Raw genomic sequence first — 72089 nt, 5'->3', positions numbered from 1 at the left:
GTGATTTTTCTCTTGTATTCATTATTCACTGCATAACTTTGGGGAATAATGCTTCATCTCTATCCTGGTCACAATCTGTTTGCTTCACATATTCAGAGTTCAAGTTGTTTTGTCTGCAGACTGACTGGGCCTATCTTAGGCTTCTTTGCCAGAAATTGCTGACTTTACCGTAAATGCAACTCCACTGATAGGAGCAATAGTAGGAACACCAGTGCTCCACGCAGCCAGCACCATGTTGTCCAACCCTCCTCAGACAGGTCTAGACAGCCCAGTGGTTAAAATGTCAGAAGCGACCAGGACCTTTATATACACAAAGGAGCTGCAGTGACCTTCCTGTGAAGCTTCCACAGGAGCTGCAGTGACCTTCTATACGATCACGCAACATGTTTCTGCTCACTGATTGAGTGAATATAACTATTTAATCAGGCTTTCAGTGCAAATGCCTGTGATTACTAATTCAAAATTATTGACTAAGGTGAGTGCAATACAAGGGAAAGATAGAAGCAAGGACAAAATACAGAAGGTGGGGAAGAGGGAAGGTGAAAGGGACAGAGAAAAAAGGAGATGCTAATGCAGAGGTGAGGTGTTTGTATGAGAGAAAAGGAAGAGTAAAGGCAAACCATGATTGGTCCAAGTTTCTAATGGGTGTGCATGATGGACATGTTAGATAGCTGATGGCTGACAGGTTATGTTTGGGCGATGAGATAGGGACTGGGGAAGCAGAAAATAAAACACAGGTAAGTAAGCAGAGTTATCCTATGCTCTCATTATTATGTAGCTCTAGAGATCTCCTTCAGGATTCTCATTGTGTTTCTTTTTTTTTTTCTTCCAAAATACAAAGAGTTGTTCAGCACAGAGGATTGTGGGGAAGGAATGAGGCAAAACTCATCACTGGGCTTATTAGAATTGTATGTAGATACCTTTGTAACAGGCTGGAACAGTAACAAGGAGCAATGATTGTCATTGGCATGGAGGGGGCTTATCCTAACGGGCCTGTCTGACTTGGCTGACATTTCTGTCTCAGACTACCAGCTCTGGGGCACTGCTGTCACTTGTCATGCCCAACCCATACGGCTTTGCCTGATGTCACTCCCCAGTCCCTTAGATGCTATTTATATCTGTGAAAGCATGAAAGCATGCATTTGGCTGACTGGCAACCTGGCCGCCTCCAGGATTCCATTTTGCCTCCCCAGCCACTGAACCCAGGTGGGCTACAGAAGTCCTCAGAGTTGGCGACCATATGAGAACCCAGAAAAGAATGCAAATGAAAGGCAGCGTGGTCCAGTTCCTAGAGCATTGGCCTGGGAGTCAATATGAAGAATTTGGTTCTATTCCAAGCACTGCTCGTGATCTGGGGCAAGTCACTTAACCTCTCTGTGCCTCATTTTCTTTCCCAACCTTTACCTGTCTTACCTTCAAAATAGATAAGTTCTTCAGGACCAGGACTTTTCTCACTATGCATTTGTACAGTTCCTAACACAATGGACAATCCCAGTTCAGGGTCTGTGTTGCAGAGAAGTACATCAGGATTTGACCCCCTGAAAACCAGACTAGATTAGAAAAATAGGGTGAGGAGTAGGGGAAAGGGAAGAGCAATCAGTTCCCCTTGTTTAATATAAATGACAGTTTTCCCTGCTCAGTGTTTACAAACTGAGATCTGTCTGGTAGGGGAAGATTCCTTCAAGCTTTGGATAATCTGTTGGGCAAATTGTCAAGCTAAAAACTAGGGCTTTTAGATGGCTGATTTTTAACTGCATTATTGATTATATTGCAGATAGAAGCCCTTATGAGGTTGATCTTCACGTGATTTAACTGATGTCTAGCAGTGTTTTAACTGAAATGTTAGACTTTTTTAAATAGAACTGCTATTTTTAGCAAGACAATTTCGGTTTTATGCTTTTAATCACCATCTGTTGTTCAGTAAATGTCAAATTGCTCTTAACGGTCTCTCCTGGCATGGGTTTTTTAATTTGCTTTTGCACTCTAGGTTCATTATTGGCAATTGAGCACTTGTCGTAGAAGATTTTCATTTCTTATAGTGTCTTGATTCCTTTAGAGGGAGATATTGGTTGGAAGTGTAACAAAAAGATCCACACATACATACGCCTGCACACTTTTCATTCTTTAAGGCAGCAGTGGGAATTGGAAAGCTTATAAATGTTCTCTCAACAGTACTGGTGACTGCAGTCCCCATATACTGCATAAAAGATAGTGAGATAATACACCTCCAGAAAGCCTTTGAGAGTCATTGGGATTTTCAGACTATATTAGAATCTGAAATATGGAAAGAAATTAACTGTAAAAATCCAGTGGATGTAATAGCAAGGTTCCTGGTGCAGTGGGGAAAACTCTGTGTCGGGTGCTAAAAGGAGTAAACTATCTGCTGATTCTGAAGGTGCTTTGAATATGATAGCAGAGATTAAACAAATCCAAAGACACCAAATGAATCCAGAACTGAATGGTTCTACAGACTAGAGAAGGGAAGTTTTAAAGTGAGTCACAGTGGAGAAATATGAGAAATTGAACTATTCCTGTAGAGGCTTATCTGAAAATATCAGCCAAGGAAACAAATTCCTGTTTTCTGCTACTGAATGAAAGGTCATCTGCCTATGCAAGGTTAAATAATAAACACATTGTTGTCTTGTAGGATTTTACAAATTACTTCAGGACGACTTTTCTCCAGAACTTTCTTTTTGGTCACCAAGCACAGGATGTCACTTTTCAGCTGCTGATATACTGTTAAGAATCCAAGATGTAGGCAACAGGTTTGACTGCTTGAGTCAGATTTTGAAGTATTCTCCAAAGCCTTGGGAAACCAGATCTTAAAAGGTAACTAGAGTGGACTGAAGATACAGGCTAGAAATGTGAATCAGCATTGTAAACCAGCATAAAAGACATCTCTTTAGGTCCCTTCCAACCCTAATAATCTATGATTCTATGATCTATGAACTAGCTAGGCTGGTGCAACTTAGACCCTCAAGTGATGTAACTGGATGGAAAATGTGAACAGAGAAGCCCCACAAACTTGTGGTAATGTAAAATACGCTAAATAGCTTTAATAGCCACAAAATAGTGGCCAAAAGGATGGTAAATAAGGTATAAATGGGGGAATAAGGGCATCTAAGTCAGTGCTGTGATGTAGGGTAATCTCACCACCTGCCATAATATAAAGTCACTTCTCAGCCATCCAAAAAGACATCCAGCACAACAAAAAAAACACTCAGTGAAACAATGCTGGCTGACTCCAAACACCTCTCCAATTAGTTCATGCCCAACTGTGGCCTCAACTGAGGTTTGTCCCATAGCACTCAGTATCCATGGACAGCTCTGGAAGGTGTGCCAACTGCAGGGCCAAGAAAATAGCTAGTCTCTACAAAGAGGAGGCTGAATGCAGAGGCTAACTCTATAAGAAGGCCTATGGAGCCTGTGACTGAAGTTGGTTTTTAATGATTATCATTATTTGTATTGTGGTAGCATTTACAAACCATAGCCCCATAGTGCGAGGCACCATATGCATAACATAAAGAGTCCCTGCCCTAAGGAGTTTGCAATCTAACTATAAGATGAGAGACAACAGGTGGATACGACAGGTCAATTTGGGAAGCAAAAGGTAATAATGAGGAGGCTTTGATCAGCATGATAGGCGGGGATCACAGCACACCAGCTGCCTAACAGTTGTCAAGTGTCTTGTAGACATCACATGAGAGGAGAGATTTGAAGGTAGACAATGGAACAGCTTGGAAGATGTGTTAGAGGCGCTTTCCATGCATGAGGCGTGGCATGGGTGAAGGTGGGAAAGCACAGGTTGTGGAAAAATGTGACAAGTGGACAATAAAGGCTAGCATGACTGGCAGAGCAGAGGAGGGAGTTAACCTCTTCTAATTTGTTAGAGGAGAGTAGAGAGAGTCCTTAAAAGAGTAAATACAAATAGCTTGTTTGTGTTTGTGATGGAGAAGGGAGAGCCAGTGAAGGGATGCAAAGAGGGAGGTGATGTTATCAAAGAAACAAACCAAGATAAAAATAATGGCAGCAGCGTTTTGAATGGATATAAGGGCAGCTAGATGGCATTTGTCAAGGCCAGAAAGGAGCAGGTTGCAGTGCTCAAGATGTGCAAATATGAGGGCCTGGATGAGAGTTTTATGTTTGTGGACTGAGAGGAGAGGCCCTATTGCAGGGATCAGCAACCTTTGGCAGGTGGCCAGGCAGGGTAAGCACCCTGGTGGGCCAGGCCAGTTTGTTTACCTGCCACGTCTGTAGGTTCAGCCAATCGCTGCTCCCACTGGCTGCGGTTCATCGTTCCAGGCCAATAGGGGCGGCAGGAAGCAGCGCGGGCCGAGGGATGTGCTGGCCACTGCTTCCCGCTGCCCCCATTGGCCTGCGGATGCTGCAGGTAAACAAACCGGCCCAGCCCGCCAGGGTGCCAAAGGTTGCTGATCCCTGCCCTATTGTGTCATTCATAGTTAATGAGAGAGAAAGCAAAGGCTATGGGGAAATATTAAGAGCTCTATTTCTACACCGAGCTTATGCTGATGGCTCAAATTGTCAAATTATTCACAGAATATTTTAGCAGATGCATTTAGCCATTTTTCCTACCAACAATTCACAAACCAGGCCTAATTTCTGCAAATGTATCCACTTGAAGCATAGGAATAGGTCTACACAGCACTTTAACATTAAAACAACACCTCCACTAGTTCAGACACATCAGTAGGTCTAATGATCTTCCACTAGCGGGCAGTCTCATGCAGTGTGTGTGTGTATGTGTGTCACACATGCCAGTATGTACCATGCAGTGTTTATAATGTGGCAGCTCCCTGAAAGTCTCTCAGCTCACTAGATCAATTGCCATGGAGATGTTGTGACAATCCCCTGGAGGCACATGAGTGGTCTACACAACAGCATTTTTGAACCCTAGAGGTCCCTTTTCAAGCCTACATTGAATTAAGTAAGTCACACCATTACCGAGGCGCACTCAGGACTGGTGATGCAAAACTTTAGTAGCTATTTGCCAGCCTTAATTGCTTTTCAAATGTATTCAGAGCAGCCCTGTGGAAGCCCTGAGACATGCTTTCCTTGTGCAGTAGAACTGGAGCCTCCATTGTTAGGAGTGTGTTTTCAATTTTCTTAGCAATCTCTTTTGTTGCAGGGGCTGCTTTTTAGTGAGGGCTAGAGCTCGTAGTGTCAAAAGGAACACAGACTCCAAATAAAACTCAACTACTGAAAATAATTAAGTACTGTAGTTTTGTAGCTACCATGATGCCATTTCTGCCCCCTGCCTTTTTCAAATGCATAGTGGACGCAAAGGGCTCACCAGCATGGCAGTGTTTGTCTCTAAAGCCTTGAGGTAGTCTAAGGCTTCTTTTCTCCATTTATTTAATTTTTTCCCCCACTTCACCCCTCCACATTGTCTCTTTCTGTTTTCCATGGCTTCTTCCCTGTACCATTCATTTGCTATAGGAAGCAGCACAAAACACAGGGCAGATCCAATCGTTATGACTCCACTGACTTCAAGGGTGCTATTAAAGCTTACTTCAGTTGAGGGTTGACCACTAAAAGTTTGTGTGTGTTTAAGCAGAGATGGCTCAAGACACCAAATTCAGATGTGAATCCAAGTTTTCAGCACCAGAGGTTGAGGGATATTCATCTCTGGGATTTTCTTTTGGCCTGTTTATAAAGGCAGCTGCAAAATTACAGGTCCAGGTTCAATGCCATGCACGTTCCTCTCCTAGAGTTGAGGAGTGTCCAGATCTGGGGGTGTTTGTTCTGTATCCTCTCTACTTTTAAAGGGAATTTACCACTTATGAAAGGTGCCAGAGAGCAAGACCTGGAAACTTAAGTTCTTTGCTTAGCCGCAGAAATTATACAGCCTGGATAGGAACAACACAAGGGACACCCCATCCCATGATGTAACTCAACTCTGACCTGGAGGGATCACCCCTAGGGGTCATATTCAAAGTGATGGCATTTATGAAAGTTCTATATCCCAATCTCTAGATCTATTCAGTTTGCGCAAGAGTACACGACAATTTCTTCTTCTCTTCTCCACATCTTGTTCTCCTTCAGAGAATGACCACTAATATTACAAGCCACAATAATAAATAAGTATACACAATGCCCTTATTTAATACTAGGCATGCTAGAATCCAATTACTTTTCTCTTTCATCCCTCTTCCTTAACGCTGCACATTTTTATTTTTGAAAAGAAGCTTATTTTCCAGTCTTTTGTATCAACTCTGAGCTCCAAAGAACGTAATTGTAGTGAATGGTGAAACTGTAATGAATGAATAATGATACAGTAATGATGATTTATTTGCACTTCTATTGTAGTTGCCTTCCATCTGCAGATCTCAACACACTTTGCAATTATCAGTGACTTTATAATGTAAGAACAGACATACTGGGTCATACCAATGGTGCATCTAGTCCAATACCCTGGTTTCTGTCAGTGGCCAATGCCAAGTTCTTCAGAAGGAATGAACAACACAGACAATCAAGTGATCCATCTCCTATTGTCGACTCCCAGCTTCTGGCAAAAGAAACTAGGGACATTCGGAGCATGTTGTTGCATCCCTGCCCATCCTGGCTAATAGCCCTTGATGGACCTATCCTCCATGAATTTATCTACTTTTTTTAATCCTGTTGTAGTTTTGGCCTCCACAACACCCTCTGGCAATGAGTTCCACAGATTAACTGTGCGTTGTGTGAAGAAATACTTCCTTTTGTTTGTTTTAAACTTGCTGCCTATTAATTTCATTGGGAAACCCCTACTGTTTGTGTTACATGAAGGAGTAAATAACATTTCTTTATTCACTTTCTCCACATCAGTCAAGATTTTATAGACCTCCATCATGTCCCCTCTTAGTTGTAACTTTTCCAAGCTGAAAAGTCTCTGTCTTTTTAATCTCTCCTCATACAGAATCTGTTCCATACCCTTAATCATTTTTGTCTCTGTACCTTTTCCAGTTCCAATATAATTTTTTTTCATATGAGGTGACCTGATCGGCACACAATATTCAAGATGTGGGTGTATCCACATCTTGACTTGCGTCACCCCTGCACTATTGTCCCCACTCTACAGATGGGAAAACAGAGGCACAAAGGATGACTTGCGCAAAGTCATACAGAAAATTGAATAAAAGCTTGGTGCCTTCATCCCAAATCCTGTGCTTTAACCACAGTTCACTTCCCTTGCAGAAGTTCTATGACAAAGATGGAGAAAATATTCTACATGTCAATAGCAACTTTTTACTTAAATTCAACTTGCCTCCTACATCTTGACAATGTCCCATGGTTGTACAACAGTTGGCCTGTACCCTGTAAACCTGGTGATAACCTCCAGATCAAGAATTCCTAAATGTGTGCCAGAGTATGATGCAGGGGGGGAAATGTCATGGAAGAATCAATTACAGATATGAACATGCATTCTTATTTACATATTCATATTGATATCTTTCCATTTCTAACATTGATCAATGGAGTAGCACCAATGTATGTTAAGACAGCTTCTAGCAATTTAAGTTACTACTTGTTTTCATAACATTCTTTATTAAAAACTAGAGGTGAACAAAGAATGGGAAAAATGTTCCACCACTATGTATTTGCAATTGAAAATTCTGTTCACCAATATTCACAGCCCTTCTTGTGTTCACTTTCAGGGAATACTTGGGTGATCAATCTTCTGTAGCGTGCATACTTGTGGAAAGCGGGTTTTAAACCTGAAGGATGAAACATCCACTGAAAGTGAATTTACAATAATATATCTAATTATAACATTTGTAACTCGTAACGAACGAACACAGTGAAAAGTGTGAAGTTTAAATATACAATATTCACTGCAAACTAGTTGCCATAAACAGATGGTTAAGGGTTACTGTCTCTTTTTTACGTGTAAAGGGTTAAGAAGCTCAGTGAACCTGGCTGACACCTGACCAGAGGACCAATGCGGGGGCAAGATACTTTCAAATCTTGGTGGAGGGAAGTCTTGTTTGTGCTGTTTGTTTTGTTCGTTGTTCGCTCTTGGGGCTAAGAGGGACCAGACATACACCCAGGTGTTCCCAATCTTTCTGAATCAGTCTTTCATGTTTCAAAATTGTAAGAATAGCCAGGCAAGGTGGATTAGTCTTAAGTTTGTTTTCTTAACTTGTAAATGTGTCTTTTTGCTGGAAGGATTTTTACCTCTGTTTGCTGTAACTTTGAATCTCAGGCTGGGGTGGGGGAGTCCCTCTAGTCTATATGAACCTGAGTACCGTAGAAAGCATTTTCCATCCTGATTTTACAGAGAATTTTTACCGTTTCTTTCTTTAATTAAGAGCTTTCTTTTTTCCTTGTTTTAGAATCCAAGGGATTGACTCTAAACTCACCAGGGATTGGTGGGGGGAAAAGGAGAAGGGAAGGTTAATTCCTCTTTGTTTTAAGATCCAAGGAGTTTGGATAGATGTGAAGCTTCCCAAGGCGACCCAGGGAGGGGAAAGTCTGGGGGGGAAAGTAGGGGGAATGGTTTATTTCTCCTTGTTTTAAGATCCAAGGGGTTTGGGTCTTGGGTTCCCCAGGGAAGGTTTTGGGGGAACAGAAAGTGTGCCAGACACAGACTTCTGGCTGGTGGCAGCATACCAAATTTAAGCTGGTAATTAAGCTTAAAAGTGATCATGCAGGTCCCCACTTTTTGGATGCTAAAGTTCAAAGTGGGGGAAAAAACCTTGACACTAGTCCTAGGCAAAACACGTATAAAGGTATACAAATGAATAAATGTAGTAGTTTCACAAATAGGACAAAAGGGTGAAAATCTACAAATTATTCACAGCAAATTATTTGCTCAGCTAAAATAAAAATACTATTTTAATGGACTTCATGTCCTATTTTATATTCTCCACCACCTACCCACAGTAAAGTCAATGGAAATGGTTCAGGCTCTAAGTGAACTTAGTGTTAGAAAAAGATGCTGATGGGCTGATCCTCCGACTGGGCTCTATTGGCCAATGTTGTGTTGGGGCAACTCAGGCAAGCATAACCTCACCAGGGGCAGAGGGAGAACACATCAGCTGTACTAGTGAAATACACGCTTTTTACATGGGAAGGACCAACTCCACTTTGCCTTGGCCTTTCTTGACTCCTCTAGGGAGTCTAGTGGCACTAGACTTGAGTAACATTTACCCTCAGGCTGATGAAGGACTATGATTATGCCTAACCCATGCACAGAGATACAAAGAGAGAGCCCCTTGTGCCTCACAAACCTGTGCAGGGACTGGAAACAATTATGCCCTTTTCTTTCAGGTTCAGTTTAATTTAATGCTTGGAAAGGTGCCAGTTTGACAGCAGGGAAACTTGAACCCTTCTATTCATACACAGGAACATGAAGTTTATAATCAATAGCAGTGTAAGGTTCCTCCATAATCCCCCAGCAATGCATTTTTAACCCTGATCTGCAAGGAACACCTTTAGGGTTGAGCTTGTAGTTTGCTGAGGAACAGGAGAATCTACCAGTTCACCTTGATCTGGGCCTGGCAGCGAATCCCTGGGAATCCAACATCAGGTCTGACTGAGATTAGTTTTTGCTGGCAATGGGAAAGGGTAATGTTAATTTTTCATTTTGAAAATAGAAGAATATATTCGTGTTGTTGGATTTGGAGACTTCCACCCACCATTTCATCCCCCTCGTCTGGGATGAACAATTCCTGATATGACTGTGGAGGTCCTTGAGGGGTGCACCATATTTGGGAAGGAATAATACAATCATAATGTAAATTACCCTGAAAAGCTGCCTCTGTTGTGCAGGGTACGCTTTGTGAGATCCCTCAGCTCAGGAAAAAATGTATTGTAATGCAGATTTCCTCAATTTCCTTCGGAATCCCTTAGATAATGCAGGACAACACTTTTCAATGGTTCTCACTGTATGCACTGCGTGTCTAAGTAAATGGGAACATGGTACACTTCAGAAATCATTGTAAAGAATTACTGTTTATCTGGATAAGGAGAATAGTCTTGAGAACTGATTGTGCCTACTGATCTCAATGCACTTAAAACTCTGTCCCCTTTTTCACATTCCTAGAGCAGCAAAACTTGACATCTGTGCAAAAACTGTCTTGCTGAATAAAAAATATGACTGTGTATGCAACTAAGAGGACAGTTTTTATATCCCTCTTTCAGAGGCATTTATGGCTATTGTATTTTTTTAAGTTACCACAAGCAATTTTTATCTGCACTTTTGGGGGCATGTCAAAGATCAAAGCTGATTTGTGTGTTCAAGAAATGACAGAATTTAGAGCCATATGTAAGAATGGCTAATTTTTGTCAGAATCATTGCAATTGTGCATTAAAAACTAGGAAGCAAAGTAGACAACCGGGTAGTTAGAACCCACCCCTGTGAGGTTGTAAGGTGCTGAGCACCCACATTTCCCATCCAGTGACGTTAATGAGAGAGGATGACTCAGCATCTTGCAGGCTCTGGCTTTGAAGTACATCAGCAGCCGTTAATATATGTAATCTTCTGATATGAACACACATTTACTATAATTGTTTACGAGAAGATGGGGGCATGGATGCACTTGCATACGGTCCTCTGCAGTGCTTAATTTATAATGGAAAAAGGTGAGGAGGTCAAGCAATTTTTTTACATTCATAACTGATGCAGCAAGCCCAGAAGTGCCGTAGCGATGAACTGCTGAGCATAAGGGTGCCAGGGCTCTGGCCTAGCAAACCCTGGCACAAATTAAGCACTGGTCCTCCGGCCTAGGGTTTAAATATTTGGCTGAGTCTCATTTGGTAGCTGATGGGGGCGGGGGTATTTTCATTTAACACCAGAACTGCAACAGCTACACTTTCACTATTGGTCTTGACTGTATCCTGGCAACTGGCTTTACAAAAGAGGCAGCAGCAGTGAATTTTCCTAAATGGTCTGTCTTTCCTGCATTACCTACACATATGCACACACGTATAATTATCTCACTGAGAGAGATTTGTCTGCTTCGTGTCGATAAATTCTAAATCATTTGGTTATTTAAGTAATGAAATCTATTGTCCACTGTAGTATAAAGCAGCCTATGAACCACCCTGTAAACATTAGGCACAAAGCACACTGCCATTATGAAGCATTCAGATCTATTTCCTACAGATTCCCCACTGCACAAAGCAGAGTAATATATTTTTAAGAATGAAAGGGTACATTTTCAAAGTGCTTAGCTCAGCACTTAATTCTCCTGACTCCTATTAAAGTTAATGGGAGTTGTGCTGCTGAAACCCCATGGAATGCACATGGATTGATGGCACAATATAGCTGCAAATGAATGATGGATTGTGAAAGATTCAGGTACAAAAAGGCAATTTTTGCTCAATTTAGCCATAGTCTGCTTTCCAGTTCTCAGCACATTAACCTCTTTGTTGCTGATTTCATCTGCAGTTTCTGTGCTGAGACTGTGCTCTTTGAAGTGTCAGAATTTCACAAACAATGCTGGAACCTTGGTGTCATACCTGATAGACCAAATCTCTGTTTGTCCCAATACCAGCTATGTTTCACAGCACTACTTGTGTTGATGCATTTGACTGTTAGCATTCACTCACTAATACAAGATTAAATCCTTGGAATGCTTTAGAGATTTAGCCCTCAAAGTCTATTCAATGCACTGTTTAGTTAAAACATATATATTTTGCTGTGAAGAATAAGAATATGTGACTTTAGAAATGCAAAATTTTAGAACAAAATTACTCAAGATTTTTATAGTTGTAAACATGCATCATTTAATTAAGAAATGTGCTAAAATGTGGCATCTATAGATAGACATGGAAGAATTTAGTTTTTATCATTAAAAGTTGATAAACATCAATTTTACCATACTTTTTCATTGGTTTGTGTATATATTTCCATCCACAATAATCAAAATTTACAGATAAGTAAGAAAAATGCTGCTTGCAAACTTACTGGAGTTTGTTGTAAGGATATTTATTTTGCATATGTTGACATGTGGTAATGACAATTTGTTTTAAGTTATAAAGCTAACTTTTTGATTCTCAACATCTACTGTCATTAAATAATCTGACCTCACCCCTAACCATTGTTTGACACCCCTATAATTTCCCATGACTGTGAAAATTTAAATTATTAAAAAATCTTTAAAAATGCTTTAAAATAAACATTGATATCCATCAAAATCATGTTTAAAAAAATTGAATTCTCACAAGCCTATTTTCTCTTAACAATCTGCAAGTTGGGCAATTCTAAGTTAAATCTCCATAAACATCCTAAATTCTGCCCTATCCTCCTTATCTACCCAGCAACGATTCCTTGAAATCTAACCACTATACTTCTGTGCCATTGTACCTCTTCTACAGTAATGGGGGCCACAAACCACCTCCTCCATACTGTAAATATTGATGCCCCTTTTCAACCTGAGCAGCTAGTTATTTTGGTACCTTGTGGGGAGCAGAAATTGGTGGTAGTTAAGTATTTCTTTGATACAATTTTATTTGCAGAGAATGTACAAAGTCCAGTGTCCCGCGAATGTAGACGGAATCAGATAATAGGAAATGACTTCTTGAATCACAATGCCAAGAGCACTCTTTTCAGCCTGCACTCCAACCCAAAAGCTCTTCCCTGGTTTCTTCCAGGGTCAGACACCATACATATAGCTGCTCCTTCAGGCTGCCTTTCTCTCCCTCTCTAAATGTTCTTGTCTGACCTCAGTTTCTGTGAGATCTTTTTTTCCCATGCACACCTACCGAAAAACAAAACAGTACTTGGCCAAACGCTCCTGGGTAGGTTCACACATCTCCTTTGTCTTAGGTGGTGCTTATGCTTACATTTATGTTAATTGAAGGTGAGTTCGCACCCATCAATCTCTTGACTCACCCCATAACAGCATTTCACTCAGCTCATAACAATACCAATCTTCAATTGCCTCCCTTCAATCACATATGATCCACTGATCCAAACTCCCTTCCACTTCACCTGCCCACATGCTGACTGTGAGAAACATGGAAAACTGATCTCTTATCCTCCAGATGAATGTCTCAGAGATGCAAAGAAAATATTCATGAACTGCTTGTGAACCATAACATAGTTCCAGTGCTGATTGGGGACTGTATATACTTAAAAACCAAATTATGCTACTGATCTCTCCATTTGGAAATGTAATGATTTAACACTGAATAAAATTAAAAATCAACACAAAGTGGCACTCTGTATTCCTAGGTATGTACACTGTGGCGATTATCATTGAATCTGAATGAACATTCGTTCAAAGAGATTAGAATTAAACGAAATGTTTGAAGTAATTCCTGGGATTGATTCCTGGGTCTTCCAGTGACTAATTGTCTCCTGTCTGCTCTTGGACATGTCTCCAAATCCCTCTGTGTCACTTTGTCCTCTCCTATTAAAAAGAGAGTAGGAAGAGAACTCATATGGAGCATGGAAGAGAGAGATAGGAGTGGATTCACTGTTTCCCATCTCCTCTGGGTAGATCTACACAGGGATTTAAAAAAAACCCAGGCTGGCCTGAGTCAACTGATTTGAACTTGTGGGGCTGAAAAATTGTTGTATAGCGATTTTGGACTTGGGCTGGAGCTTGAGCTCTGTGACCCTGCAATGGTGGAATATTCTACCTGCTCTGTAGAATATTGCCATAGGGAAGAATCAGAAACCGTTAAATCAGAGTGCAATTGCATCACTGTCATAACTATAAAGGTAAGGGAACAGCCCTCCTGTGTACAATACTATAAAATCCCTCCTGGCCAGAGACATCAAAATCCTTTTACCTGTAAAGGGTTAAGAAACTCAGGAAACCTGGCGGACACCTGACCCAAAGGACCAATACGGGGACAAGATACTTTCAAATCTGGGGTTGTGGGGGAAGTCATTTGGTTTTGCTCTTTGTTTTGAGGGTTGTTCGCTTTTGGGACTAAGAGGGACCAGACATCAATCCAGGCTCTCCAAATCTTTTTGAACCAGTCTCTCATATTTCAAACTTGTAAGTAACAGCCAGGCAAGGCGTGTTAGTTTTATTTCTGTTTTCTCAACTTGTAAATGTTCCTTTTTGCTGAGAGGATTTTACCTCTGTTTGCTGTAACTTTGAACCTAAGGCTAGAAGGGGGTTCCTCTGGGCTATATGAATCTGATTACCCTGTAAAGTATTTTCCATCCTGATTTTACAGCGATGATTTTTACCTTTCTTTCTTTAATTAAAAGCTTTCTTTTTAAGAACCTGATTGATTTTTCCTTGTTTTAAGATCCAAGGGGATTGGATCTGGACTCACCAGGAATTGGTGAGGGAAAGGAGGGGGGATGGTTAAATTCTCCTTGTGTTAAGATCGGTGGATCGGTGTTCACCAGGAACTTGGTGAAAAAGTCTCTCAAGGCTACCCAGGGAGGGGAAGGTTTTGGGAGGAAAGGGGGTGTTCCAAACTGCGGAATCTGGATGGTGGCAGAGAAACCAGATCAAAGCTGGTAGTTAAGCTTAGAAGTGTTTATGCAAGTCCCCACATCTGTACCCTAAAGTTCAGAGTGAGGGAGGAACCTTGACAATCACTCAAGCCTTTTTATTGAGCTCCAAAAAGTCTGAGCCTTTAACTCTGCTATATCTTCCGGGGTGGGGGGGCATCAGAGTGAGAAGAATAAGCAAACAATGTTTCCATTCAAAATGTATAAAATTGCTTTACTATTGAATGTATTAAATGTCCCACATCATGCATAGAAAGAATTTGCACCTCTACTCTTCTGCTGTAAACAGTATTTCCATATGTATACAACAAATAGAACAGTTTAAAGCTCTAGGTTCTGTTCAGAATGTGGATGGTAACAATCTGTGTTATTTAAATATGCATTTTTGACATTCATGGGGAGACTTGTGTATTAAATCGCAGTCTTTAACACTGCTGTAGACAGAAATGCCCTTGCACAATGATTGGCTCAATTTTCCATGATTCTTATTTTGATCAATCAGCCCATTCCAAATCAGAAGGAAGGCACTACTCTGATTAACTGGAAATTGGAATTCTCCTGAAGACATGCCTATGGACTTAAAATGAGCTGAGAACCAAAGTACCAAAACTATGACTTAAGATTCCAAAATGCCCCTTATTGCAAGGGACTGCATACATTTCATTCCCAGAGTCACTTACATTCCACACAAATCTGGTGTCCTCTTACTTCTATTAGATTATAAAAAGCTATTTGAATCCCTCATCTTTTTAACTTTTTTTTTTCTGCATGACCAATTTTTTGGTACCACTGTTTGGTGCTTTTAAAAAAAAATTTAATAGGTTAGATCAGGGATTGGCAGCCTTTGGCATGCAGCTCGCCAGGGTAAGCACCCTGGCAGGCCGAACCAGTTTGTTTACCTGCCTCATCTGCAGATTCGGCCGATCGCGGCTCCCACTGGCCGCAGTTCACTGCTCCAGCCCAATGGGGGCAACAGGAAGCTGAAGCCAAAGCCAGCACATCCCTCGGCCTGCACCACTTCCCACAGCCCCCATTGGCCTGGGATGGCAAACCGCAGCCAGCGGGAGCCGCAATCAGCTGAACCTGCCAATGTGGCAGGTAAACAAACTGCCCTGGCCCGCCAGAGTGCTTACACTGGCAAGCCACGTGCCAGAGGTTGCAGACCCCTAGATTAGATAGATAATTATATGAGCTAACAGTAAGCTTCCACTTCCCTTTTCCCACCTATTTTGAAACTCAGTACAGTAAAGAAACTCAGTTCTGACACTTGTGCTAGCAAAGAGAAAATTAATAGTTCATTTTCCCCTTTAAATCTGGACCTTTATCAGATATCCCTCTTAAACTCTTTCACTGTTTGCTTCATGAAAAGCATGAATAAGATTTGAGGCCTAAAGTCAATGGAAATTTTGCCAATCAGTTCTGTGGGAGCAGGATTGATCCTTAAGAACCAAATGGTGGGCCCAGTTTTTCCAGTGACTTCTGGCGGCTTTGCACCACTCTAGCTGCACAAAGAAGCTGTAACCCAGCTCAAATCCTAGCACAGGAGATGGGGCAGGAGGAAAGGCGCAACGTCAGGATATTGCCTCATCCAGCTGATTCCCAGCTTCTGGAATGACTCCTGGGGACCATTAGCAGCCAGCATCAGATACAAGAGACTTAAAGCTGCCCTGACTTTCACCAAGGCCAGTACCCTCCAACCTCATTACTGGGATGATGGCTGCAAGTCACCTTTGACTCCTCCACATGCCGAACCTGAGCCAAGCACAACTCAGCTAGTCCAGAGAAACCAGGCCAATGGCTGTAGAGTTCCTAAGAATGGTTGCCCATTCAGTTTTACTCATTCCATTTGCAGCCTTGTGCATGACAAACAGCTTGCTTACTGTCTGCACTCTAGAGGGGAGGAGAGGGACTTCTTGCTACACACACACTCTCTTTTCTATAAATTGTAATGTGATTATTATTTTTTTAAGTTGATATCTCAAAACCTAGGTAGGCTAGGAACAAGCGTGATAGCCCCTTGGAAAGAGGAGATTCCTAGCTCCTCAGTGAGATTAAATATTAGTTCTCATCCCTGATGGTTTACAAGCTGCTGGATACTACCCCTCTCACTGGTGCAAGACTGCATATTTCCCATCCTGAACCTTGCCTCAATGTCATTCGGAGGGGAAATTCCACATTTTTAGAGAGTGTGGAGGAAGAGAGAACTTTATTTTTTTTTCATTTATTTTTATTTTTTTAAATAGTTAGCTCTTTGAAGTTGTTCGGAAGTTTTGAACATCATTAGAATTAGGCCTATTTATACTTCACTTTTTTTTAACCAGAATAACCATTTCAAATTTTTTTACTACAATAGTTGTACCATTAGAAGCCCTAATGTGGATGCAGTTGCAGTGGTATAAAGATGACTTATATCAGGATATCAAAAAGACAAGGTATGTGAAGTAATCCCTTTTACTTAACCAACTTCTGTGGGTGAGAGAGAGGTGCTTTTGAGCTACAGGGAGCTCTTCTTCAGGTCTGGGAAAGGTACTCTCTCACCATCAGAAGTTGGTCCAATAAAATATATTGCCCCACCCACCTTGTCTCTTTAATATCCTGGGACCTACATGGTTACACCTATGCTGCATGCTGATACCAGTATAATTCTTGTTCTTCCTGTACAACAATAGCTGTAACAGTATAAGGGACCCTTATACGAGAGCAGATGGACTGTATCAAGAAGATTAACAACAGCCTCGGAGAAACTTTGCTGTTTTCTGGACGGGATGATGGACAACACCATGAGGGTGTTGCCATACTTTTGAAAAGGAGTGGAGCAGTCCCTGGAATGGAAATCCATCAGTAGCAGACTTATGAGAGCCAGACTGAAAGGGAAACATAATAATATCACTCTGATTCAGTGCTATGCTCCAACAAATGACAGTGATGAAGAAGTAAAGGACAAATTCTACCTTACACTACAGGCGGAGTTAGAGAAAGTACCACGCTATGACCTAACTATCATCATGGGAGACCTGAATGCCAAGGTTGGTAAAGACAACACAAACAACAGAGCAATGGGAAGACATGGGTGTGGAACCATGAATGAAAAACAGAGAAAGGCTTGTTGATTTCTGTAATATGAATGACCTAGTCGTCGGCGGAAACCTATCTGAACATCATGAAATTCACAAGCTCACATGGTGTTCTCTAAATGGCAGAGATAAGAACCAGATTGACCATATCTTGATCAATGGCAAATGGCGATGCTCGCTGACAGACATGAAAATGAGAAGGGGTGCAGATGTTGGCAGCGACCACCATCTTGTGACAGCCTCCATCAAGTTAAAACTGAGAAGTGTGAGTCCACCAAACAAGGGACACAGACTTTATAATATTGAAAAGCCAAAGTCTCTTGAAATACAGAAAGCCTTCGTTCTGCAGTTAAAGAACAGGGTCTAAGCACCTGCAGACCTTGATGAAGAGGAGGCGAATGCAGATGAGGAGATCAACAAAAAGTGGGACAAAGTAACAAATGTTATAGCTTCTTGGTGAGAGGAGATTCCCAGCTCCTCAGTGAGATTAAATATTAATTCCTAGCTTTATAAACAGAGCAGTGAAGCCTGACGAGGCTACAGGCAGAAGAGAAGGAAGGAGTGGATTACACTCAGCACATGGAATTCCATAGAAACTAGATGAGCCCTGAAGAAAAAAGTTTTAGACACAAAATCCAGAAGCAAAAGGACAAATACCACGAGCAGTATAGCAAGGAGCTCAAACACCTTTGAGAGCGGACAAACAGCATTACATTGATAATCTGGAAATACAAGCAGAGGATGCAGCTGCTCGTGGTGAACAAGGAACCATCTACAAAATGACATGGCTTATCAGTGGTAAACGGCAGACACCAACAAACTCTCATCAGGAACAAACAAGGGCACCTACTAACAACCGAAAAAGAACAAGAAATGCCCTGGACAGAGCATTTCAAAGAATTGCTGAACAGGGAACTACCTAAAGAGGAATCAAACATCCAGGAGGCAGAAGAAGATCTTGATATCAACACAGACACCCAACTAAGGAAGAGATCATTCAAGCCATCAAATCCTTAAAAAATGGGAAAGCTCCTGGCAAGGATAACTTGAATGCAGAATTGTTCAAGGTAAATCCCAAATTAGCAGAATCTATCCTGGCCCTGCTATTTAGATCAGTCTGGGAAAGGGAAAAAGTGCCAAATGAGTGGACCAATGGGGTTATAGTGAAGATACCAAAGAAAGGAACTTTCAATGATTGTAATAACTGGCATAATATCACATTGTTATCTGTGCCAAGCAAAGTATTGTGTAAAATCATAGTCCAGTGTATATCAACGGCAGATGATAGCATTGTCAGAAAAGAGCAAGCTGTTTTTTGGAAAGGGCGTGGATGCACAGACCAGATCTTCACTCTATGAAACCTAATAGAACAGAGCTTAGAATGACAAGGGCAACGCTACATAAATTTCATAGACTTTGAGAAGGCTTTTGATAGCATTCACAGGACCAGCCTATGGCACATTCTGCGGGCATATGGAATTCCTTTCCATATAATCAACATAATCAAAAGCTTCTATTTCAACTTTACATGCAGTGTTGATCACAGTGAGATCAGTTTTACAACAGAAGACAATGCAAGAAGCATTAAATGGACACTCTTCTCATCCCTTGAAGACCTGGACTTCGCAGATGATGTCACTCTCCTTTCACATATCTAAATGCAAAGTTGCAAGCCCCAGTACTCATAGCCCCATAGAGCTCTGGGTCAGGCTCTGGTTTGTTCTCCTTGGGTGATTCCTCCCTGGCACAGTGGTCCTCCTGGCTCCAGTCCTGGGGTGGCCCCAATCAACCGCTTTGTCCCTCCCAGGCTCCAGGCTCATTCTCAGCTGCTTCATTACATGAGGGCCTGCTTGGTATAGCCCTCTTGTCTGGACCTACAGACATACCTGCTCTGTCACTCTTCCGCTCCCCAGGTCCCTGAAACAACATGCACTTCTTCTGCCTCAGAACAAGGTTTTAAAGGGGCCATGCTCCCTGAACTCCAAGGGTGTTACACTGGCAAATCACCATAAGTAATTAACACTAGAACTATTTGTTAGAGTTTGAAAACAGACTAAGAACAAATAGGAACAGAATTCCTCAAGAATCTTCAGCAGAGACTGCAATTCATGATTTTTCAATCTACTCTCAAGAGACATGCTAAATGTTGTTTTTATAACTGAGTCCCACCAATAGTGCAGTGTGCAAAAGACTACCCACTGGCTTTGTGCTCTGTGATTGCCTCTGACTAGAGTTGTTAGTCTCTAACTTTCAGGAGCACTAATATTCAATCACAAAAAAAACGTAATATCTACAGGAAAAAGAGATCCCCATCTCTTACATTTTATAAATTTAGGGATGAATTCATGAAATTTAAATGTCATTATGTGCACACAACTGTTGAAACTCTGTTTCCAACAGAATGTTTACACAGTTGTCTGGAAACATATTGTTTGCTTACTTTTCAAAGCCAATTTATATTCAATCCACATAGCCACATGCATGAAATTTCAGACAAAAACACAGATGCACAAAAAATCCCAGGCATGCTATTATTTATTGTTCGTATCCCAGAAGTACCTAGAGGCCATGATTGGCGCTCGATGCTGTTCTAATGCAAAGCAAAAAGGCAGTTCCTCCCTAGAAGAACATACAACAACAACATTTAAGATAAGACGCAACAAGTAATTGTAAATTGAAAAGAATGAGGGATAAACAATGAGGGTAAAAGAAACAAGATCATGCAGAGGCCAACTATGTGCACGGATAGATGGTTTTCAGTTGGTTCATGTCTTTAATATAATGAAACACAATAAATATCAGAAGTTCCTACTGAAGACATCTGCTTAGCTGTAATCAGTTGACAACTTACCATAGGCATCTGAAAGAAGTCGGTCTTAAGGAGCTATTTGGAGGAGCACAGTGCAGTGGATTTATGGATTAGTTTAGAGGACGTGCCCATGCATTAATCAGAATGGAAGAAAATGAGAGAGTGCATGAGTGACAGGTGAACTAATGGATGATGGGGGCTGACAACATTGGCAGAGCAGAAGAGTCATGGTTGGATACAAGAGTAGACAAGTGAGGAAGGGTCAGGTTGCGAAAGGCCATAAAGGAGGAACAAAAAGCTTGCATATGACATATTCTATGGGACTCGAGAAGGGGACTGACATTGGGGGGGAGGGATAGCTCAGGGGTTTGAGCATTGGCCTACTAAACCCAGGGTTGTGAGCTCAATCCCTGAGGGGGCCATTAAGGGAACTGGGGTAAAAATCTGGGGATGGTCCTGCTTGGAGCAGGGGGTTGGACTAGATGACCTTCTGAGGTCCCTTCTAACCCTAATATTCTATGATTGTCACTTTGATAGGTCAAAAAGGTGACTTTGCAACATCATTTTGACAGGAGAGTGAGGTGGGTGCCAGGATGGTCAGAGAGGATGCAGATAAGCACCACAGAGAGTTTTAGTCATGTGGACTGAGGGATAAGGCCCAATAGTGAAAATGCTAGGGAGGAAGAGTGGCAAGGCTTGGATATAGCTTGGATGTATAGCTCTACAGAGGGCGAAGAGTCAAAGATGACTCTCATGATGAGTCTGAGTGACAGAAGGGATGGTAGTACTGTCAATGGTGACTGAGAATGCAATGGAGATCTTGAGAGGAATGAAAGGAGTTCAATTTTAACCAAGTTACAATTTAAATAGCAAAATATCCACAAGGAGATGACACAGAGACAGGCCAAGATGCAAGACTGTGGAGAGGAATCAGGTCAGGAATGGATCTCCAAACAACCGAATTTGTGTCTAGGTTTTGGTTCATTGTAGTCTCGCTCCCACTGAAGAAAAAGTTGTGTCATTTGCTTCAATGGAAGGCGCTTGCTTTCCCGTTGTATTGCCATTTAATCTGGAAAGCCTGTGCTGGGACTGGGGACACTGTGCTCCTCTTTGTAAATTGGAGAGGACCATATCAGAAACTCATTTACAGTATGAGGCCATTTGGGCCCTATCCCAAACTAGGCACCTCCATGACTGTGAAGAGGCACTCTCTCTTTGGACAGTACAGAAAGGTATGGAACTGTTCAGCTGATGTGACACTTGAAAATTGCAAGTGGGAAATGCACAGATCAGCTAGACTTGCCCTCTGCTTTAGACTTTCTGATATTAGGTTGTGCAATGTCAGCTCATTCTGTATCTATTTGGTAAATAGGAACCTCCTACAAAAGAAAGTCTACTAGTTCGGCCGTATCTGCTATAAGCAAGTTTGTTGCTAATCACAAAATTTCTCACAGTGACAATAATAAGATGCGGTAACAGCTTAGAACTAAGTAGTGGTCCAAGTTTAAACAGTCATTGGTACAGGACTAGAACTTGGGTCTGTAAACCAGATACTGTAATCAAGGGGTCAGCAACCTCTGGAAGCCACGGCCAGCACATCCCTCACTTGCACTGCTTCCTGCAGCCCCCATTGCTCTGGGACAGCAAACCGCAGCCAGTTGGAGCAGCAATCAGCCGAACCTTCCAATGCGGCAGGTAAACAAGCTGACCCAGCCCACCAGGGTGCTTACCCTGGCGAGGCGCATGCCCAGAGGTTGCTGACTCCTGCTGTAATCCCTCTACTATAGAGTCATTGTGACTGCTCCTTGACCCATTGACTATTTAAGTATTTCATACAAAGTGAAGCAGCTTCAACAGGTGAGATTGAGAAAGCCCTTCCTCCCACATTCCCTGTAGTCCAGTGCTGAGCATACTCACTTGGGCAGTGAAAGACCTTGGTTCAAGTGCTTGCTCTGTCACAAGAAGAGTGGGGATTTGAACCCTGATCTCCCATCATCCAAGCTGAATGCTCTAAATACTGTGTAGAAAAGGGCATCACAACCTCCACATTGTCTTCTCTTTTCCCCATTCAGACAGGGCTGACCTAGGTTAAACACTTAATTTCAGGAGAGGGTTCGCAGCTGTGAATCCCCAGTGGCATTAAACCCAACCCTCTACTTGCTAGCTTAAGCAGCATCCCACTCAGCTTCTGGGAATCCCATTTTTAGGTGCTTAAATCTCCGCATATATTTATGGCACTGGTTCCCAAACTGGGGTTTGTGAATCCCTGGCAGTACATAAAATGTTTTAGGGGGTTCTCAGGAGAAAAAAATTCCCTAATGGCAGACAGAGCTGTTTATAGGGCCACGGGGCCAACAGCCCGGAGCCTTGGGGACTTCCAAGAGCTAAGCAGATCAAAGCAAGCATGTCTATCACACTGAGATTTAAATTTCAAAATTCCTTATACGAAATAGAAAGGGAGGTGGGGTATTTTTGCTGTTTTTTTTTAATTAAATAGGCTGCTAGGGTTGTTTTTAAATTATATGAAGAACAAGTTTTAAGCTTTTGTTTTTTCGCCTGGACTGCTCAAGACCTGATTGCTTGTGTATGAGGAACTCTTTGAGTTGCCTTCTTAAATACCTTCATGCTGTTTCACATCTGATACTCCTTGATGAAATATAGGAGCCAGAGATGCCAGTGCGGGGAGCAACGAGGATCACGTGCTGCCCTCACTTTGCCCCCCACTCCCTCCCCCCGGTGGACCTTGTGAGGCCTCCCCAGTTTTCTGGCAGTGCCCTCTCAGGGTATATGGGGGCTTTGCCCCCGCACCCCTTTTTTCTACTGGCACCTCTGAGAGGAGCCTTGTCTTATAACAGACTTAATCAAAATTGATACAAGCTACAGAAGTGAGATCCTAAGTCCTCTTTGTGTATCTAACCTCAAATTTCTTCTTAAAATGTGATGCCATATACAGCTGCCTTTTATGCCTGTGATTAGGGCAACCCTTGGGAATTATTGGTTCACCAAAAAATGTGAAGCAAGAAATATTCTGCTGCCTATTAGCTTTTTTATTTTTAAACATCCTTTGGTAGGGCTATTGTGAATTCTTTCTAGGTCTCTGCTCATGGCTGGCTTTCAAATTTATTTCACAAATTTTCAGGAAACAGATGTAGATACCTGTTAAATGGCAGCACGTGACTTAAAGATGGGTCATCAGCCTCAGACCTCTCAAGTAACATCTCAACTTGGTGGAGAATGCTAATCTAACCGATGAACATATTTCAATGGGTGGAAATAAAGTCCCTCATCTAGTTACTGACATATTGATTCACACCTTTGTGTTGTTCCAGGAGCTATGGAGTATGATGATCTCTGTTTCCAATATTGTTTGGTCAAGATGGCTTTTTGCTGTATCCCAAAAGTTACCCAGCTGTCACACAATGACTTAAATAACTATAGGGTTTGGATTTTTAGAACACTTTATTAAACAAAAATTAATCATTCACATCTACTGATCCAGATTATAAGAAGACAAAGATAGGATTAATAAAAGAAAACCAGCAAACATTCACTGCATTTTCATAATTGTACATGTCAGTATTTCTGACATGATTACAGTTCAGATATTGATAAAAAAAATCATGTGGCATTTTAAAAATAAAGAGCATATGACTGATTTTGTCCCAACTTCAATATTCTGTAACTGACAGATCACGTGCTAGATTCACTCTCCAATGTACAATAATTGAAGCCAATGGAGTTATACTGGAAATAAATTTTGGCTCCTTGTTTTCGGAGTGTTTTTGAAAGATGCTAATGGAGGTCATAGTAAATTGCAGAATGCCAAATGGAAGCATGTAGGGTGGCATAGTTTCTGCTCTGTTGCATCATATGGCATATACCATGGGACTGCCAGAGACTATTAAAGTCAATGGAACTCATTGCTTTCAATGGGCTATGGATCATGCTCCCAGGACACAGTGCTAAGAAAATGAAACCATCCAAAAATAGTGTAAGGTTTTTTCCCCTGGAGTGCAACTTTAGGAAAGTAGTGCATTGGAGTCCTGTCATCTAAAATACATTGATGGGTTGCAAGGAAGGCATGGCATGGCAAGGCAACCATTTCCATAGCTTCATCTTAACCGATGGTCTGCTCTTTAAAGATCAAGTCTTAATTCTCCTCTAATTTTAATCTTTTAGTAATTATTTGAGGTCAATGATTAATATATTTATGGCCTTCCATACTTTGAGCAAAGATGATGAAACAGCAGTTCAGTTTCCATGTGTTATCTAAATAAAGACATTCCTCCAAATGCACATCAGTGTGTGAGCAATTTCTCTATTGCTATGCATATTCTGTCCATCAAGAAGTCATCTATTTATCTTTATATCAAGGTCATTTCTAGTACACCCATCACCATTATATCTAAACACCAGTTAAAAAGCTAAGAACCCAATCTTGCAACTAGTTATTACCAGGCATAGAGGTTATTAATGTAAGTAATCCCTCCAATGGGACAGCTCATGGTAATAAACCCTATGCCCAGTAGCTACTCTTGGTAGGATTAGATCCTCTAGTCTAATATTAACATTGTCCACGGAGATATAAAATGGGACTTTCTATGATCTCTAGCTGTTCTGTATATTCATATCAGGGTAACATAGGTTGAAAAATCAGATTGTATTTAACAAGGTAGCCATCGTTGTAAACATACAGGATTTGGTCTGAGGGGTTATAGTTAATACTCTGAACTGTTTCTAACATTTTGTCCATAATTATGCTAATTTTGCCTTCCTGTTCAGTGTTGGTGTCATACATGTAAAATATTTCCTCTTTCCTAGTGCTGACAGGTCTTGTGGCATACAGAACACCACATATGATGAAAGCATTGGAAACAGATGGCTTGTACTGCCTTGTTTTCCAAGTATGGAGCACATCAAGTGTGGTATCATTGAGTTTGCTAATCACAATGTTACCCGTGCTTTCTTCAGTTGAATAAATTACCCATAATCCACTTTCATCCACAGCAAAGTCCATACCTTGCCACGTAACACCAGCATAAGAGAAACGGTTACCATAAGCAGCATTGGGCAGAGTTTTCCTCAAAGCTAAGGTGTTTGTGTTTAAATTGAGCTTGCCCATATCTCTTGAACCATATATATTATAATACATGAAATTATTGTAAACTGCAGTGCCACTGCCTTCCCCGTATGTCGTTCTGCTTTCTCTAGCGTTTCTGAATAGCAGCAAATCATCATAGGAATTATAAAGTCTGTAATATTCCAAGAGTCTCCCATCTGTGTTCAAAGGTGCAACCCAATATAGGTCCTTCTCTGGGGTCTGAAGAGAGTAATCCCTACCCCAGGCACCATATTTGTAGGAAAATCCTCTCCAGTTCAGCTGTACAATATAGGGCTTGCTGATATTCACAATTCCACCATGACCACAGCTACCTGTAAGCAAAAAGAAAATATGGGTTTTTCAAATGGCATGATTGGGGGGGATGATTTACAGTGTGTTCTTTATAAGAATCAGCTTTGTTGCAAGAACAGAAATGCATACATATCTTTGTCAATGATTTGCTTTGCTCCATGTAAACACCACATGGATTTCATTACTATAGCTGGTCCAATCTGACTGAGATACAGCGGTCAAAGGCCTATACCACTAGAATGGGGGTCATATTGAAAAAACAGCCAACAATCCTGCAACAAATTATAGGACCTCTGTTTTAGTCAGTACTTACTTGCAGTAAATAAGTGATCAGCTTCTGTTTTCAGATAAGTGATCAGTTTTCCTTTTCCACCTACTCTATGCTTTCCAACCCAATGGGCTGGGAAATCACATAGAAAATACAATTTCAGAAGCATTTTAGGTCATTTGCTCCTGCAGTGGAGCACAGTTCTGGGAATATGGGAAACAAGAAAATGGAACATCTTGTCTTACTGTACAACAATGAATTTTAGAAGTTGGAAGGAGAGTTAGCAGCACTCGTTCTAGAGGCTCATTTCAGATTAGCATGCTGCTGTTAAAATCACCACTTTAAAACAATACTTCACAGTGCCTTCCATCTGAAGCTCCCAAAGCAATTCAGACATTAATGAGCATAGCCTTACAACAGCTCTGTGAGCTGGAATATCCCCAGTTTAAATATCCCCAGTTTACATGTGAGGTACCTATAAAGTGACCTTACATCCTAGTTTAAACAGGACAGTCCTGTTTTTTCTTATGTTGTCCCAGGAGCTTCAGGATGATTGAAATATTCTGTGTTTTTCATTTCATCAGCCAAAATATTTGGCTTTTTATAGCTACCCAATGCTTGTTCAAGGTGGATTGCTATGCTGAGTAGAATTTGCACTGTTTAGCAAAACAAATAGCCTAGTGGAATGAGAATTCAGTGGAATGAACAATGTCTGGAATGAAGAGAACTTGAATGAACACTATCAAAACTATTCCTTTGCTTAAAGTGACTATTAGTTACACTTTGTTCAATGTTTCACAATGAACACAGAACACTACATTACTGGAACATAAGAACAGCCATATTGGGGCAGACCGAAGGTCCATCTAGCCTGGTATCCTGTCTTCCGACCAATGCCAGGTGCCCCAGAGGGAAGGAACAGAACAGGTAATCATCAAGTGATCTCTCTCCTATCACCCATTCCCAGCTTCTGGCAAATGGAGGCTAGGGACACCATCCCCACCCATCCTGGCTAATAGCCATTGATGGACCTATCCTCCATGAATTTATCTAGTTCTTTTTTGAAGCCTATTATAGTCTTGGCCTTCACAACACCCTCTGGCAAGGAGTTCCACAGATTGACTGTTTGTTGTGTGAAAAATACTTCCTTTTGTTTGTTTTACAACCTGCTGCCTATTAATTTCATTTGGTGATCCCTAGTTCTTGTGTTATGAAAAGGAGTAAATAACACTTCCTTATTTACTTTGTCCGCACCAGTCATGATTTTATAGATCTCTATCATAACCCTCCTTAGTCATCTTTTTTCCAAGCTGAAAAGTCCCAGTCTTATTTATCTCTCCTCATATGGCAAATGCTCCATACTCCTAATCATTTTTGTTGCCCTTTTCTGAACCTTTTCCAATTCCAATATACCTTTTTTGAGATGGGGCAACCACATCTGCACACAGTATTCAAGATGTGGACTATCATGGATTTATATAGAGGCAATATGATCTTTTCTGTCTTATTATCTATCCCTTTCTTAATGATTGCCAGCATTCTGTTCGCTTTTTTGACTGCCCTGCACATTGAGTGAATGTCTTCAGAGAACTATCCACAATGACTCCAAGATCTCTTTCTTGAGTAGTAACAGCTAATTTAGACCCCATCAGTTTATATGTATAGTTGGGTTTATGGCTTTCCAATGTGCATTATTTTGCATTTATCAACATTGAATTTCATCTGCCATTTTGTTGCCTAATCACCCAGTTTTGTGAGATCCTTCTGTAGCTCTTCTCAGTCTGCCTGGGACTTAACTATCTTGAGTAGTTTTGTATCATCTGTAAATTTTGCCACCTCACTATTTATCCCTTTTTCCAGATCATTTCTGAATATGTTGAACAGTACTGGGCCCAATACAGACCCCAGGGGGACACGACTATTTATCTCTCTCCAATCTGAAAACTGACCGTTTATACATACCCTTTGTTTCCAATCTTTTAACCGGTTACCAATCCATGAGAGGACCTTCCCTCTTATCGCATGACTGCTTACTTTGCTCAAGAGGCTTTGATGAAAATCTAAAGATACTATATCCCAGAGATCGGCAACCTCTGGCATGCGGCTCGCCAGGGTAAGCACCCTGATGGGATGGGCCAGTTTGTTTACCTGCTGCATCAGCAGGTTTGGCCAATCCCGGCTCCCACTGGCCGCGGTTCGCCACTCCAGGCCAATGGGGGAGGTGGGAAGCCGCGGCCAGCACATCCCTTGGCCCGCACTACTTCCTGCAGCCCCATTGGCCTGGGAAGGAGAACTGCAGCCAGTGGGAGCCGCAATCGGTTGAACCTGCTGATGCAGCAGGTAAACAAACTGGCCGGGCCCGCCAGGGTGCTTAACCTGGCAAGCTATGTGCCAGAGGTTGCCGACCCCTGCTATATCCACTGAATCTCCTTTGTCCACATGATTGTTGACCCCTCAAAGAATTCTAGTAGAATTCTAGTAGATTGATTGATTTGCCTTTACAGAAACCATGTTGACTATACCCCAACAAATTATGTTAATCTATGTGTCTGTCAATTTTGGTCTTTATTATAGTTTCAACCAGTTTGCCCACTACTGAAGTCAGACTTACCAGCCTATAATTGCCAGGGTCACCTGGAGCCCTTTTTAGAAATTGGCATCATATTAGCTATCCTCCAGTTATTTGGTAAAGAAGCTGGTTTAAAAATTGAAAAAATCCTCCAGTCCAAAATACACATGTCCCTCTCTGAGTCAGAAGCTGGTCATGCTGACACCAGCACACTTTAAAATGAAAGTGTCCTTTTGTCTGACTCTTTCCAGCCCTAAAAGATGTACATGTGCCAGGTTTCTTTTTCCTTTAAAAAATAGTCATCTGAGACACAGATGCTAAGACTAGAACAAACATTTCCTAACTCGGGTGCTTTCACCACTAGACAATGTTCCCTCCCTCTTAGAGGTGAAGGAAATTTTACCTGCCAAGACTTGAGTTTCATGTTTCTATTAATTGATCAATTCATGGCAACAGCTAATGATATCATAAACACCTAGATCAGTGCAGAGGTTGCACATGCTCTAGTGAGGGGAGGGAGGGAGGAGAATCTTTGACACAAGTCACTTATATTTTATCTTTCCAGTGAATATCCTTTGATGGCTGTTTGCAAGCCTTTATGAAAAGAGTTGCTGGTCTTAGTTTATTTCTAACAGAGAAGTGGCCACAGCACAAACAACACCATTGCCCCCTTAGCGCTAAGAACAGAGATAACACAAAGACAGAACTGTGCTCTCACACCTAAAGCTGGTCCCTCTTAAGGATGGCTGAAGAGCACCTGTGGAGCAGAATAGGGAAATGCATACTACCACTGACAAGGCCAGACGAACAGGTTCCTTTGGCCAGAAACATCTTCTGAATAGTCCACAAAATACAAAGCAATGTATAGAGAGGGGAGAACCCCTTGTGGCCAGTCTGGAGATGCTCTCCCTGGGAAATTCTTGGAATACACCTTCCACTTAGAGAAAACTGGTGCTTGGGTATGGTGTTTGATCTCAACTAGTAGCACCGAGACCACTTAGAAAGCTTTAAATGAGTTTCCTCTATAGCCTTAGCTAACAGGCAACTGACTTTTAGCTCATGCGGTAGATGCTCATACACTAAGCTCCAGAGGTCCCTGGTTCAATCCTGCCTTCCGACAACTGGGGTCTGTCAGCACTACAAGTGGGGGCTTGTCTGGGATTTCAACTGGGAAGACTCTGAAGCTTGGGACGTGCTTCCTCAGCTAGGGGAAGTATGCAACCCACACACCTTCTGGGTGTAGTGTTCTGTCCCATCTAGTAGCACTGAGACAATGTAGAGAGAGAAATAAAATGAGTCTGCTCTACAGCCTTAGCTAACAGCCAATAGACTGTTAGCTCAGCCTGTAGAGGCTCATGCACTAAGATCCTGAAGTCCCAGCTTCAGTCCTGTCCACCAATGACCAGGGACTGTCAGTGTTACATTTGCAAATACAAAACATTTCTTCTTCAGAAAGAGAGGGATCAAAGTCATCCCTGGCAGGGATGATTTATTGACATCTAAATAGAGTGATGCACCGCCCTAGAGGCAGGACCGTATCTTTGTGGCCTTTCAGTCTAACTATTGGTAACATCTGCAGAATCCAACGTTAATGTGCATTAAACTGTAATTGTAACATTTGCTGCAGTCTATGAAATAAGGTTTTCCAGTGAAACTCACCATGTCTCCCTTGCTTTTGTCTTTCCACCTTTCCTAAGCTCCACTGTCTCCTTTTTTCTGTTGTATAGCTTTTCCCACACTTCCTAGCCCAGCCTGACTCCTGGTGCCAAAGCATGTGGGGAATCCAGGAATTCACTCACTGCCCTCCCTTGTTGGGGGTGAGAAGCAGATTTCATTTTTTCCTGGGGCTTCTGTGGAGCCCTGCTGATGGAAGCTGCAGAGAGGCTTTGCTGAATTGCTGCCTCCCCTGGCCACCTGGGTCATGCCTCTTCTTGGTCAGCTCCAACCATCTGTGGGACTTGGTTGGCCAGAGCAGAGGTTACAGCCATTCTGTGGCACTAACTTCCCTCTGATCAATTTTCTGCTCTGAGGACACAGTGCTAAAAGATGATGTAGCCCTGGGTTTTGCTCCCTTGTTGAAAACACTAGCAAAAAATGCTCCAATTACACTGCTCTACAGCCAAAATGCTTCTGAAATAAATGTAATCAAACTTTACTAATTCTGGGTCACTGAGAACGAAAATGATGCTTAAAATTGTTAATGGGTAGAAAACTAGAGCCAAAGAGTAAGGCAGAGCTGTTGGGCTCCAGACTACAGCAGTGGAATCTCCTGGCAGGTGATATTAGAGTTTCCATGTTCCGTGACCGTCAAAAGGATCTTGTCTCCTTCTTCTTCATGGAAGATGATCTTGTAGCCTGCAACAACATCGATGGTGTGATGGCAGCCCTCAACATCGTTCACGATCCAGATGAGTGGAGACTGTTCATTGATTCATCAAAGACGAGTCTTAAAGCTGTTTTGCTACATAATGGCAATGTTTTGCCATCAATTCCAGTTGGTCATGCAGTCCATATGAAGGAAACCTATGACAACATGAAACAACTTTTGAGATGCACAAACTATGACCAACATCAGTGGCAGCTTTGTGGCGATTTGAAGGTTGTTGCTCTCTTGCTTGGTCTGCAGACTGGATACACAAAGTACTGCTGTTTTCTCTGCAAATGGGATAGTCGTGCAAGAGATTCCCACTACATTAAGAAAGATTGGCCACTCTGACAGTCATTGGAGCCTGGGAGGAAAAGTGTTCAGCATCCACCACGTGTTGAATCAAGGAAGATTTTGTTACCACCCTTACACATCAAGCTGGGTCTGATGAAGAACTTTGTTAAGGCCATTGACAAAACACAAGCAGCTTTCAAATACCTCCCTGGAAAATTTCCAAGGTTAAATGAAGCTAAGATAAAGGAAGGTGTCTTTGTTGGTCCTCAGATTCGTGAACTTCTTCGAGATGATGCATTTGACCATGCACTGTGTGGCAAGGAAAAGATGGCATGGAAAGCCTACCAGTTAGTGGCAATAAACTTTCTCAGAAACAACAAGGCAGATGACTACAGGTTGTTGGTGGAAAACCTCTTCAAGGCATACAAAAGCCTTGGTTGCAACATGTCACTAAAGATACATTTTTTGCACTCTCATCTAGATTTTTTTCCACCGAACTGAGGAGCAGTGAGCTACGAGCACGGCGAGCGATTTCACCAGGACATTGCAACAATAGAGAAACGCTATCAGGGCAAATGGAGCCCATCAATGCTTGCAGACTATTGCTGGACAGTGACAAGAGATGCTCCATTTAATGAATACAAGAGACAAGCCAAGAAGCGCCAAGTAGACACTGAATAGGACTAAACTATGTACATAATAGTTTTTTGCCTTTTGTTTCATAATAAATTTTATTTATATAACCCTTTTGCTGATTTTTAAAGTGTTACATAAACAGGACAGGTGAAATATTATCATGTAAAGCAACCATAAACACATGAAAAGACCTAGGCTTACAATTTATGATTAAAACTCTACTATCTACACAATATACATAGACATAAAATGTATAAACTTAAATATCTTAGAAACAGTAGCCAATCAGTTGTTTTAATTGTCATATTTGAATTCAGCACATCAAAATACATAATAAATATCACATTTTATCTCTTAAGCAGACGACTTCTCAAAAATTGTAGACCAGTGTTACACCAAATCAGTATTCTAAATGCTTCAGCAAAGCATTTAATCACGTGCTTAAGTGCTTTACTGACTGGGAATGGACCACTGAGACCTCATTTCCAGATATAGCACACAATGCAGGCACTGTATGGCCAGGTAAGCTGTAGCTCTGCAAATGGCAATTAGTATGGCTAATAACATGGCCACAGTACTTGGCACACATACTGATGTTTGGAGGTGCTCATACCTCAGCTAATGCAGTGCAAGAAAGATAATGCAGATGATGATGCACAGTGGCTTGCAGCCTGCCAACTCCATAAATCAATTTGAGCCATTTGCCTTGTATCTCTACTGTGTATCGCAAGGGTCGGCAACCTCTAGCACACAGCTCTCCAGGGTAAGCACCTTGGCGGAGCAGGCCAGTTTGTTTACCTACCACGTCAGCAGGTTTGGTCGACCACAGCTCTCACTGGCCGCGGTTTGCCATCCCAGGCCAATGGGGGCGGCAGGAAGTGGTGTTAGCGAGGGATGTGCTTACCCTGGGGAGCCACGTGCCAGAGGCTGCCAACCCCTGGTGTATCGTTACCTCCAGCATTATGGTTTGTTCTTAACTGTCGACATTTTGAATCTATTACTGAACTTAACTCACAGCAAGCTTATTTCAAAATTAAGTGGTTATTAAGTGCTTCTATAAATCTCTGATTTGTTCCAAATAATATTGCTGGTACTGAAGTACTACCAAACTCATATATTTACAACCTCAAATAATTGTTCATGTCATTAAACTGAACCCAATCCAGCTTTATTTTAATAATTCATAATAATTCATAAATAAAAAACAAACGTGTTCAGCAGAGAGACCTTTTTATTATTTCTTCCCTTAAAGACAGCTCTCTGCTGAACACTTGTTTCTTATTTATGAAACCATGCATGAATTATTAAAATAAAGTTAGGAGCATGTTTAGTTTAATGACATGAGGAATTGTGTGAAGTTCCATACAGTGGATATTTGATTTTGATTTTTGAAAACTTTCCCAGAAAGAGTTAAAAAAAAAACCTCTGTGATAGTCAGGGTGGGTTATCTGTCTTCTGCACAGGTTCAGAGGAACTCATTGTTTATTTAATCGTAACTTACCTTCCTGTCTGGATCTTGTGAAAAAAGCAGCAAAGTGTCATGTCATTTTGTAAATATTGGGCTGCACTTGAAATAAATCCATATGAATTATTCAGACTTAAGCATTTTTAACTCCTTTTTTACTGTGTTAGACCTCTGATCATTGAAGTCCCAGGGCTAAAGCCATGTCTTAGCTCTTTTTCAGAGGTGGGCTGCATGTTCACGTGGGGGAATAAGGTAGAGGGAGCTAAGAAAACACATAGGCTTTATTCCCTCACACAGGCTACCCAGACTTTGGGTCAGGATGTGCAGGGGGAAGTGGCGCTGCATATCTGCTTGCTAACTCGCTTCTGAGGGGCAGAGGAGTGAGCATGGAGAGGCAGGAAGCCATGGCTCCATGGCCCCAGTGTGCCAGTCACCACAGCTAAGCTGGCAAGCTGAGGGCTGTGACAGCAGTGAATTGATATCCTTGTGCCCATAGTTCCCTCTAAGCTGGGCAGCCAGGTGGCCGCCCAGCCGTCTATCAAGTGCTGTGTACTTCAGGTGCCCCCTCCCCCCACTGCCATGCTGCTCCTGCCCTCTGCCTGGGAGCCCCTGGCCAGGTGCTCCCGGGAGTCTCCTGATTGTTGTGCAGATCGGGAGAAGAGGAGGGTAAGTGATGTCAGGGTGCCCCCCTCCTCTGTCCCACCACCCCTGTATCCCATCTCTGCAGAGCAGGAGAGGGACACGACAGAGCTCAGAACTGGGATGGAGCTTGCTGGTGCCTCTTGCTGTGTCTGAACAAGCAGGGTTCAGACTGGTGAGTGCCAATCTACTTAAAGGGGCAGCGTGTGTGTGTGTGTGTCTCACACACACACCACACACACACACTGTCTTTCACACTCACCTCCCAACACATACTTATGTTGTTGTTGTTGTTGCTGTTACTTCTTAATGCTTCCTGAAACGCACATATAGTCTCTATAATTTTATTCTTTCAGCCTGCTGTTGTTTGAGTTTTTTAACTCGTCTGTGCAATTCATAATTTTTATTTCTCTTAAGCTTAAATTTAATTATTTGAGTAGTGAGTTCTAAAATGCCTAACCCGTCCTGGCTGGAGTAATTATCCCTATGGTAACTTTTTTTAAATATATATTATATCTAAGTATTTTGTTTCTATTAGTAGCACACATCACCTCGATAATTTGGTGCACATAACAAAATTCATTCCACACATGGATGGAAAAAAACAGGAAACATTGCCTGTGCCCTGAAGAACAAGGCAGAAAAGGAAAATGTGGCTCCTTGAACCACTATTTTTCCTGTGTTGCTCCTGGGGCAGCCCGGCAATGCGCCACCTCTTCCAAAGGTGGGACGCCATCCAACCCAGAAATAGTAAGCTCCCTGGGGAAAGGAGCATATTACATTTTGGTCCTACACCTGTGATCTGGCCCATGCAGGCAGATCCTTATACTGACATTGATTGCCATTGATTTCAGGAGCACAGGGATCCACCCACCCAGATCAGATTGCTGGAGTGGGCCTGTGTTTGTACAAACACCAAGGAAATGTCCAGCTCTAAATCAACATATCCGTAACTAAGGCATTAACATTTCAAGTGATAACTGGTACCACTACGTTACCCCAAAAGACAACCAGACTATAGGCATTTATTTTCCTACATCCTAGCTTTACTTAGATGTGGAGGGGGAGGGATGAAATCAGTGTGACCCTCATACCAAGATGCCTGAGCTTCCATGGAGGCTAATTCCATGTTCCCACCCTGGTGAGAGCTGTTTGCCAATAACTTGAAGTCTGGTATATTAGTCCATGAACACACAATGGGGAAAAAAAACAGCTTTGCCTTTCCATTTGCCTGTTAGTGTCTCATTTGGCTCATGACTCTCCACTGACTACCAGATAATTTTAGTCCAGTGTAACAAAGAGCCAGCTGCTGAGCCCTCACTGAACTCCTCTCTTTAATCCTGCCCTGATGCAATCAGTTGAAATCAACACAAAAGGGAGACAGTCATTCAGTTTGTCAAAGGGATGGGAAGAGGTTGGATAAGTTTCTGCTGATTTGGGGCAGTAAATAGTAACAGAGGTGCTGGGAACTGCTGCAGGCATGGTAAAAGTAATGAGTTTTTATTATCAACACATTTACTGAATCCCGTCTCGGACTGGGCCATGCACTAGAAAACTGCACTCAGGGAGCAGGCCAGATGGAGAACAGTACTTTCTTTCTGATAGGTTGCTTGAGAATAGGCCTGCTCTTGCTACACAGCGTGTCAGTAAGCAGCACCTTGGGATACAGCATTTGAGAGGCTGTATTCCAAAGTACTGCAAGAGCAAATCACTTTAATTAAACCCTCCTTAGACAAGTTGGGGATTTTTCAGTCTCTCCCAAGTCCACTTTACTCAACCAAAATACGAAGTAGAGGAGGGGGGGGAACAGTTCTGAAAACAGGACAAAGGGTCAGTGTAATACAAATATTATAAATATAGTAGGAACCAAAAGCAGAGGAAGTGGTTTGACAGGAATCAAGGCTGTGGAGAAAATGTATGGAAATCCGTGTATAACTGCTTAAAGGCATGCTAGGGAGTTTTGACAGTCTAGTGTGTGCAACTATTCACATCCTCCAAAGGGACTCATCCAGGAAATCCAACAAGCTCACTTACTCGCCCCCTGTTCCCAAACTGCAACTTCTCCCTCCCACTTTCTGTTAAGGAAATGGACTATACTGTGTGCAATCAGTGTAGAAAGTTGAACAATATGACATGAAATGAAAGATTGCACCCACTGCAAAGAAAGTGCAATTCATCTGTTCCCCTTCCTTCCTTCCCTCCCCACCATGCACACAGTCAGGCTAAGCAGGCTTTGTGTGGTCAATTATACAGCAGGTTAGGGATCTGAATCTTTGTCTCTATCTAGGTATTTATACAGTAGTAGCTGAGCAGCAACACTTCCTAACAGACAGGAAAATCCCCAGGCTCTCCACAGTTGCTATTCCAGTCTTGGGCTGGAGTAGGAACCATGGCACTGATATAATCCCCGTCAGCATGGTTTATTGTCATTGGATCTCCCCCTAATGGCACACCCAGAAATTACAATCCCACCCTGCTCCCAAACTCCCACCAAACCTTGTTTTGACCTATTTGAAATTGGTGGCAACTTACCTCTAATATGCATAAGATATACAGAGTCCCTCCCTATTGCCTCTCCACAGCTTCACACACCCCTCAAACAAGAGAACCACTGAGATTTCATTGCAGTAGGGGCCTTCTGAAGCCTCTGTGCCAATGGAGGAATTGCACCCAGAAACCCTCCAAAAAGTAATCAGCTAGATCCTCAACTGGTATAAACTGTCATAGTCCAACCAAAGTCAATGGAGCTATGGAAACTTATGCCAGTGAGGATCTGGCCTTCTATGTCATTCCCGGTGCTAAGAAAGCTGCTGTGCCCTGCAGCCACGCCACATTCAAGTCAACCGGAAAGAGATCCACTAACCCTGAAATGAGCCCCTCCTCCTCTTACATACACCTGCTGAACACAGCACTGTGGTTAAAGGTTTTAGCACTTTTTAACTATAAGAAAGACTTGTTCTCAGGCTTGAGAAGAAAGAGGCAGCTTCTCTCTACACACCATCACCCTCAGTAAATCAATGAAATGCCCTTCAAATGCTTTTTAAACCCTACACTTTCCACTGAACAATTGGTAAGCCTTTCCTAAGGATTAGCAAAGGACTTTAGAGTGTATTTCCCTCTCCCCACCCACACATCATCTGACCCAACAGAGAAAGTGCTGTTCATTTTTCCTATCAGAGACAAACTGCACTGGCTGCCTGCGGTGCTAGCAAGCCCTGAAGAGGCCACAGAGGGAAAACTTTTATTTCTACCAGTCCCTCTCTCCTGCTAATGGGAAGCTTGAAATAACTGACCTGAAGGTGGTAGGAGGCAAGTACAGGTAGGTAATAGACGTGCACTATCTGTACAGTGAAAAGTGCTCTGCTTTGTTCAAAGGTTTCTCCAAACTCTTTGTTATTAGTCTGGTTCACCTCTGATTTGCTAGCCAAATTGTTAGGTAAGGTGAAAAAGCAGTCTTCTTCCTCAATTGTATTATGAACATTCTGCTTTAGAATAATTTGGCAAAAAGAAGTCATAAAAATGCATACAAGGGAGTAACACTGCTTGAAAAATCCTCTTCCTATTCATTAGTGACTGGGAAGCTTTCCCTTAAGGAAAGCTATCAACTGCTGCAGAATTTAAACTTTCTTAAAAAAAAATAAAATAAAAGAGTGAAATCCTGGCTCCATTGAAGACAATGGCAAAATTCCCACTGAGTTTAATGGGACTAGGATTTCATGGCTCAGAATAAATTTCTGCATATTAATGAAAAATGTAAACTATGCAATTTTGTCTTCTTGAATCTGCATACAAACAGCTCCAGTGCATCAGCTGCTTCTCAAATTTCCCAAGCAGCAGTAGAGTGACATTGACAAGATACAAATCACTTTAACAGAAGTTAATCATGATCAGAGTTAATCAGAAAAAACATCTCTCTCAAAACTGGGTGACTGGGCAACAAAATGGTAGATGAAATTCAATGTTGATAAATACAAAGTAATGCACATTGGAAAACATAAATCCAACTACATGTATAAAATGATGGGGTCTAAATTAGCTGTTACCAATCAAGAAAGAGACAATAGAGTCATTGTGGATAGTTCTCTGAAAATATCTACTCAATGTGCAGTGACAGTCAAAAAAGCAAACAGAATGCTGGGAATCATTAAGAAAGGGATAGATAATAAGACAGAAAATATCATATTGCCTCTATATAAACCTATGGTACGACCACATCTTGAATACTGCATACCGATGTGATCGCCCCATCTCAAAGGAGATAGATTGGAATTGGAAAAGAATCAGAGAAGGGCAACAAAAATTATTAGGGGTTGGAGCGTCTGCCATATGAGGAGAGATTAATAAAAGACTGGGACTTTTCAGATTTGAAAAAAGATGACTAAATGGGGATATAATAGAGGTCTATAAAATCATGACTGGTGCAGAGAAAGTAAATAAGGAAGTGTTTTTTTACTCCTCATAACACAAGAACTAGGGGTCACCAAATGGACTTAATAGGCAGCAGGTTTAAAACAAACAAAAGGAAGTATTTTTTCACAAAATGCACAGTCAACCTGTGGAACTCTCTGCCAGAGGATGTTGTGAAGGCCAAGACTATAACAGGGTTCAAAAAAGAACTAGATAAACTCATGAAGGATAAGTCCATCAATGGCTGTTAGCCAAGATGGGCAGGGATGGGGAGATCACTAGATGATTACCTGTTCTGTTCATTCCCTCTGGGGCACCTGGCATTGGCCACTGTTGGAAGACATGATATTGGGCTAGATGGACCTTTGGTCTGACCCAATATGGCCTTTCTTATGTTCTTATATTATACCACAAAAAGAGAGTTTGAAAGAAGCACAAAACATTACTTTTCATACTTTTGTATTGTTTTCCAACTTTTTCCACTAGAAAAACAGTATAAGAGTACGTGAAAGTGTTTGTTTCCTGCTCTCATCTTTTATACCAGCCTGTTGCTGAAAGGTTAATACATGTCTGGCAAATTTTCCAGGACCTGTGCTTTATTGTCATTTCATTTAACTCAGTCTTCTTCCTACTTCTACCATCCCTTCTCATATGATTTAAACACAGAATGCTTACCTGGTGGGAAATAGGAGGGTGGAGTGGTTTGATTTCTATCCTTTTCACATTCCTTCAATCGATTCTGCAGTGTCACAATTTCTCGACGGATTGCAAGGATATTGTTTTTGTCCAGTGATTCCAGATCATTTACCATGAGAGTCAGATTCCTAATCTGGAGAAATAAAAATTCAGCATGACTTTAAATTATGGTCAACTTTATTTCACAAACATTCTAGGCTGGATTTATCATTTCACAAAAGATGCTGCAGAACAAGTTTTAGGAAATGTTCCCAAGAATATGTTTTAGCATAAACATCAGGTCTCATGCAGATGTGTGTAACTACAAGAAAATGTTTGTGTCTTTAGCACTCAATCATATACCGTAATGCTAAAGATCACCCAAAAATGTCCAATAAGGCTTACTTGGTTATAACTGTTACCTATAAATAATTTCAGCCTTGCAGACGTGTCTTGAAATTTTACCTGCCCAGATAAATAATCTATGCACACTCATTTAATGTTAAGGAAGACAGTGAAGAAACTAATGATATTTTATTTACCATCAAAAGCAATTATTCACTCCAGGTGAATGAATGATCGTTTTGAAAATTTGATTTATTGAATATTGGGAAGGTATGAGTCTTTTCCAGTTCTTGATTTTATATTAATCCGGTCACTGCCCTAATAAGTTAAGATTTTAATTATATTTGTTAGAGCACAGAAGCTTTCAAGCATAGATGCCCATAAATTAATATTTATTATAATAATTTAGACAGCATATTTATTTAATATAGCAGCATCCAAGAACTTTAGCTTTCAGTCACACAAATGACAAAAATTGCCATTTTTTGCCAGATATGAAGAAACATGTTAAAGCCAAGATTTGCTTAAATTTACACTGATTTAAATCCAGAGTAACTCCACTGACAATAGTAGGGACATTCCAGATTTCACTGGTGTAATAGAGAACTGAATGTTTCTGAATGGCAGAATAACCCTCATACTCTACCTCTACATATAGTTGTTCAACAATCACATTGCTTCCAACAAGCGTGGATTTCAGCTGAGTGACCAGTCTCTGCATTTCATTGATTTCCAGTTTCAGTAACTGAAAGTCCAACTCAGTGTAAGAAACACTGGTTGACTCCATATGTTGCACCTTGATGGTTAGGTTTCGGATTTTCAGTTCATACATTTCAATTGCTTTGGTATATTGGCTAACCTGAAAAAAAACAAACAAGCACATTTTCAAGTTTAGTTTAGCATATATCACAGGCATGTTTGACATCTTTATTACATGCATTTATATATAAATTTGACAAATTCTGCCTTCATTTACACCTGTGCATTACTAAGGGCAGAATTTCATTCATAATCTTCATTTTTTTATTTCTCACTGTAACAAGGGCAACCACATTGTGAGCAACCCCTTATGGCCAGAGGTCACCCTGCAGCACCTGCCTGTTTCCCCCTCAACGGCCCCTTATGCAGACTCCACACTCTTTTTCTGGGGTCAAAATACCCCTTGTTGGGACCTAGGTTTATTCACAAAAGAAACTCAAAATAAAACTCACAGTCCCAAATTAAAGTCCAACAAGCAAACATTTCTCTTCCTGCTCCCAAGCCACCCTGCTTGGAGAACTTTGGCTGTCTTTCCCCTGCTCTCTCAGGGTCTCTCCTGCCTTAGCAGGCTACTGCCAGCACTTCCTAGCTGGAATCTTGGGCTACATCTATACTGCCCTGCAGTATAGTGCTGCTCTGTAACTCCCCCGGGTGGATGCCAGGGGTGTGAACAAAAAGGTTCCTTCTTCCCATTAGTGTAGTCCTGTTTGAAGAAGATTACATGAAGGCAAACTAGGAACCTTATGGGTTGCACCCGAAGCATCCACATGAGTGACTTACAATGCAGCATTGGTGCACATTGCTATTCATACCCCCGTTGTCCAAACTGCTGGACAGTGTAGATCTGGGGTGCCCAACCTATGGCCTGTGGGCTGTATACAGCCCACCAGAGTATTTCATAAGGCCTGCAGCCTGCTTCAGCACAATATACCAGGGATCAGCAACATTTGGTCAGTTTGTTTACCCACCACATCCTCAGATTCAGCCGATTGTGGCTCCCACTGGCCGTGGTTCGCTGCTCCAGGCCAATGGGGGGGGTGGGAAGCAGTGGCCAGCATATCCCTCGGCCCGCGTCACTTCCCACGGCCCCCATTAGCCTGGAATGGCGAACCACACCCAGGGGTAGCTGCAATCGGCTAAACCTGCGGATGCAGTAGGTAAACAAACCAGTCCAGCCCACCAAGGGGCTTACCCTGGCGGGCTGCGTGCCAAAGAGTGACGATTCCTGCAATATACTAACAGCCGATTCATTAGCGTTTTGTCATCACGTTTACATCATTTTAGTTTACACAAGTGTGTAAATAGACAATACCGTACATAGAAACAACCTATCTAAATACATACAAAACAAGCTGAACTTCAACTATAAATCAATATGGGTGACTTCAAATCTTATTAAAATATGTAGAATCTGTTTGGCCCACATAAGGTTTATGTGGCACTCCTGTGTAATAAGGTTGGGTACATTGGTGTAGATAAACCATAGTCACAAATCCCAGGACTCTGCTGGAGCCTCCTCACTCCCAGCAGTCTTTGCTCTCCTTGAGTTCAGCTTTCAGCTACTTTTTATAGGGGAATTACCTGATCCCTGTCAGGGGTGCCTCTTTCAGTAACCAGGGTTGGCTGCCCCAGCAATACCAGGTTTACAATGGTGCCGAGGTGCTGGGCCCACACTCAGAAGGGGCCTCGGCCCGGTCTGCTCCATTTGAACTGAGCCCTGAGGCCCCGCCAGCCCGCTGGCTCCTCTCTGCCCCCTGGCCCCATCCACCTTCTCTCCGCCTCCTGGCCAGACCCCAGTGCAGCTCTGGTTTTGGCCACTCTCAGCCAGCATAGGGGGGAAGGGGCAGTGTGGGGGGCATGGCTGGGTCCCTCCAGGCAAAAGAGTCCTGAAAGGCTGCCCAGGGCAGGGGCAGGCCCTCGCCTGGGTGATCACGCTGCTCCCAAGGAGCCAGAGCAATTTCCCGTCCCGGGAACTAGCCCAGTCCTGGCCATGCTACCGGCTCGGCTCAGCCCAGCTGACACAGTCACCTCCCAGCAGCAGTGAGTTCAGCCGGGGGGGTGGGGTGTGAGGGGAGTGTGTGTCTGGAGGGCTAGTGGGGGGTGCTGGGCTGTGAGGGGGTGGGGATGCTGGGCAGTGGGGGAGGTTTATGTGTTTTGGGGTGCTAGGGAGTGGGGGTTCTGTGTGGGTGCAGGACAGTTGTGGTCGGGGTGTAGGGTGGTGCTCAGTAGTTATGATGTGGCTAGGGTGACCAGATGCCCCATTTTTAAAGGGACAGTCACCTGGTTTGGGACTTTTTCTTATACAGGCATCTATTATCCCCCACCGCCCCATCCCGTTTTTTCATAATTGCTATCTGGTAACCCTAGGTGGAGCTGTGGGTGCGGGTGCACTGGGCAGAGTGGTGATGTGCAGGGCACTGTGCATTTGTGGTGGGGGATATGTGGAGGGGCACCACAAATGGGCATAGCAGGTCCAGGGGATACTGGGCATAGGGAGCAGGGGGCTGTTTGGCCAGGGAACCATGGGGCATGTCCCAGGTCTGCCCCCCAAGAGGAAGCAGGGCCACCCGGGGGGGGGAGGGCAAGTACAGCAATTTTCTCTGGGTCCCACTGGGGCCCCATGAGCCCTGGCCCAGCGGCGGTCCGGGTCTTCAGCTGGCATTTCAGCGGCGGGGGGCTCTTCAGTGCTGCCAAAGATATGAAGTGACTGAAGAGCCCCCCCACCGCCAAAATGCTGCTGAAGACCTGAACCACCGCCAGGTGAGTACAAGCGCCGCAGCTCCCCCACTTTGCCCCAGGCCCCCTGAATCCTCTGGGGGGCCCTGAGAGGAAGAGGCATGCTGGCAGCACAGGGCTGGGTGGGCCATGGTGTATCTGGCAACTGCCAGTTTGTAAACAGTGCCATCGCACTGGGCTGGGTGTAGTGGGGCCACCCCCACTGGGCCATGGCCCATTGCACCTAGCCAGCCCCTCGCTCTGGGGACCAACTTCCCCACGCCATGCTCCACTAACCCCAGGGGGTCCCACAAATATGTTTGGCACCAGGCCCACACAAGGTTAATCCGGCCCTGAGCCCCAGGCCCTCCAGCCTGCACAGGGCAAGCCACCCGCTTACACTCACTAATGTCCCTCTAGGAGTTAACTTCATCCAGGATTATATAGAATTTCTGGTGCCAGATTCTACCAGGGAATCTGCAGTGATTATTTCAGATAAACAAAGTACATGAAGAATTTGGGCGTATGTCTACACAGCCTGCGGCTGCAAGTCTCTGAGCCCGTCGACAAATGCAGGCTTTCACTATCGTGCTGAAAATAGCGGTGCTAAAAATAGCCCCCTCCCCAGACCTCAGAGCCTATACTCCAGCCTGAGCTGCAACACCTAAACGGCTATTTTTAGCATGGAGTGCAAGCCCGAGTCTGTTGACCTGGGCTCAGAGACTCTCTGCTGCAGCCTGTCACTTGCTGTATAGAGTTACTCTCTGGGGCTGAAAAAGATAACGAAAGAGCCACCAATTTATCCAAGATGATTTTCTGTTGACTTCAGTGGGCACTGGTCAGGCCACCACTCTGCAAATAGTATCTAATCTTTTCTGCATTAGAACTAATTGAGTCCCCTGAAGAAGGGGGTATTTTAGCACAGTGCAATATTACAAATCCAATCCATCCATCCTGAAACTGATTTAAATGAAGGCCAGTTGAGGTGACATAGTTATTTGAGCCTTTAGGTAGAATAAGTGTTGCGCAGCAGCCTCTTCAGATGTGGAACCACTAAACAGATGGCTGGATAAATATACTTTTGCACATGTATCTACTAATGTAAAGGTCATGGTGCAAACACTGTGAAGAAGAATGTCAAGAACATTATGTGAATTTGGAGCATTCTCTGAAAAATTTAAGTTCCATACAAATGGAACATCTTGGGAAAGATATAATCTTCTTCCCACATGACTTAAAACTGTACCCATTCTTCCTTAATGGCATTCCAAAAGGTAAGAAGTATCTCTCAGCAGGAATAAATAGAATTATATTATTGTGTCAAACTAGCAACTCTGAAGTTATGGACTAGAAGGCATTTCCATTATAAGTCCCAATTTTCAGGTGCTTATCACTTCCCTAAATATCACCTTCTGGACTGAAATTGCTCATGCATATTCTCAGACTTAAAATGAATTTGTTGAATTAAAAATTAATTTGGCAACTTTTACATTATCTTAACATGAATTAAGAGTGTTTTGCACCAGTCACAATTTTTTTCAGATCTATTTTAATCAAGAGGACAGTTCTGAAATTGACTTTTAAAAATTTGACATGGGTATAGTTTTTCATTAAAACTAGAGCTTTGCTGTTCTACTGTCCTGGTGATATTGCCTACAGATTCCTGACCAGGGATTTGTAACAACCAGAAAAGAGACTTCCCCCTAATAATTCTTTCCAAGATATACACTGAACATCAGTACATGCTGGGGCAGGTCTTTGGGAGTTTAGTCAATGGTACATCAATACTCGTGCAGGGCAAATACGATCAATTAAACAAATAATAATGCGTCTGACTACTGAATCTCAGTGTTTTAGCTTAAAGAGGCAAACCAAAGATAAGAGGACCCTCTTTTCAGAGTTACAATTTTTCATGCAACTGTGACTGAACTACTTTTTGAGTCTGAGGGAAGCCATTTTATGTAAACTCATAGAAATGTAGAATTGGAAGGGACCTCAGACCCTGCACTGAGGCTGGTCTAAGTATTATCTAAACCAGAGGTCGGCAACCTCTGGCATGCGGTTCTCCAGGGTAAGCACCCTGGCGGGCCAGGCCAATTTGTTTATCTGCCGCATCGTCAGGTTCGGCCGACGGCAGCTCCCACTCAGGGGCGGCTCCAGGCCCCAGCATGCCAAGCGAGTGCTTGGGGCGGCATGCCGCAGGGGGCACTCTGCCGGTCGCCAGGAGGGCAGCAGGCGGCTCCGGTGGATCTTCCGCAGGCATTGCTGAGGAGGGTCCGCTGGTCCCGCGGCTCCGGTGCACCTCCCACAGGCATTCCTACAAGAGGTCCACCAAAGCCGCAGGACCAGCAGACCGCGGGACCAGAGGACCCTCTGCAGGCACGCCTGCGGGAGGTCCACCGGAGCCGCCTGCCGCCATCCCGGCGACCGGCAGAGAGCCCCCCACAGCATGCCGCCCTGTTTGGGGCGGCGAAATGTCTAGAGCCACCCCTGCTCCCACTGGCCGCTGTTCGCCGTCCCAGGCCAATGGGGGTGGCGGGAAGCCACGGCCAGTACGTCCCTCAGCCCGCGGCACTTCCCGCCACCCCCATTGGCCTGGGATGGTGAATCGCGGCAAGTGGGGGCCCCAATCAACCGAACCTGCTGATGCAGCAGATAAACAAACTGGCCCAGCCCTCCAGGTGCCAATTACCTATACCACAGGCACAAACGTTCAGAAATGTGAGTATCTATCTGGTGAGTCGCATGCCAGAGGTTGCCGACCCCTGCTCTAGACCATCCCTGGAAGGTGTTTGGCTAATCTGTTCTTAAAAACCTACCGTGACAGAGATCCCACAACCCCCCTAGGCAATTTATTCCAGTGCTTAACTACCTTTATAGTTAGGAAGTTTTTCCTAATGTGTAACCTAAATCTCCCTTGCTGCGACTTAAGCCCATTACTTCTGTCCTCAGTGGTTAAGGAGAACAATTTTTCACCCTCTTCTTTACAACAACCTTTTAGGTTCCTGAAAACTGTTTTCACCTCCCTCCCCAGTCTACTCCTCTCCTGACTAAACAAACCCAATCTTTTCAATCTTTCCTCGTAGGTCATGTTTTCTAGACCTTTAATCATTTTTGTTACTCTCCTCTGGACTTCCTCCAATTTGTCCACATCTTTTCAGAGTGTGGTGCCCAGAACTGGACACCATACTCCAGCTGAGGCTTTATCAGTGCTGAGTAGAATGGAAGAATTACTTCTCGTGTCTTGCTTACAACACTCCTGCTAATACATCCCAGCATGATATTCAGGTTTTTTGCAACAATATTACATGGTTCACTCATATTTCATTTGTGATGCCACATAACCCCTAGATCCTTTTTTGCAGTATGTTTCTACACAGTTATGTCCATTTTGTATTTGTGCAATTGATTATTCCTTCCTAAAGGTAGTACTTTGCGTATGTCTTTACTGAATTTCATCCTGTTTATTTCAGACCATTTCTCTAGTTTGTCAAGATCATTTTGAATTCTAATCCTGTCCTCCAAAGCACTTGCAATCCCTTCCAGCTTGGTATTGTCAACAAATTTTATAAGTGTACTCTCTATGCCATTATCCAAACCATTTATGAAGATATTGAATAAAACCAGACCCAGGACAGATTCCTGCAGGACCCCATTCAATATGCCCTTCCAGCTCAAATGTGAACTATTGATAAATACTCTCTGTATACGCTTTTCCAACCAGTTGTGCACCCACCTTATAGCAGGGCCACCCAGAGGGGGGAACAAGTGAGGCAATTTATCCCAGGCTCTGCAGGGGCCCCCATGAGAATATAGTATTCTATAGTAATGCAACTTTTTTTTATGGAAGGGGCCCCCAAAATTGCTTTGCCCCAGGCCCTCTGAATCCTCTGGACAGCCCTGCCTTATAGTAGGTTAATCTAGGCTATATATCTCTAGTTTTCTTATGAGAAGGACATGTGAGACAGTATCAAAAGCCTTACTAAAATCAAGATATATCACATCTGCTGTGTCCACATTATCCACAAGGGTTGTTACCTTGTCAAAGAAGGATTTTAGGTTGACATAATTTTTTCTTCACAAATTCATATTGACTGCTACTTATCACCTTATTTTTTCTAGGGGCTTGCAAATTGTTTAATTATTTGCTCCTTTATCTTTCCAGGTACTAAAGATAAGCTGACTGGTCTATAATTCCCTGGGTTGTCCTTATTCCCCTTTTTATAGATAGGTACTATATTTGCCCTTTTCCAGGACGCTGGGATCTCTCCCATCTTCCCTGAGTTCTCAGAGATAATTGCTAATGGCTCAGCAATATCTTCAGTCAGTTTCTTAAGTATTCTATGATGTATTTCATCAGGCCCTGCCATCTTGAAGACATTTAACTTGTTCTTTCCTTATTTTAGCCTCAGATCCTACCCCATTTACACATATGTTCACTATGTTATCCAATCACTGCTAATTTTTTTGGTGAAAATATAAACAAAAAAAGGCAGTTAACACTTCAGACATTACTGTGTTTTCTGTTATTATCTTTCCCTCGTCATTGAGTAATAGCCCTCGCCTGTCCTTGGTCATCTTCTTGCTTCAGATATATTTGTAAAATGTTTTCTTGTTACTCTTTATGTCTCTAGCTAGATTAATCTTGGGGGAGAGAGGGTTAGCCTTTCTAATTTTGTCCCTTCATGCTTTTGTTGGGTTTTTTTAATATTCATCCTCTGTAATTTCACCTAGTTTCCACTTTTGTATGACTCTTTTTTGAGTTTCAGGTCTTTGAATATCTCCTGGTTACACCAACTGAATCACTGATTTACAGCTGAGGATATGGCTCTCATAGTTTTAGTCCTGTATAAATTCAAGCTAAGGAATAATAAAATGTATTGTACTTGGCAATCAAAACAAATAGTGTCTGTTTAAATTTATCTCCATATATGGAGCTAACTGACTGTACATTCACTATAGGTATGTTTAAATTTCCCTACCTCCACCCTAACATGGACCAGTCCATAGAGCAAGATCCATGTTGTTTGAAGAGAGGATTTAGATGGATTCTGACTACCATGCTGCTGACAAAAATCCAATGAGAGCTGGGAGATTTCACCAGTAACCTCTGTGGGTAAGATGTTTAAAAGTTGGTGTCTAAACTGTGCCTATAAAATTTGCACATGAACCCACCGCATGCATAAAAATACATTTGCATTTGCAAACTGGTGAGCACAAAGTAGGCAACCATGTGGAGAAAACGCGTACTGATATGTACAATTACCTATACCACAGGCACAAACGTTCAGAAATGTGAGTATCTATCCTGATGCTCATAATATTAAAATACTTTAAGAAAACAAATGCTTTAAAAGAAAAGCTAGTTGCCAAAAATATATCAAATCTGCCATCCGTTGAAGTCAGTGGAATACCTGCATAAGTAAGGGCTATCTCATAAGTAAGAGCTTCAGGCCTGAGCCCAGGTGTTTTGGTTTTCTCAGATGTATTGATCTGTTTTCTTCAATTTGGCCAAAATGCAGAGGGCTAGCACAAGGCAGAGCACTACCTAAGCCCTATTTGGAGTGTGTTACACAGCTCAGTCTTCCTTCTACCTCAGACAGCCAGGCCATCTAGGAGAATGCCTCCCATGATGGCTGCTCTAATGCTTGGCAGTTAGACCTATTTTGCCTTAATAGCTTGTGATTGTATCTACCTGTGGAGGATTGTGTTGAAACCATCTGCTCCCCTCTAACAGGCCAACACACCATCTCAGAAATCTAGTACATAAACCACATTTTTGGATACAGATCAGTATTCACCAGGCATCTCACATTCATCACAGAACTTTGCAGTGGGGTTTGAGCAGTGTATAGGCCTTGTGGTGGACCTCTGCAGGAGGTGAATTTCACCCTTAAAGAAATATAAAATTCATCTATTTTAGGCATGCATAAGAATAATTCCTATCTAGTTTTTCCTGCTTTGCAAGCACTGTCACACTAAGGGCCTGAAAAGGGCAGAGAGAAAATCTGTAATGTTCATTTATTGTGTCAGTTACCCAAAACTGGTATTTATCAACACAGGTTTCTCAGCATGCAAGCAGACACTCCTCCAGCACGCAGGTGGAGGGTGGGGGTGGAGGAATGAGGAAGCAGAAGGAAGGCATAAAATGAAAAAGGATGGAGAGGGAGGAAAAGGGGCATAGAAATGACATGAGCAAGCAATTCACGTACAAGTGCATTGGCCACAGGCAAGTCTGACCTCAATGATCACATGCTGAGCATGCCACCCGTACGGCATATAACCCAGCCTGAGATCAAGAGGAATATTTCCAACAGAATAATCTATCCTGAATATAGTTTTCCTCTCTGTTAGGCAGGTGTGTTTGCGCTTCCTGTTTTTATTGCCCAAGCATGTTCTGGGCATTGTGGTCAAAGCACTGAAAGGTACATTCTCCCAGAGGATTAAAGTTGCTATTCTTCCCTTTTAATGAGGTGCACAAAGAGAGCCATACTCCTCTTCACTGTTGTGAACAAAGCTGATTCCTGCATTAGTCTAACAGGTTAATTTTTTCATCATAATAATTACAGATGAAAAAATTAGTCCAACATTTTCAAGCTACACTTTTTTTACTGATTTGGGATATCAGAGTATCTCTTTGTCTGTGAAATTCACTGCCTGCTGAGTTTACAAAAGGGCCCCTCTTGGTTGTTGAATTAGCAGCCTACAAACAGACAAAAGCTTAGAGATTCAATCAGGTTGTATATCTAGGACTTCTAATACATGTATAGCACCTCTTAAGGAGCTGGATCCAACAAGTCTTACTCAGGAAAATCTCCCATTAGCTTCAAATGGAGTTTTGACTAAGCAAGTAAGGAAAGATTGAACCCAATCACAATGGGATGATGAAATGTAGTTATGGCATTTGGGTCACATCCTCAGCTGGTGTAAATTAGCAAGTTGTAAACTAACTTCCATGGTGCTACATCTGTTTAAATTAGTTGAGGATCAGCTTGTTATTCTTTGCAAAGTGGTTCTCAGATTCAAAACCGAAATTGAAGTACTTATGATTTGCCTAGTTGTTTCAAATTTCACAGTAGTTCAGTAGATGGTCCCACTCCATAAAGTGTAAAGACAAGTCTGTGCTGCAAAATTGGATGTGGATCTGAACATCCCCATAATTTGGGGGTGCTTGGAACCCAGAATTTTGGTTCAGACCCCTCTATCGCTAGGATGAGTTGGGAGATCTTTTGGTTTTATTGTTTCATTTTGTCCATAGGTATTTTCAGGAAACAAGCAGTACATTGGGTTACACACTGAGGGGTATCTTTACAACTAGAAAGGTAAGAAACTCATTTCAAAGGAAGCCTGAGAAATATGTTTACGTGAGACAAGTACAGATATGCACATAGATTCAAGCGTCTTCTGCCCCTCTCCAGACATTTCAATTTTACTTGAACTCAGAGACAAACAGGTCAACGCCTGGTATCTTTTTTGTTCTATAGTCAAGCAACATAATAACTAACTATGAAATTGTAATAACTCCACAGTTAAGCAAAAATACAGTTTGTTTTCATTTCTGACCTGATATCTCTTTGCCTGGGATCACATTGGAGGATCTGTCACACTGTATCTAACTGGATATATTGTAACACTGTTCGGCTGATCAGACTCAAAGTGGTAAAGTGCAGTGAAACTCAGATTAGGTCAAGATTTTTTTTGGTATCTACCACTGGAGTTGAAAAGTGAGAGCCAACTCCTGAACTGGCATACACTGCCAGAGCTCCATTGACTTCAAGAAAATGACATCAGCTGAGGATCTGGTCACTAGAGTCCAGCCATTTTTTTAATAGAGAATGACTACAGGGTTTCAAAAAAGCAGTCAGTTCCTGCCAGCCATACTTGGTCCTTATTCAGGCAAAACTCCCAATGCAGAGTTTCACTTCAATAGGAGATTGGCTTCAGGTGGGTCTTATTTCATTCCTCTCTGATTTGGGAGGGCCTTGCAGAATTAGTCCAAGTTTCAGGATGGAAATTATAAACCTGATCCTGTCCTATTGCTAGCAATTGAAATTTTGCAACTGACCACAGTGGGAGCACTTTGGAGCCCTTAAATAGCTAATGTCTTCATGGATCATTAGTGTCAAGTTCCATATTGGTCCTAAAGTGATCAGACAGCTCTTGTGCCGAGAGACACTGAGATTTGTCAAATTGTCTTCATACCTTCACTGACAACTGAATGTATGTCATTGTTAGTACTAGTTATTTCAAAGCAAATTATTGTAACTTAAAAGACCTTCTATAGGATTATGCCCCCACACACACATATTGTTGTGTTTTTATGCATAATTTCTTATCTATTCTTGATTATACTAGAAGAGAGTTATGAATATTTATGGTTAGAATTTATAATTCACTGCTGTGCCTTTTCTACTGATTAATTCAAGGACACTTCATTTCTTAAGATGTCTGGCTCCTGGAGAAGTCAAACACTTTCTCACGGACACCTAATTTAAACCCTGAATATTCATATACCAGCAAAAATCAAATGTAGGTTCTCCTTCTCTCAAGAAACCACGGTAGTCCCCTAGTTTTGTCTGCTTTTTCCAAGAAAAATGAGCTCTGAATCCTTGTAACAAACAAGCAAAGTAGTGTATGGGTAAGGAGTTTGTCTTTAACTAGAATACATAATTCCTCAGTCATTGCTAGAGCATCAGATGTCGACAGAGAAAATAACTGATTTTTTTTTCAACTGTTATGAGAATGGAGGAGGTCAGGGGGTGGACTTTTGCCCATGCTTCAACCTGGGCTGAGCTGACATTTGCTCTCTTTTCCCTCATTCCCTCCCATAAGCTGGTTACATACAAGTAATAACACAGGAGGGAGCAGGAATCATGGCTTCCTCTGTGACTGTATATAGCAATTACAAGCCAACAAGACTGTTCCATGGTTCATAGAGTAGCATAGCTCTCCATCCATCCCTCCAAGAACACCATGTGCCTAGAGGCAGAGCCGTCCCTTGGGTAGGGTGAAATGGGGTGACCGCTCTGAGCCCCATGCTTTAGGAAGCCCTGCAGGCTGGTGCAATTGGCCGGCACAGTTGGTCCCAGAAAAGATGGATCCATCACTTTCACCCCAGGCCCCAAACCTCCCTGGGAACTGCCTATAGGCCTAGGAATGAGGCCTGAGGATACTTGAAAATCATGTTATTTAAGGCCCTGCGTGCATGCTACAATATTGAATATTTTATGTTTAATCACCCTTTTCCTTGCAATTTTTACATGCCCCTCACTGCAGTTGCTTGGAAGGCAGGCCCTGCAAAGTTCTGACTGCTGTTTCACATTCACTAAAAATAGGACTGGGTAGATTTTTTTTTTTTACAAGAAAAACCAAAAATCCTTACTTTAATAAGTTCTATTTCAAATTTCTCAGAAAGCACTCGGGCTGTGATTTCCAGCATCTCGACCTTCTGCACAGGAAATGTGGTGTCTGGCAGGTACACTGAGCACTGGCATACTCCATTTTCATTCAAAGAGCCGGTTACATTGGCAAATGGCTGTAAGAACAAGTTTGTTTCAGAAAGCAAATAATAAATTGTCAATATGCTACTAGGAAACAACAGCAAAGGACTGACAACAGTCACCAAGCAGGAAAAAAAGATGAGCATAATAATTAATACTGACCCTGAAAGCATTTATTAATTATTATTATTACAACTTTCTTCCAATAAACTCAAAGTATTTTCCGATATTAATTCATTAAGCTTCACCACACCTCTACATAGGTAGTTAAATTCTATTATAACCATTTTAACACTGGCAAAACTGAGGTACAGGAAAGTTATCTTAGAAAAATCACATAAGACAGTGAGTCAATGGCAGAGCAGGAAATAATCATATTAAATCTTATAGGGAGTCTTTCCATTGCTTTTAATAGTCTTTGCATCAGGTCCAGTTAATGCTTTTAGTCTACTAATTTCAGAGCACTTTACAAAGTTTTGTTTGGATTTTATTGATGGAAGAACCCACAGAAATTGATCTATTTTCATGGAAAATTTTGATTTTGACTAAACCCTTTTTTCCCCCTGGAAATATGTTTCATTTATATTTTTCAGCTAGCCTAGTAAACAGGTTGCAAACTCAACCACATGCACATGAGAGCTGGTATGCCTACTACTGCAGGGTATTGAGTGGACATTTATCACTGCTCTATCAGTGCACAGGGGCACAAACAAGTTTCTTAACTGGGGCAGTTAGAGTTAAAAAATTATAAAATATTGGCTGCTAAATACCGCTTTTATGAGTAGTTTTTATCATGACTAAATTTGTCCACATCCAATAAAGTGAGATAAACAGGCTTCTGTTCCACATTCAGTGCTTCCTTTGATTAATACAATCCCTAAATTTGGGCTCCTAAATCCCTTTTGAAAATGAAAGTGAGACACCTAAATTGTTTAGGCATTGCAACACTGAGTGCAGCAACACTTAAATAGTTTTTAAATATCTGGGCCTAGGTCACTATTAAAAATGGGCCTTGGGCTCCTAAGTCCCTTAGGTGCTTTTGGAATTGTCACCCTCAGATTCCTCACATTACTGAATTTGCATTCTGCTCAGCAGGAATGGTGAAAAAAGGAGCAGAGAGGAAAACAGCTAATGAACAGACAAATATGGTTATTGTATTTACTTTTCATAAGGTCCCCATCTGTGCTAGCCTGTGGGGAGGGGGCATTATTTTATCCCTGATACAGATTGCAAACTGTCCTTTATCTATGTTTATTTAATAAATTAAATCTTTTAAAAGTGGATTTAAACTATGAAAAACCCACCAAACTTAAATGGATGGATTCAACTACTCATTAAAAAAATATTATATTTGTATTATAGGAGTGTCTACTTACCCTCCTCTGAGGTTCGGCCTCATTATGCTACAAGATGAACATATACATAGTAAGAGACAGCTCCTGCCTTAAAGAAGTTCAATTCTAAATATACAAGATAGCTAAAGGGTGAGAGGAAGAAATATTGTTATCCCTGCTTTACCAATGAGGAACTCCATTGAAGGCAATGGGAATTTTGCCATTGACTTCAACCGGAGTCAGCATTTGACCCAGAAAGTTTAAGTAACTTGGCCAAGATCACACATGAAATTTGTGGCAGGAGCAAGAATTCTATCTTTTATGGCACCCATTGCCCTACTATCTGAGCACCTCAGAATCTTTCATGTATTTGTCTTACAACACCTCTGTTAGATAGGGAAGTGCTATTATCCCCATTGTATAGATTGGGAACTCAGGCACAGAGAAGTTAATGACTTGCCCAAGATTACACAAGAAGTCTGTGGCAGAGCAGCAATCTGACTCCAGCTATCCAAAGCCTCAGGCCAATGCCCCAACCACTGGACCATCCCAAATTCCCTGAGTCCTGGGCTAGTTCCTTAACCATAAGACTATCCTTCCTCCAAAAAAAAAATGGTACCAATAGGTTGAGTCATTCAACTCCTGTAAGAACTAAGAATTAAAGGCTGGTGATGTTTAGCAGGAATTTAGAGGGGCAGGTTTCAGTAGAACTATTCAGCATGAATAATGGTTGCAGATTTCAAGACCTTTGCACATTAACATCACATCAAATTCATAGCTTCTTCAGATTTAATATGATGTTGACAGAATTGTTTCATTTCTTCCATTGACATTATTGTATGCAGGGTTCATGATATTGATGAAAGCATAAGCAGTATTATTATTATTAAGATCTTCCTGGGTCCCTGACTCCTTTGATCACAGTGCAATGTCAATAGAATTATTAACTTTGGTCATAACATCTTTCCAAGTCCTATATAAAAATATGTTGAAGCTCAGCTCTTTTTGGTTGGTTGGTTTGTCTATTTTTAAAAGCTATATAGGTTTCATTTAGTATTTAACAGAGAGCAAACTGTCCTAGCCTGCAGCCAGGACTTGACTGCAAAACTTCTGTTTGTAAAATTAAATCATGTATTGCATAAAGGTATCTGAGTTTAAGAGAAATATTATTCAGCCTGATCCAAATATTTGTAGCTTATAAAGTAAATAAAGTAAATGAGAGCTCCTGGGTGCTGAGCATTTCTGAAAACCAGGCCATTTATTTGGGCAACTTTATATGGATTTAGGAGCCTAAATTTATTAAATTAATTTTGAAAATCCTGGACTCAGCAATTTGGCATAGAACACAGAGACTTGTGACAACCAGGATTAGACCTCTAAACTACCTGATTGCCAGTCCTGCACTTAATATACTAGACCACGCATCTCTCTCATCTTAATGATGATGTTTATTATAACTTTTCAAGAACAGTAAACAACGGTATACCTCTGGCATGAACTGAGGTTTGCTGAGTGTGGCCTGAGGTTCTGTCAGATATTCCACCAGGGTAGGAAGAGGTGTAGCCTGGAAAGGAAACAAAAACGCCTGTTACAATTGAATACGTGTCCCATCCCTATTTAAATCATGACCCCCTCTCCCGACAGACAATCAGCATTCCAGATTCCTCAGTATTCTGAAACAGTTTGACTTTGTAAGGGAGCCACCTCCAGCAGCTCTAACGTTGATTGGGATTTCTGACTGACTGCTGAGACAGTTAATGTTTCTTCTGGTACAACTCTGTTTCATGGAGTTCTTCCTTTGAAAAAAGCTTCATGTGATCAATGAAAGGCCACAAATGCTCAGTCTGTCCAAAACAATGTGCATTATTTATGCTAAAGCAGGGGTCGGCAACTTTTCAGAAGTGGCAGCAAAGAATCCTGTGGCACCTTATAGACTAACAGACGTTTTGAAGCATGAGCTTTCGTGGGTGAATACCCACTTCCTCAGATGCATGTAGTGGAAATTTCCAGGGGCAGGTATATATATGCTAGCAAGCAAGCTAGAGATAACGAGGTCAGTTCAATCAGGGAGGATGAGGCCCTATTCTAGCAGTTGAAGTGTGAAAACCAAGAGAGGAGAAACTGGTTCTGTAGTTGGCAAGCCATTCACAGTCTTTGTTCAATCCTGAGCTGATGGTGTCAAATTTGTAGATGAACTGAAGCTGAATGGCTTGCCAACTACAGAACCAGTTTCTCCTCTCTTGGTTTTCACACTTCAACTGCTAGAATAGGGCCTCATCCTCCCTGATTGAACTGACCTCGTTATCTCTAGCTTGCTTGCTAGCATATATATACCTGCCCCTGGAAATTTCCACTACATGCATCTGAGGAAGTGGGTATTCACCCACGAAAGCTCATGCTCCAAAACATCTGTTAGTCTATAAGGTGCCACAGGATTCTTTGCTGCTTTTACAGATCCAGACTAACACGGCTACCCCTGTGATACTTTCAGAAGTGGTTTGCCGAGTTTTCATTTATTCACTCTAATTTAAGGTTTCGCGTGCCGGTCATACATTTTAATGTTTTTTAGAAGGTCTCTCTCTACAAGTCTATATATTATATAACTAAACTAGTGTTGTATTATAAAATAAACAAGGTTTTCAAAATGTTTAAGTTTAAAATTAAATTAAAATGTTGATCTTATGCCATCGACCCACTCAGCCCGCTGCTGGTCTGGGGTTCTGTTCACCTAGGCCGGCAGTGGGCTGAGTGGGGCCTGCGGCCAGGACCCCCGCTGGGAAGGGTCTGGCAGCCAGAACCCCAGACCAGCAATGGGCTGAGCGGCTCAGCCCACTGCCACTCAGGGGTTCCATCCTCCTGCTCCTGCCAGCCGGGATTCCGGCTGCCGGACCCGCTCAGCCCAGTGCTGGTCTGGGGTCCCGGCCCTGCCCACATACAGTGGGTACCTACCTTCTCCCTGGTTCTGGCCCATTCTCTTCTTCTCTCTGCACGGAGCTGAGAGTTGGAGCGGACCGAGCACAGGGCTAGGGGTGAAGGGTCTGGCCAGGAGCTAGAATGAAGGAGGGGGCTCAGGGTTGGGACATGAGGTTTGGGTGTGGGGGCAGCTCCCAAGTGCTGTGAGGGGTGCAGGTGGGAATGTGAGTGAGGGTGCAGGGGCTCCCGTTTGGTGCTCAGGGTGGGGGTGGGGATGTGCAGGGTGCATTGGATATGGGGTGGCTGGGGATGTGGGGAGTGCAAGAGTCAGGGCAGAGGGCTGGGGGCATGTGAGGGGGGTGCAGGTGTCAGGGTAGGGGGGCTGGGTATGTGTGGGGGTGCCAGTCAGGGCTGGGGTCATGGGGGGGTGAAGGAGTCAACAGAGGGCTGGGTGGTACAGGGCTCAGGGCAGGGGCCTGTGGGTGTGTGGGGGTGCAGGGCTCAGGGCAGAGGGCTGGGTGTGGTGGGGGGGTCAGGGCTCAGGGCAGAGGGCTCAGTGACTGCCCCCTCAAACCCCCAATACCCCCTGCTCCTTGTCCTGACTACCCCCTCCTGGGACCCCATCCCCTATCTAAGCCTCCTGCCCCTTATCCCCTGACTGCCCCCCTAGGACCCTAGTCCCTACCTGTCCCCTGACTGCCCCAACCCTTATTCAAACCCCCTGGACTCCCATGCCTATTTAACTGCTCCCCACCCCGACAGGATCCCCAGAACCCTGGACCCATACAACCCCCCCCCTACTCCCTGCCTACCCCAACCCCTCTCCACACCCCTACCTCCTGGCAGTCCCCCCAGAACTCCCGACTCATCCAGCCCCCGCAACTCCTTGTCTCCTGACCACCCCCTCCAGAGACCCCCACACACACCTTAACTGCTCCCCCAGGACCCTCTTTGCTCTTTGTCCCCTGACTGCCCTGACCCCTATCCACCCCCCAAACAGACCCCGGGGCTCCCATGCCCCATCCAACCCCCCCTGTTCCCTAACCACCCCCCAGTACACCACCACCCCCATCCAACCCAACCTGCTCCCTGTCCCTTGACTGCCCCCACCAACACCCGCCCCGCGCCGGCCCCCTTTCCACGAGGCTCCTCCCTCATCCAGAGCCCTGCTGCCGCCACCGACCCCGCTCTGCTCCGCCCCACCCCACCCCTCAGAGCACTGTGCGCGCAGCAGAAGGGCTCCGGCTGAGCGGGGAGCATCTTTCCCTCCCCACGGAGCCAAACGCTGCCCGTGGGAGCGCCTAGCTCGAGCCCCCAGAGCGCTGCGCGAACGGTGGCAGGGCTCGGGGGGAAGGCGGGGGAGGGGCCGGCGGCCTGCTGCGCTCGGCCGGCACTCTGGACCGGGACCGCGGATCCTGCGGCGTGCCGCGTTGGCAGGATTTTTAATGACACTCGGAGTCCCAGCAGGTAGCCGCGTGCCATTAAAAATTGGCTTGCATGCCATCTTTGGCACGGTTGCCGACCCCTGTGCTAAAGTAATGTATACCCTCTCACTGCCATCTTATGGAATAAGGTTTCAGGTCCTACTCCTCCATAACACTGGCAAGATTAGATGTCACTCTTCAATCTTAACATGCATCCCTGGGAGTCTACAGTAATCAAGGCCCTGTGTACTGCACAAAACACTATACCGCAGGGACGCGGCCCACCAATGTACGCAGCTGAGCTCCACCGAATGGGAACCATGGCAGTCTCCAGTGCTTGCAAAACCATTTGATAAACTGTGCATCAAATGATGTGATTAAACGAGGGGAGTGTGGGGCAGGAAGGAGGCACAAGGAGGCAGCTGCTAGGCAGCAATACAAGAGCAATGTGCCATTCATGCAGGAGCTCTGCGTGGCAGGTGTCATCCCCGGCTGCACAACTTCAAAGCCAGGCTGAAGCAGAACTCCATTCTGGCTAAGCTCTGGAGCCCCAGTTTTAGCCGGCTTCTACAGAAGGCCTCCCATTACTTCATCCAAGAACCTGTTCAGCTCCTCATGCTGCTGCATCCCCGTCACCTGCTCCCTCACTCGCCCAGCCACTCAGACAGTCCCACTCCTAAGGAGCCCCTAAAACAGCCATCTGGACAGCTGAGGAACTGGAAGGTGGCAGGAAAAGGGCCACTTGTTTAAACTGATTCAGAGAAAACAGAGGGGTTTGTGACAGCTCATCAAAAAGATAAACGTATGCAGCCATTTGTCTGGGAGCAGCATAAATTTTACAAATGTCTGCACAAATTATGGTTTACCCAAGAGCGATCATAATGAGGAGAAATTTCTGACATATTAAATTCCCCCGTCCTCAGCTTATCATTACATATTTACACTTCAGCCTTGATTCTTACTGCCAGGAATTGCCGCTGTTTAATCATGCTGCAGTGAAAAACATTCCCTCCCCTTAGATGCTGAGTTCCCTACTGAGTCCACAGCACTTTCAAGGCCTACTAGACCAAGAGACTGCATTAATAGTATCACCTAGAACTCATATAGTGCATTTTATTTTCAAAGTGCTGGGTAAATGAACCTGAGACACTGAGATATAGATCCAGATCTTCAATACTCCAAAAGGCTGTGGGGCGTTTGCATCTGTGGTTTTGGATTGAGCTCATCTCAGGTACAAACCATAGTTACTTAATTACAACCTGCATTTTGCATTTAAACTCTATTCCAATTCTCAATGGGAGTTGCATTCACCTAACTGAAGGCAGAATTTTAGCTTTTTAAAACAGTGTAATTTGTTTTCAGATTTATAATTAAATCCCAGCACATTCGTTAAAGGTGACATTTTACACTTGCTACCTGCAGAGAGCCCACAGAACGAGTGGAGATCTGAAAACTTGCCTCAAATAATTTTAAATGATTTTCCTAGCAACATGAATAGCGAGAGGAAAAAAGAATACATTAGAGCCTGTGAAAATCATAATACACATCTTACCACATTCTGGAGCGTGGTGGTGGCTGCATTCAGTGCAATGGCATTTTGTAGAAAGGCCAGCAGCACAGCCAAGTTTGCACACTTCATCTTCTCAGCAAACAGGTCTGATGGAGAAAGGACAACGGAAGCCCTTTTATAGTGTGCTCTGGGAATTCCCCCAATAGGAGTTTGGTGCTTTGAAAGAGGAACATGTATAATATTTATTGATACTTCTCATAAAGCTGAGTGAATCATGGCACAGAAAGTGACTGAACAGCTATTATACAAACATGATAACTTTTTTATTGCCTGCTGTCAAAAATTAACTGCCGTGCCCTTTTGTAACACAAAGCCTTTCTCATTCCCAATATCTTATCTTGTTCTCTGAGAGCCACAAAGAAATAAGTACATAATGGACAGATCAATTAATTTGATAGGACTGCAATAATTAAAATGCATTCTTGGCTGGGTTTGGTTTGTTTTTGCTTTTTTTGGTGAGGGGAGAAAAAACTGCTTCCTTTTACTGGATTTTTATCCGTATTTTTATTGTAAATCCTTTCAGGAGCACATAGATAACCTGGGCCACATCATCTTCCTAACTCTGCTTCTAAACTCAGATGGGGTGAAAGCAGCTCAAGGTAGGTCATTTCGCATACAATGTCAAAGGAGCATCCCTCCCTTCTTTTAAGCCTCTGGATGCCTTTTAACATGAGCATAGTGCACATGGGGCTCCACAAATTTGGGCTAAAGACCAACCATTGCATGGGAGAGGAGGCCGAGCTGAAGAACAGCACAACCAACCTGCAAGATAATGCTAAGACAGTCAGCGTTAACACCCATCCTACAGCTTTGGTACCATGGCTCTTGATGCAGGGGAAATCAGGGAACAGTACACTGTGGAACAGCCGTTTGCATGGGAGCATGAAGATCTGCAATTGATGAGCTGGTCTCATGGCATTTAGGCACTTCCACTTCCAGTGCTCACTGGAGCCAAGTATAGAGGCAGGCAAGAATGAAAATGGCTCTCCAGACATTTTCAAACTGGCATGAAGGCAAGGTGTGAGTTTGGGTGGAAGTTCAGGTCAGTTCCCCTACCTTTAATTAGTGTCTGCAGTTGTATTTTTAAATAGTACATACTTATTGTGGAGAATGCAGCTTGGGTTCTGTTTTCTGAGTACTGCTCCTTTAGGTATAAGAAAATGAGGGAGGAGGAGGATTCTGAGACCTTACGCAGAGGGTACGCAACACCTGAGTGCTGCAGAGCTGTATTCACAGGCTGAAGGAAGCCACTATGGCAGCTGTAGGCTCTTTGGGGATTTCCCTTACACGGGAGAAATCCCATCTGGCCAGTTCTGTCAAGTTTCTTACCTATTTGTGCTAGGGAAGCAGTGCAAAGGGGTCCCATATCAGAACATAATATTCTACCCCACCTATTTCCTGACTTACAAAAGAATTTAGAAACTGTGTCCTTCCAGATATGAGGTTATTCCAGTTCCTCTAAGTAATAACTGCACTTCACATGTACCACATCTTCCTTCTGAAGAATTTAAAGAGCTTTTTAGCAGTGGATTAATATTATTATCATCTCCGTTTTAAAGAGGGGACAATTAACTCTTAGACCAGGTCTACACTAGAACATTTTGCAGGTATAATAATGTCGATTAAGGGTGTGATTTTTTTACAACATATCTATATTGGTAAAAGTCCACACAGTTCTACTTCTTGTTCATCCAATCACCAAGACAAACAAGTTTGTTTACATTTACGAGACATAATGCTACGTACTGCCTATTTACAATGTCACCTGAAAGTGAGAACAGGTATTTGCATGGCATTTAGAATCATAGAATATCAGGGTTGGAAGGGACCTCGGGAGGTCATCTAGTACAACCCCCTGCTCAAAACAGGACCAATCCCCAACTAAATCATCCCAGACTGGGCTTTGTCAAGCCTGACTTTAAAAACCTCTAACAAAGGAGATTCCACCACCTCCCTAGGTAACCCATTCCAGTGCTTAACCACCCTGCTAGTGAAAAAGGTTTTCCTAATATCCAACCTAAACCTTCCCCACTGCAACTTGAGACCATTACTCCTTGTTCTGTCATCTGACACCACTGAGAACAGTCTAGATCCATCTTCTTTGGAACCCCCATCAGGTAGTTGAAAGAAGCTATCAAGTCCCCCCTCATTCTTCTCTTCCACAGACTAAATAATCCCAGTTCCCTCATCCTCTCCTCATAAATCATGTGTCCCAGCCCCCTAATCATTTTTTTTGCCCTCTGCTGGACTCTTTCCAATTTTTCCACATCCTTCTTGTAGTGTGGGGCCCAAAACTGGACACAGTACTCCAGATGAGGTCTCACCAATGCCAAATAGAGGGGAATGATCATGTCTGCAATGCTCCTACTTATATAGCCCAAAATGCCGTTAGCCTTCTTGGCAACAAGGGCACACTGTGGATTCATATCCAGCTTCTCATCCACTATATCCCCTAGGTCCTTTTCTGCAGACCTGCTGCCTAGCCACTCGGTCCCTAGTCTGTAGCAGTGCTTGGGATTCTTCTTTCCTAAGTGCAGGACTCTGCACTTGTCCTTGTTGAACCTCATCAGATTTCTTTTGGCCCAATTCTCCAATTTGTCTAAGTCCCTCTGTATCCTATCCCTACCCTCCAGCATATCTACCACTCCTCCCAGTTTAGCGTCATCTGCAAACTTGCTGAAGGTGCAGTCCACGCCTTCCTCCAGATCATTAATGAAGATATTGAACAAAACCAGCCCCAGGACCGACCCTTGGGGCACTCCGCTTGATACCGGCTGCCAACTAGACATGGAGCCATTGATCACTATGTCGAGTCCGATGATCTAACCAGCTTTCTATCCACCTTATAATCCATTCATCCAGCCTATACTTCTTTAACCCTGCTTTAGCACCCATCTTCCACTTCTTGTAAGCTACTTTTTTGTGGTTAAGCTCACCGAAGATTTTTCTGTTAAACCAAGCTGGTCTCCTGCCATATTTTGCATATCATCTTCTGTGATCTGAAACTCAAAAAAGAGTCCTGCAAAAAGTGGAAACTTGGTCAAATTACAAAGGATGAATATAAACAAATAACACAAGTATGTAGGGACAAAATTAGAAAATCCAAGGCACAAAACGAGATCAAACTAGCTAGGGACATAAAAGGTAACAAGAAAACATTTTAAAAATACATTAGAAGCAAGAGGAAGACCAAGGACAGAATAGGCCCATTACTCAGTGAGGGGGGAAAGACAATAACAGAAAATGTGGAAATGCCAGAGGTGCTTAAAGACTTCTTTGTTTCAGTTTTCACCAAGAAGGTTGGTGGTGATTGGACATAGTGAATGCCAGTGAAAATGAGGTAGGTTCAGAATCTAAAATGGAGAAAAAACAAGCCTTCAAATTACCAGAACCTGATGAAATGCATCCTAGAATACTCAAGAAGGTGACTGAGGAGATATCTATGATGCCATTAGCAATTATCTTTGAAAAGTCATGGAAGACGAGAGACATTCCAGAAGACTGGAAAAGGGCAAATATAGTGCCCATCTATAAAAAGCTAAATAAAGACAATCTGGGGAATTACAGACCAATCAGCTTAACTTCTGTACCTGGAAAGATAATGGAGCAAATAATTAAGAAATCAGTTTGCAAAAACCTAGAAGATATTGAGGGATAAGTAACAGTCAGCATGGATTGTCAAGAACAAATCATGTCAAACCAACCTGATAGCTTTCTTTGACAGGGTAACAAGTCTTATGAAGAGGTGGGAAATGGTAGATGTGGTATATCTTGACTTTAGTAAGGCTTTTGATACTGTCTCACATGACCTTCTCATAAACAAACTAGGGAAATACAACCTAAATGGAGGTAATATAAGGTGGGTGCATAACTGGTTGGAAAATCGTTCCCAGAGAGTAGTTATCAGTGGTTCACAGTCATGCTGGAAGGACATAATGAGTGGGGTCACATGGGGATCAGTTCTGGGTCCAGTTCTGTTCGATATCTTCATCAATTATTATAATGGCATAGAGAATACACTTATAAAGTTTGTGGAAGATACCAAGCTGGAAGGGATTGCAAGTGTTTTGGAGGATAGAAATAAAATTCAAAATGATCAGGACAAACTGGAGAAATGGTCTGATGTAAATAGGATGAAATTCAAAATGGACAAATGCAAAGTACTCCATTTAGGAAGGAACAATCAGTTGCACACATACAAAATGGGAAATGACTGCCTAGGAAGGAGTACTGCGTAAAGGGATTGGGGGGGGTCATAGTGTATCAAAAGCTAAATATGAGTCGTCAGTGTAAGGCTGTTGCAAAAAAAAGCAACATCATTCTGAGATGTATTAGCAGGAGTATTGTAAGCAAGACACAAGAAGAAATTCTTTCACTTCACTCCATGCTGATTAGGCCTCAACTGGAGTATTGTGTCCAATTCTGGGCACCACGTTTCAGGAAAGATGTGGACAAATTGGAGAAAGTCCAGAGAAGAGCAACAAAAATGTTTAAAGGTCTAGAAAACATAACCTATGAGGAAAGATTGAAAAAAATGGGTGTGTTTAGTCTGGAGAAGAGAAGACTGAGAGGGGACATGATAAAGTTTTCAAGTATATAAAAGGTTGTTACACAGAGGAGAGAGAGAAAAACATTTTCTTAACCTCTGAGGATAGGACAAGAAGCAATGGGCTTAAATTGCAGCAAGGGCGGCTTAGGTTGGACATTAGGAAAAACGTCCTAACTGTCAGAGTGGTTAAGCACTGGAACAAGTTGCCTAGGGAACATAAGAATGGCCCTACTGGGTCAGACCAAAGGTCCCTGTAGCCCAGTACCCTGTCTTCTGAGAGTGACCAGTGTCAGGTGTCCCAGAGGGAATGAACAGAATAGGTAAGTGATCCATCCCCGTCACCCATTCCCAGCTTCTGGCAAACAGAGGCTAGGGATACCATTCCTGTCCATCCTGCCTAATATCCATTGATGGACCTATCCTCCAGGAATTTATCTAGTTCTTTTTTTAACCCTGTTATGGCCTTGGCCTTCCCAACATCCTCTGGCATGGAGTTCTACAGGTTGACTGTGCGTTGGGTGAAGAAATACTTCCTTTTATTTGTTTTAAACCTGCTGCCTATTAATTTCATTTGGTGACCCCTAGTTCTTGTGTTATGAGAAGTAGTAAACAACACTTCCTTGTCTACTTTCTCTACACCAGTCATGATTTTATAGACCTCAATCATATCTCTCCTTAGCCATCTCTTTTCCAAGCTGAAAAGTCCCAGTCTTATTAATCTCTCCTCATATAGAAGCAATTCCATACCTCTAATCATTTTTGTTGCCCTTGAGTGCAGGGTACTGGACTAGATGACCTCTCGAGTTCCCTTCCAGTCCTATGATCCTATGACATCCATGGATATTGCAAAGATTCTGACTGTCCGTTGCCCTGGGAAACTCCTCATGGGGTCTCCAATTCGCTATGCGGGCTTTTCCCGCATGCCCGGTGTTCTCATGGCTTTCAAGGTTTTCATGTCTTCCAGGCTTCCTGCAGCAAAGCTGAAAACCTAGCCCCAGCTAGATCTGGGGCTCCCAGGGGTTTCAGGAAGCCCTGTAATGGTTGATGTAACCATGATTCTCATGGTTTCTAGGCTTCCTACTCTGCAGCAGGGAGCCTGATAGGGCTGAGAGCCTAGAAGCCTCAGGGCCCCAGCTCCGGTGCTGACTTGGTCCCTGCTGCAGCATGGCAAGGACCCTAGCCAGCCCTGAGAGTCCCAGCTCCAGCCAGGAGTGGCAATCCTAACAACTCCTGGAGACTGGGCTCCAGCCAAGGCTCCACTGGCTGCCAGACTGTCTGCTGTTGGGTAGCCCACCCTGGAACATCAGGACCAAGTTTAGTCAGAAAACTTCCCACCAGCTCTAGCACAAGAACATATAGCAGGCTAATGGCAGAATGAAGAGCAGACAGAGCTTAAATTCAGCTAGAGTCCTCCAGAGAAAAGCTCCTGTAAATATTTTCAAACCCCTAGAGCAGAAGCCCTGAACCCCAGCAAGTCCCACGAGGCAGAAGCCCCTGAACCTTGGTGCACCCTGCAAGGCAGAAGTCCCAACCCCTGTGGCTACAGGAAATAGTGTGTGAGAATTTAAGCCTTGAGAATGTAGGTCCCATAATTTCTAAGCTTCGGCTGTACCTGCTAGACAATGACGCATGTAATCTATTTGATCTGAGATTTCCAAATTGTTTGTGAAGTGTTCACGGTCCAACTGCAGCTCAGGTTTATGACTTGACTTCTTTTAAATAAATATCCCAATTCAGGATGTAATATTTAATTGTGCTATCCTGACAGAATAGTTCCGTGTGAGAGTACATTGCCTTGTACTTAACATTTTGCAAGCCTAATGTAAAAGAGGCTGTCCTGTTTTGCCTACAGAAGAGATAAGCCCCAGAAACATAAACTCAACCATCCAATGTTTTGTCCAGTACACTGTATATTGTGGATTTAACAAAGCTTGTGAAATGTTTCCCAAAAATATGTATTTTTGACCCAAAGCCAAAAAAAAGCAAGAAAACATTATTGCTAAGTCATATTGACTAAAAACCATATAAGGGTTTTGGCAAGGACATTTCCCTATCCAACATGATTGCAAAATGGTTTCTTTTGAAGCTAATCAGGTCAGCTTCTTTTGTTATAGAATCTGCGTATAACAAGGATCCATGTATTGCAAAATAAGAAATTTCCAGGAGGCAGGATATCCTCAGTAAGACATTAGTCAAGAATTCACACCAGAGTTACTACACTATTTCATAACATGTATTACAGAAGGAACATTGTTATGCTAGGTTATCTGCTTCCTCGGTTATTTATTTACTCTCTGAGTACTCTAGTACAGAGAGAGAGACTCTAAAGGGCTGGGCCTGGTGCAAGGCCTGAGGGCTGAACCAAAGTCAGCAAAAGTCAAGCTATGAGCAAAAGTCAGACCCTGTTATAAAGCAGAAGCTTGCTTACAAGTTAACTGTCTGGTACATGAACTTGGCAAAAGCACAGCTGGAATCACTAAAACAGAGCACTTCTGGGAAGTACTAGCTACTAGGTATTCATGTAAACGCAGCTTGCCAGGGTAAGCACCCAGGCAGGCCAGGCCAGTTTGTTTACCTACCGTGTCTGCAGTTTGGCCGATCGCGGCTCCCACTGGTCGCAGTTCGCCATCCCAGGCCAATGGGGGCTGTGGGAAGTGGTGCAGGTGAGGGATGTGCTGGCCACAGCTTCCCGCCACCCCCATGGGCCTGGGATGGTGAACCATGGCCAGTGGGAGCCACGATCGGCTGCACCTGCCAATGCAGCAGGTAAACAAACTGGCCCGGCCCGCCAGGGTGCTTACCCTGGAGAGTCACATGCCAGAGGTTGCCGACCCCTGATGTAAACAAATGCCAGAAGCACAAGTGCCAACCTACCAGTGTGCCGGGAGTACTTGACCCCCAGGTCCAGCCCAGACCCCACCCCCACCCCTTCTGTCAAGGCCACACATACCCTACCCCTTTCCGACCCCTCTCCCAAGTGTACTACATCCTTGCTCCTCCCCCTTCCTCCCCCAGAGCCTCCTGCAGACTGCGAAACAGCTGATCGGTGGGGCCCACAGTGGGTGGGAGATGCTGGGGGGAGGGGAAGAACTGATAGGGGGCTGCCACTGGGTGTGCAGCACCCACCATTTTTTCCCAGTGGGTTCTCCAGCCCCAGAGCACCCACAGTGTTGCACCTATGGCCAGAAGGCCAGTACAGTTACACCCCAACATAGAGTTCTGGCATAAACACAATCCTGGGAGATGGTACAGTAACACATCAACCTCGAGTAAGACAAAGATAGAAGGACAGGATGATGGATGGAGATATTTGTTCAAACCATCAGGTAGAAGCTGTAGGGATAGTAACTAAACACGTCAGGAGTGTTATACGTAACTTGTTTGTATCAATGGATAAAAGAGAAATCATAGGAGGGTCACCTTCATCCAGCTTAGGGGGCAGCAGAAAGTCCCGCTGCTGACTGAGCTGAGTCCATTGTCACAGGCATGCATATAAGTGTACCTGTAACCACAGAGCCAGGGTAGTAGGACCATGCTTCATCAGTAATAAACCTAGACAAGTGCCTTTGCCGCTGAGTCTGTGGTCTTTCTGGGTAGTACTCGAGGTCTGCTGAACCAGCTTTCTGCTCAGAGCTGGGATGGAAAGAAAACACACACACGTGCACGCCAACTGACACCAAATACCTTTTCCTTTGTGTAAGCTCAAAGATTGCCTCTTTCAACAAGATAAGTTGGTCCAATAAAACATATTATCCCACCCACCTTATCTCGACTTAGTTACTTCTCTTTTTCCTCCACCAAGTGATTTAAATGCTTGTGAAATACACTGCAGTGTCAATTACCATGAAGCCAGTCTTTTGAAAAAGAAAAATTCAGAGGGAAAAAAAAAGTGAAGCAAATGCTTTTGCTCAGTCTCTTTGTTGCCATAACGTTGCCAGGCCAAGGATGAGAGAAAGCAGAAATGTTAATGGCTGTACCTATTGGGTTCCGGGAAGTGGGTGTTAATGGCTGTAGAGGGGCAGTTACCCCGTTCCTCGGGGGAAAAGTTAAAGGCAGCTGGGGTGGGTTGTGGCCACACTCACTCAGGACACAGCTTGCCCTGACATAAGGGCTAAGAGAGGAGCTGGGTCAGTCTCACTCCAGCTTCTGAGTGGGAAGGACTTGGCTTCCGGGGAGCACAGGGTATCTTGGATAGAGCAGTGCTTGGGAGGCCAAAAGGGGATGGGAAGCTCTAGCTTGGCATCTCCCCAGGCTGAGGCCTTGTATAAGGCCTAAGGAGGTACTGGGGCAGAAGAGGTGTAGCCTGGGGATAGGCAGAGGCAGCTGGTCCAACCCCTTTGCCAGTGATGAGTGGCCATTACAGACTGCAGTCTGCCCCAGAGAAAGGGGGCTAGATAATGACTAGCAGTAGCCACTGAAGTAAGGCGGGCATAGAGGGTTGGGAGTTTCCCTGGGAGGGGAGACCCAGAGCGGGGGGACTGCCGTGGGGCAGGATGTTGTAACTGTAGGGGTCCTGACCCAAATGAGGGTTGTGGCAGGGGGGGGGAGGTTGCAAGGTTATTGTAGGGGGGTCATGGTATTTCCACCCGTACTTCTATACTGCTGCTGGCGGTGGCACTGCCTTCAGAGCTGGGCAGCTGGAGAGCAGCAGCTTCAGGCCAAAGCCAAGGTCTGAAGGCAGCGCCACTGCCAGTAGCAGCGCAGAAGTAAGGATGGTATGATATGTGTGACGTTGTATTTTATATGATTTTACGAAAGTATGCTGATGAGTGTGAACATAATGTACTTAAAATACACTTCATGCCAAAGGTCTCTTGTAAGATATAATTACAAAGCTAATAATCTACTGAGTGTGGTCATCCTATTTGTATAAATGTATCACTCTTGTGTCTGAAACTAGAAATATGAAATATAACTCTGAGGGCCTATTGTAATTATGTAAAGTATGGGCCATTAATGGTGGTTTGGAATCTTGAAGGTTCCCATTAACCAGGACAGTTGACTGTAGATGGCTCTGTTTACTTGTAAGTCTTCCAGTATACGTGTTTGCTGGCAAGTGCGTAATGAAGTCTTATAGTGACATGTGATCATGTCACCTAAATTGGAATCTATCTTTAACCTGGAGCTTTTCCATTGAGAAGGAAGGGTGGGATCCCAGAGATGGACAAAGGATTCCCACCTTATGCAAAATATATATAAGTGGGTGGAACAGAACAAAGAGGGTGGCCATCATGATTAATCCCCTAGCTACTACCTGAGCTGGAACAAGAGCTGTACTAGGGGAAAGGATTGTGCCCAGACTAGGAAGGTGTCCAGTCTGTGAAAGAAACTTATTGAAACATCTCTGAGGGTGAGAGTTTCTGTATTCAGTTTTATTACTGTATTAGGCTTAGATTTGCATGTTTTGTTTTATTTTATTTGGTAATAACTTTGTTCTGTCTGTTACTACTTGAAATCACTTAAATCCTATTTTCTGTAGTTAATAAAATCACTTTTTACTTATTAATTAACCCAGAGTATGTATTAATACCTGGGGAGGGGCAAACAGCTGTGCATACCTCTCTATCAGTGTTATAGAGGGCGAACTATTTGAGTTTACTCTGCATAAATTTTATCCAGGGTAAAATCTGTTTATTTGGGGTTTGGACCCCATTGGGAGCTGGGCATCTGAGTGTTAAAGACAGGAACACTTCTTAAGTTGCTTTCAGTTAAGTCTGCAACTTTGGGGCACGTGATTCAGACTCTGGGTCTGTGTTGGAGCAGATGGACGTGTCTGGCTCAACAAGACAGGGTGCTGGAGTCCCAAGCTGACAGGGAAAATGGGGCAGAAGTAGTCTTGGCACATCAGTTGACAGTTCCCAGGGGGTTCTGTGATCCAACTTGTCACAGTATGGTATTACCATCCTTACTTCTGAGCTGTTGCCTTCAGAGCTGGGTCATTGGCCAGCAGCCACCACTCTCTGGCCCCCCAGCTCTGAAGGCTGGAAGTAAGGGTAGCATGGTATGGTATTGCCACCGTTACTTCTATGCTGCTGCTGGTGGGGTGCTGCCTTTAGAGCTGGATGCCCAGCCAGCAGCCACCACTTTCTGGAGACCCATCTCTGAAGGGTGCACAGAAGTAAGAGTGACAATATCATGAAACCCCTCCCCAGAATAACCTTGAGACCCCTTTTGGGGTTGGGACCGCAGGAGGACCGGCGCCAGGGTTTCTCGCGACTTAGGCGCATGGCCATTTCGCCGCCCCCCGCGCTGATCCCGCGGCTTCAGCGGAGCTGCTGCAGGCATGCCTGCAGGAGGTCCACCAGAGCCGCGAGAGCAGCCAACCATCCGCAGGCATGACTGTGGCAACTCCACCAGAGCTGCAGACCAATGGACCCTCCGCAGGCATGCCTGCGGCAGGTCAACCGGAGCCGCCTGCCACGCCCCCCCCGGCAAAATGCCGCCCCCTCAATAATCCTGGCGCCCTAGGCAATTGCCTAGGCTGCCTAAACGGTAGCGCCGGCCCTGGCCCCCAGTTTGAGAAACACTGATTTCCCTTGTGAAATCTGTGTGGCATAGGGTAAAGGTAGAAAAAGACCAGATTTCCTGGGAAGACCTGATTTCATGGGAAAGATCAAATTTCATGGTCCGTGATGCATTCTTCATGGCTCTGAATTGGTAGGGCTCTAATTATCGAGAAAGAGGCAGCTGTAAAAGATGAATGCATAGAAAACGTAAGAGGGAAGAGAGGGGTTGATACACATGCATCAGGCAGAGCAAAGAGAAGTGATTCAAGCGGCTAGGAAAATAATGCTATCTGTTAAAATTAAGCAAACTGGAGAGCACTTGATCATCCATTGGAACCAGCCTTGATCTGTTAACCGAGCCAAAGCCAAAGGAAAACAGATATCCTACAGAGATGAAGACAGTAGGCAGGAGGGCTATATGAAGATCAGGAAAGACAGCATGGAAGATAACTGGTACACTTTGTTAGGAGGCATTAAAATGCATGAAGAGCATTAGCAGAGGAACTGTAAGTGCATGCATGGAACAATGACAATATTATCACAGGCTATAATGAAACATGCTAAGAGTGTGCGAATTAATTCCAAATGAGAGGACACTTAAGAAAAAGAAATAACTAGCTAGTTAAAAGACACGGGAGTGAAAGCAGGGAGCGAAATACCTTTGTACAGCATGACAAAGCAAGGCAGAAGACAAATCTGAGAACATGAGAATAAAAAGGACTCTCCATTGCTAGAAAACAAATAAATATGTAATAGAAATATGCTACATGTGGGACTAGGCAAGTGGATAAGGAGGTGAGAAGCAAAAATGAAAATGCCATTAAAGAAGGAAGAATAAACTGCTCATCAATAACTTGGGACATAGCAAAGGCAGATGGCATACTAATGGGTAAGGTACATAATGGATATGATGTGCAAACCATCTTCGGAAAGGAACCAGGATGGCGTTAACAAAGCATTGGGGTACTGCGTTATAGAGATAAGTCTACTCACAAGGATAATAGTCAGGGAACAATTAGGAAAGAGTGAGCATAAGCTAATAGCCATCATCTACATATATTAGCCATAGTTTGTTTAGCAGTGTGAAATAGTGGTGAGTTCAGGCTGTCAGGATTCCTAGTTTCATTTTCTGTCCCTTTCTCTGACTCACTATGTGACTTTGAATAACATGGTTAACCTCTCTGTGACTCCTTTTCCACATTTGTAAAATGGGGACATGACTTATCTCATGAGGGAGTTGCAGTACAAACAATTTAAAGTATCAGATGGGTAGCCGTGTTAGTCTGGACCTGTAAAAGCAGCAAAGAGTCCTGTGGCACCTTATAGACTAACAGACGTTTTGGAGCATGAGCTTTCATGGGTGAATACCCACTTCGTCAGATGCATGTAGTGGAAATTTCCAGGGGCAGGTATATATATGCAGGCAAGCTAGAGA

General features: G+C 43.2%; 1 protein-coding gene across 2 annotated transcripts; it reads right to left on the bottom strand.

Annotated features, from left to right (window-relative positions):
• Window positions 1–23748: 23748 nt before the first annotated feature.
• On the bottom strand, window positions 23749–59697 carry OLFM4 (olfactomedin 4). 2 transcript variants are annotated; one of them, XM_030566069.1, is made up of 7 exons: window positions 59582–59697; window positions 55179–55256; window positions 53735–53761; window positions 52241–52393; window positions 40031–40243; window positions 39040–39193; window positions 23749–25741 (listed from the first exon to the last, which is right to left on the bottom strand). In XM_030566069.1, the coding sequence occupies exons 1-7, from the start codon at window positions 59666–59668 to the stop codon at window positions 24939–24941; spliced, it is 1515 nt and encodes a 504-aa protein (XP_030421929.1). In that variant the 5' UTR covers window positions 59669–59697; the 3' UTR covers window positions 23749–24938. The 2 variants fall into 2 exon arrangements, with proteins under 2 accessions (XP_030421929.1, XP_030421939.1); XM_030566079.1 differs by lacking the exon at window positions 53735–53761 and having other exon boundaries at window positions 59582–59696.
• Window positions 59698–72089: the final 12392 nt, after the last annotated feature.

Source organism: Gopherus evgoodei, chromosome 1, assembly GCF_007399415.2.
Source record: "Gopherus evgoodei ecotype Sinaloan lineage chromosome 1, rGopEvg1_v1.p, whole genome shotgun sequence".
NCBI lineage: Eukaryota > Metazoa > Chordata > Testudines > Testudinidae > Gopherus > Gopherus evgoodei.
This window is presented reverse-complemented; position numbering and strand designations above follow the sequence as displayed.

What these genes read in the sequence shown, in the direction of transcription:
- OLFM4 (XM_030566069.1), bottom strand. Translation starts at nt 59,668, where the DNA reads ATGAAGTGTGCAAACTTGGCTGTGCTGCTGGCCTTTCTACAAAATGCC. An exon ending in AGGCCGAACCTCAGAGGAGG is followed by an intron (nt 52,394 to 53,734) that starts GTAAGTAGACAC and finishes TTGTTCTTACAG; the next exon opens with CCATTTGCCAATGTAACCGG. An exon ending in ACCCTCCTATTTCCCACCAG is followed by an intron (nt 25,742 to 39,039) that starts GTAAGCATTCTG and finishes TTTTGCTTACAG; the next exon opens with GTAGCTGTGGTCATGGTGGA.